Raw genomic sequence first — 72,089 nt, forward strand, 5'->3', positions numbered from 1 at the left:
AATTCAGTTAACAGAGATAAAACATATTTTTGATTGAGCAGTTATGAAACGCTCTTTTTGTAGAAAATGCAAGTGGAGATTCGGAGCGCTAAGAGGGTAATAGTGGAAAAAGGAATGTCTTCAAATATAAACTACACAGAATCATTCGGTGAAACTTCTTTCTGATCTGTGCATTCTGCTAACAGAGTTAAACCATACTTTTGATTGAGCAGATCTGAACACTCTTTCTGTAGAAAATGCAACTGGACATTTGGAGCGCTAAGAGCGTAGTAGTGGAAAAAGGAATATATTCAAATATAAACTACACAGAAGCATTCTGTGAAACTTCTTTCTGATCTGAGCATTCAGCTAACAGAGTTAAACCATACTTTTGATTGAGCAGTTTTGAAACACTCTGTCTGTAGAAAATGCAACTGGACATTCATAGCGCTAAGTGGGTAATAGTGGAAAAAAGAATATGTTCAAATATAAACTACACTGAAGCATTGTATGAAACTTCTTTCTGTTCTGTGCTTTCAACTAACAGAGTTGAACCTTACTTTTGATTGAGCCGTTCTGAAACACTCTTTCTGTAGAAACTGCAATTGGACATTCTGAGCGCTAAGAGGCCTATTTTGGGGAAAAGATGTCTACAAATAAAAACTACACAGAAGAATTGTGTGAAACTACTTTCTGTTCTGTTTCTTCAACTAAAAGAGTTGAACCTTAGTTTTGATTGAGCCGTTCTGAAACACTCTTTCGGTAGAAAATGCAAGTGGAGATTCGGAGCGCTAAGAGGGTAATAGTGGAAAAAGGAATGTCTCCAAATATAAACTACACAGAATCATTCTGTGAAACTTCTTTCTGATCTGTGCATTCAGCTAACAGAGTTAAACCATACTTTTGATTGAGCAGATCTGAACACTCTTTCTGTAGAAAATGCAACTGGACATTTGGAGCGCTAAGAGAGTTGTAGTGGAAAAAGGAATATATTCAAATATAAACTACACAGAAGCATTCTGTGAAACTTCTTTCTGATCTGAGCATTCAGCTAACAGAATTAAACCATACATTTGATTGAGCAGTTTTGAAACACTCTGTCTGTAGAAAATGCAACTGGACATTCGTAGCGCTAAGTGGGTAATAGTGGAAAAAACAATATGTTCAAATATAAACTACACAGAAGCATTGTATGAAACTTCTTTCTGTTCTGTGCATTCAACTAACAGAGTTGAACCTTACTTTTGATTGAGCCTTTCTGAAACACTCTTTCTGTAGAAACTGCAATTGGACATTCTGAGCGCTAAGAGGCCTGTATTGGGAAAAATAATATCTTCAAATAAAAACTACACAGAAGCATTGTGTGAAACTTATTTCTGATGTATTCATTAAGCTAACAGAGTTAAACCATACTTTTGATTGCGCAGTTCTGAACACTCTTTCTGTAGAAAATGCAAGTGGACATTCGGAGCGCTAAGAAGGTAATAGTGGAAAAAGGAATATATTCAAATATAAACTACACAGTAGCATTCTGTGAAAATTCTTTCTGTTCTGTGCATTCAACTAACAGAGTTGAACCTTACTTTTGATTGAGCCGTTCTGAAACACTATTTCTGTAGAAACTGCAATTGGACATGCTAAGCGCTAAGAGGCCTACATTGGGAAAAATAATATCTTCAAATAAAAACTACACAGATGCATTCTGTGAAACTTATTTCTGATCTGTAAATTCAGTTAACAGAGATAAAACATATTTTTGATTGAGCAGTTATGAAACACTCTTTTTGTAGAAAATGCAAGTGGAGATTCGGAGCGCTAAGTGGGTAATAGTGGAAAAAGGAATGTCTTCAAATATAAACTACACAGAATCATTCGGTGAAACTTCTTTCTGATCTGTGCATTCTGCTAACAGAGTTAAACCATACTTTTGATTGAGCAGATCTGAACACTCTTTCTGTAGAAAATGCAACTGGACATTTGGAGCGCTAAGAGCGTAGTAGTGGAAAAAGGAATATATTCAAATATAAACCACACAGAAGCATTCTGTGAAACTTATTTCTGATCTGAGCATTCAGCTAACAGAGTTAAACCATACTTTTGATTGAGCAGTTTTGAAACACTCTGTCTGTAGAAAATGCAACTGGACATTCGTAGCGCTAAGTGGGTAATAGTGGAAAAAAGAATATGTTCAAATATAAACTACACAGAAGCATTGTATGAAACTTCTTTCTGTTCTGTGCATTCAACTAACAGAGTTGAACCTTACTTTGGATTGAGCCGTTCTGAAACACTCTTTCTGTAGAAACTGCAATTGGACATTCTGAGCGCTAGGAGGCCTATATTGGGAAAAAGAATGTCTACAAATAAAAACTACACAGAAGAATTGTGTGAAACTTCTTTCTGTTCTGTTTGTTCAACTAAAAGAGTTGAACCTTAGTTTTGATTGAGCCGTTCTGAAACACTCTTTCTGTAGAAAATGCAAGTGGAGATTCGGAGCGCTAAGAGGGTAATAGTGGAAAAAGGAATGTCTCCAAATATAAACTACACAGAATCATTCTTTGAAACTTCTTTCTGATCTGTGCATTCAGCTAACAGAGTTAAACCATAATTTTGATTGAGCAGATCTGAACACTCTTTCTGTAGAAAATGCAACTGGACATTTGGAGCGCTAAGAGAGTAGTAGTGGAAAAAGGAATATATTCAAATATAAACTACACAGAAGCATTCTGTGAAACTTCTTTCTGATCTGAGCATTCAGCTAACAGAGTTAAACCATACTTTTGATTGAGCAGTTTTGAAACACTCTGTCTGTAGAAAATGCAACTGGACATTCGTAGCGCTAAGTGGGTAAAAGTGGAAAAAAGAATATGTTCAAATATAAACTACAGAGAAGCATTGTATGAAACTTCTTTCTGTTCTGTGCATTCAACTAACAGAGTTGAACCTTACTTTTGATTGAGCCTTTCTGAAACACTCTTTCTGTAGAAACTGCAATTGGACATTCTGAGCGCTAAGAGGCCTGTATTGGGAAAAATAATATCTTCAAATAAAAACTACACAGAAGCATTGTGTGAAACTTATTTCTGATATGTTCATTAAGCTAACAGAGTTAAACCATACTTTTTATTGCGCAGTTCTGAACACTCTTTCTGTAGAAAATGCAAGTGGACATTCGGAGCGCTAAGAGGGTAATAGTGGAAAAAGGAATATATTCAAATATAAACTACACAGTAGCATTCTGTGAAAATTCTTTCTGTTCTGTGCATTCAACTAACAGAGTTGAACCTTACTTTTGATTGAGCCGTTCTGAAACACTCTTTCTGTAGAAACTGCAATTGGACATGCTAAGCGCTAAGAGGCCTACATTGGGAAAAAGAATATCTTCAAATAAAAACTACACAGATGCATTCTGTGAAACTTATTTCTGATCTGTAAATTCAGTTAACAGAGATAAAACATATTTTTGATTGAGCAGTTATGAAACGCTCTTTTTGTAGAAAATGCAAGTGGAGATTCGGAGCGCTAAGAGGGTAATAGTGGAAAAAGGAATGTCTTCAAATATAAACTACACAGAATCATTCGGTGAAACTTCTTTCTGATCTGTGCATTCTGCTAACAGAGTTAAACCATACTTTTGATTGAGCAGATCTGAACACTCTTTCTGTAGAAAATGCAACTGGACATTTGGAGCGCTAAGAGCGTAGTAGTGGAAAAAGGAATATATTCAAATATAAACTACACAGAAGCATTCTGTGAAACTTCTTTCTGATCTGAGCATTCAGCTAACAGAGTTAAACCATACTTTTGATTGAGCAGTTTTGAAACACTCTGTCTGTAGAAAATGCAACTGGACATTCATAGCGCTAAGTGGGTAATAGTGGAAAAAAGAATATGTTCAAATATAAACTACACTGAAGCATTGTATGAAACTTCTTTCTGTTCTGTGCTTTCAACTAACAGAGTTGAACCTTACTTTTGATTGAGCCGTTCTGAAACACTCTTTCTGTAGAAACTGCAATTGGACATTCTGAGCGCTAAGAGGCCTATTTTGGGGAAAAGATGTCTACAAATAAAAACTACACAGAAGAATTGTGTGAAACTACTTTCTGTTCTGTTTCTTCAACTAAAAGAGTTGAACCTTAGTTTTGATTGAGCCGTTCTGAAACACTCTTTCGGTAGAAAATGCAAGTGGAGATTCGGAGCGCTAAGAGGGTAATAGTGGAAAAAGGAATGTCTCCAAATATAAACTACACAGAATCATTCTGTGAAACTTCTTTCTGATCTGTGCATTCAGCTAACAGAGTTAAACCATACTTTTGATTGAGCAGATCTGAACACTCTTTCTGTAGAAAATGCAACTGGACATTTGGAGCGCTAAGAGAGTTGTAGTGGAAAAAGGAATATATTCAAATATAAACTACACAGAAGCATTCTGTGAAACTTCTTTCTGATCTGAGCATTCAGCTAACAGAATTAAACCATACATTTGATTGAGCAGTTTTGAAACACTCTGTCTGTAGAAAATGCAACTGGACATTCGTAGCGCTAAGTGGGTAATAGTGGAAAAAACAATATGTTCAAATATAAACTACACAGAAGCATTGTATGAAACTTCTTTCTGTTCTGTGCATTCAACTAACAGAGTTGAACCTTACTTTTGATTGAGCCTTTCTGAAACACTCTTTCTGTAGAAACTGCAATTGGACATTCTGAGCGCTAGGAGGCCTATATTGGGAAAAAGAATGTCTACAAATAAAAACTACACAGAAGAATTGTGTGAAACTTCTTTCTGTTCTGTTTGTTCAACTAAAAGAGTTGAACCTTAGTTTTGATTGAGCCGTTCTGAAACACTCTTTCTGTAGAAAATGCAAGTGGAGATTCGGAGCGCTAAGAGGGTAATAGTGGAAAAAGGAATGTCTCCAAATATAAACTACACAGAATCATTCTGTGAAACTTCTTTCTGATCTGTGCATTCAGCTAACAGAGTTAAACCATAATTTTGATTGAGCAGATCTGAACACTCTTTCTGTAGAAAATGCAACTGGACATTTGGAGCGCTAAGAGAGTAGTAGTGGAAAAAGGAATATATTCAAATATAAACTACACAGAAGCATTCTGTGAAACTTCTTTCTGATCTGAGCATTCAGCTAACAGAGTTAAACCATACTTTTGATTGAGCAGTTTTGAAACACTCTGTCTGTAGAAAATGCAACTGGACATTCGTAGCGCTAAGTGGGTAAAAGTGGAAAAAAGAATATGTTCAAATATAAACTACAGAGAAGCATTGTATGAAACTTCTTTCTGTTCTGTGCATTCAACTAACAGAGTTGAACCTTACTTTTGATTGAGCCTTTCTGAAACACTCTTTCTGTAGAAACTGCAATTGGACATTCTGAGCGCTAAGAGGCCTCTATTGGGAAAAATAATATCTTCAAATAAAAACTACACAGAAGCATTGTGTGAAACTTATTTCTGATATGTTCATTAAGCTAACAGAGTTAAACCATACTTTTGATTGCGCAGTTCTGAACACTCTTTCTGTAGAAAATGCAAGTGGACATTCGGAGCGCTAAGAGGGTAATAGTGGAAAAAGGAATATATTCAAATATAAACTACACAGTAGCATTCTGTGAAAATTCTTTCTGTTCTGTGCATTCAACTAACAGAGTTGAACCTTACTTTTGATTGAGCCGTTCTGAAACACTCTTTCTGTAGAAACTGCAATTGGACATGCTAAGCGCTAAGAGGCCTACATTGGGAAAAAGAATATCTTCAAATAAAAACTACACAGATGCATTCTGTGAAACTTATTTCTGATCTGTAAATTCAGTTAACAGAGATAAAACATATTTTTGATTGAGCAGTTATGAAACGCTCTTTTTGTAGAAAATGCAAGTGGAGATTCGGAGCGCTAAGAGGGTAATAGTGGAAAAAGGAATGTCTTCAAATATAAACTACACAGAATCATTCGGTGAAACTTCTTTCTGATCTGTGCATTCTGCTAACAGAGTTAAATCATACTTTTGATTGAGCAGATCTGAACACTCTTTCTGTAGAAAATGCAACTGGACATTTGGAGCGCTAAGAGCGTAGTAGTGGAAAAAGGAATATATTCAAATATAAACTACACAGAAGCATTCTGTGAAACTTCTTTCTGATCTGAGCATTCAGCTAACAGAGTTATACCATACATTTGATTGAGCAGTTTTGAAACACTCTGTCTGTAGAAAATGCAACTGGACATTCATAGCGCTAAGTGGGTAATAGTGGAAAAAAGAATATGTTCAAATATAAACTACACTGAAGCATTGTATGAAACTTCTTTCTGTTCTGTGCTTTCAACTAACAGAGTTGAACCTTACTTTTGATTGAGCCGTTCTGAAACACTCTTTCTGTAGAAACTGCAATTGGACATTCTGAGCGCTAAGAGGCCTATTTTGGGGAAAAGATGTCTACAAATAAAAACTACACAGAAGAATTGTGTGAAACTACTTTCTGTTCTGTTTCTTCAACTAAAAGAGTTGAACCTTAGTTTTGATTGAGCCGTTCTGAAACACTCTTTCTGTAGAAAATGCAAGTGGAGATTCGGAGCGCTAAGAGGGTAATAGTGGAAAAAGGAATGTCTTCAAATATAAACTACACAGAATCATTCGGTGAAACTTCTTTCTGATCTGTGCATTCTGCTAACAGAGTTAAACCATACTTTTGATTGAGCAGATCTGAACACTCTTTCTGTAGAAAATGCAACTGGACATTTGGAGCGCTAAGAGCGTAGTAGTGGAAAAAGGAATATATTCAAATATAAACTACACAGAAGCATTCTGTGAAACTTCTTTCTGATCTGAGCATTCAGCTAAGAGAGTTAAACCATACTTTTGATTGAGTCTTTCTGAAACACTCTTTCTGTAGAAACTGCAATTGGACATTCTGAGCGCTAAGAGGACTATATTGGGGAAAATAATATCTTCAAATAAAAACTACACAGAAGCATTGTGTGAAACTTATTTCTGATATGTTCATTAAGCTAACAGAGTTAAACCATACTTTTGATTGCGCAGTTCTGAACACTCTTTCTGTAGAAAATGCAAGTGGACATTCGGAGCGCTAAGAGGGTAATAGTGGAAAAAGGAATATATTCAAATATATACTACACAGTAGCATTCTGTGAAAATTCTGTTCTGTGCATTCAACTAACAGAGTTGAACCTTACTTTTGATTGAGCCGTTCTGAAACACTCTTTCTGTAGAAACTGCAATTGGACATGCTAAGCGCTAAGAGGCCTACATTGGGAAAAAGAATATCTTCAAATAAAAACTACACAGATGCATTCTGTGAAACTTATTTCTGATATGTAAATTCAGTTAACAGAGATAAAACATATTTTTGATTGAGCAGTTATGAAACACTCTTTTTGTAGAAAATGCAAGTGGAGATTCGGAGCGCTAAGAGGGTAATAGTGGAAAAAGGAATGTCTTCAAATATAAACTACACAGAATCATTCGGTGAAACTTCTTTCTGATCTGTGCATTCAGCTAACAGAGTTAAACCATACATTTGATTGAGCAGATCTGAACACTCTTTCTGTAGAAAATGCAACTGGACATTTGGAGCGCTAACAGAGTAGTAGTGGAAAAAGGAATATATTCAAATATAAACTACACGGAAGCATTCTGTGAAACTTCTTTCTGATCTGAGCATTCAGCTAACAGAGTTAAACCATACTTTTGATTGAGCAGTTTTGAAACACTCTGTCTGTAGAAAATGCAACTGGTCATTCGTAGCGCTAAGTGGGTAATAGTGGAAAAAAGAATATGTTCAAATATAAACTACACAGAAGCATTGTATGAAACTTCTTTCTGTTCTGTGCATTCAACTAACAGAGTTGAACCTTACTTTTGATTGAGCCTTTCTGAAACACTCTTTCTGTAGAAACTGCAATTGGACATTCTGAGCGCTAAGAGGCCTCTATTGGGAAAAATAATATCTTCAAATAAAAACTACACAGAAGCATTGTGTGAAACTTATTTCTGATATGTTCATTAAGCTAACAGAGTTAAACCATACTTTTGATTGCGCAGTTCTGAACACTCTTTCTGTAGAAAATGCAAGTGGACATTCGGAGCGCTAAGAGGGTAATAGTGGAAAAAGGAATATATTCAAATATAAACTACACAGTAGCATTCTGTGAAAATTCTTTCTGTTCTGTGCATTCAACAAACAGAGTTGAACCTTACTTTTGATTGAGCCGTTCTGAAACACTCTTTCTGTAGAAACTGCAATTGGACATGCTAAGCGCTAAGAGGCCTACATTGGGAAAAAGAATATCTTCAAATAAAAACTACACAGATGCATTCTGTGAAACTTATTTCTGATCTGTAAATTCAGTTAACAGAGATAAAACATATTTTTGACTGAGCAGTTATGAAACACTCTTTTTGTAGAAAATGCAAGTGGAGATTCGGAGCGCTAAGAGGGTAATAGTGGAAAAAGGAATGTCTTCAAATATAAACTACACAGAACCATTCGGTGAAAATTTTTCTGATCTGTGCATTCTGCTAACAGAGTTAAACCATACTTTTGATTGAGCAGATCTGAACACTCTTTCTGTAGAAAATGCAACTGGACATTTGGAGCGCTAAGAGCGTAGTAGTGGAAAAAGGAATATATTCAAATATAAACTACACAGAAGCATTCTGTGAAACTACTTTCTGATCTGAGCATTCAGCTAACAGAGTTAAACCATACTTTTGATTGAGCCTTTCTGAAACACTCTTTCTGTAGAAACTGCAATTGGACATTCTGAGCACTAAGAGGACTATATTGGGAAAAATAATATCTTCAAATAAAAACTACACAGAAGCATTGTGTGAAACTTATTTCTGATATGTTCATTAAGCTAACAGAGTTAAACCATACTTTTGATTGCGCAGTTCTGAACACTCTTTCTGTAGAAAATGCAAGTGGACATTCGGAGCGCTAAGAGGGTAATAGTGGAAAAAGGAATATATTCAAATATATACTACACAGTAGCATTATGTGAAAATTCTGTTCTGTGCATTCAACTAACAGAGTTGAACCTTACTTTTGATTGAGCCGTTCTGAAACACTCTTTCTGTAGAAACTGCAATTGGACCTGCTAAGCGCTAAGAGGCCTACATTGGGAAAAAGAATATCTTCAAATAAAAACTACACAGATGCACTCTGTGAAACTTATTTCTGATCTGTAAATTCAGTTAACAGAGATAAAACATATTTTTGATTGAGCAGTTATGAAACACTCTTTTTGTAGAAAATGCAAGTGGAGATTCGGAGCGCTAAGAGGGTAATAGTGGAAAAAGGAATGTCTTCAAATATAAACTACACAGAATCATTCGGTGAAACTTCTTTCTGATCTGTGCATTCAGCTAACAGAGTTAAACCATACTTTTGATTGAGCAGATCTGAACACTCTTTCTGTAGAAAATGCAACTGGACATTTGGAGCGCTAAGAGAGTAGTAGTGGAAAAAGGAATATATTCAAATATAAACTACACGGAAGCATTCTGTGAAACTTCTTTCTGATCTGAGCATTCAGCTAACAGAGTTAAACCATACTTTTGATTGAGCAGTTTTGAAACACTCTGTCTGTAGAAAATGCAACTGGTCATTCGTAGCGCTAAGTGGGTAATAGTGGAAAAAAGAATATGTTCAAATATAAACTACACAGAAGAATTGTATGAAACTTCTATCTGTTCTGTGCATTCAACTAACTAACAGAGTTGAACCTTACTTTTGATTGAGCCTTTCTGAAACACTCTTTCTGTAGAAACTGCAATTGGACATTCTGAGCGCTAAGAGGCCTCTATTGGGAAAAATAATATCTTCAAATATAAACTATACAGAAGCATTGTGTGAAACTTATTTCTGATATGTTCATTAAGCTAACAGAGTTAAACCATACTTTTGATTGCGCAGTTCTGAACACTCTTTCTGTAGAAAATGCAAGTGGACATTCGGAGCGCTAAGAGGGTAATAGTGGAAAAAGGAATATATTCAAATATAAACTACACAGTAGCATTCTGTGAAAATTCTTTCTGTTCTGTGCATTCAACTAACAGAGTTGAACCTTACTTTTGATTGAGTCGTTCTGAAACACTCTTTCTGTAGAAACTGCAATTGGACATGCTAAGCACTAATAGGCCTACATTGGGAAAAAGAATATCTTCAAATAAAAACTACACAGATGCATTCTGTGAAACTTATTTCTGATCTGTAAATTCAGTTAACAGAGATAAAACATATTTTTGACTGAGCAGTTATGAAACACTCTTTTTGTAGAAAATGCAAGTGGAGATTCGGAGCGCTAAGAGGGCAATAGTGGAAAAAGGAATGTCTTCAAATATAAACTACACAGAATCATTCGGTGAAACTTCTTTCTGATCTGTGCATTCTGCTAACAGAGTTAAACCATACTTTTGATTGAGCAGATCTGAACACTCTTTCTGTAGAAAATGCAACTGGACATTTGGAGCGCTAAGAGCGTAGTAGTGGAAAAAGGAATATATTCAAATATAAACTACACAGAATCATTCTGTGAAACTTCTTTCTGATCTGAGCATTCAGCTAACAGAGTTAAACCATACTTTTGATTGAGCACTTTTGAAACACTCTGTCTGTAGAAAATGCAACTCTACCTTCGTAGCGCTAAGTGGGTAAGAGTGGAAAAAAGAATATGTTCAAATATAAACTATACAGAAGCATTGTATGAAACTTCTTTCTGTTCTGTGCATTCAACTAACAGAGTTGAACCTTACTTTTGATTGAGCCATTCTGAAACACTCTTTCTGTAGAAACTGCAATTGGACATTCTGAGCGCTAAGAGGCCTATATTGGGAAAAAGAATGTCTACAAATAAAAACTACACAGAAGAATTGTGTGAAACTTCTTTCTGTTCTGTTTGTTCAACTAAAAGAGTTGAACCTTGGTTTTGATTGAGCCGTTCTGAAACACGCTTTCTGTAGAAAATGCAAGTGGAGATTTGGAGCGCTAAGAGGGTAATAGTGGAAAAAGGAATGTCTCCAAATATAAACTACACAGAATCATTCGGTGAAACTTCTTTCTGATCTGTGCATTCAGCTAACAGAGTTAAACCATACTTTTGATTGAGCAGATCTGAACACTCTTTCTGTAGAAAATGCAACTGGACATTTGGAGCGCTAAGAGAGTAGTAGTGGAAAAAGGAATATATTCAAATATAAACTACACGGAAGCATTCTGTGAAACTTCTTTCTGATCTGAGCATTCAGCTAACAGAGTTAAACCATACTTTTGATTGAGCAGTTTTGAAACACTCTGTCTGTAGAAAATGCAACTGGTCATTCGTAGCGCTAAGTGGGTAATAGTGGAAAAAAGAATATGTTCAAATATAAACTACACAGAAGAATTGTATGAAACTTCTTTCTGTTCTGTGCATTCAACTAACTAACAGAGTTGAACCTTACTTTTGATTGAGCCTTTCTGAAACACTCTTTCTGTAGAAACTGCAATTGGACATTCTGAGCGCTAAGAGGCCTCTATTGGGAAAAATAATATCTTCAAATATAAACTATACAGAAGCATTGTGTGAAATTATTTCTGATATGTTCATTAAGCTAACAGAGTTAAACCATACTTTTGATTGCGCAGTTCTGAACACTCTTTCTGTAGAAAATGCAAGTGGACATTCGGAGCGCTAAGAGGGTAATAGTGGAAAAAGGAATATATTCAAATATAAACTACACAGTAGCATTCTGTGAAAATTCTTTCTGTTCTGTGCATTCAACTAACAGAGTTGAACCTTACTTTTGATTGAGTCGTTCTGAAACACTCTTTCTGTAGAAACTGCAATTGGACATGCTAAGCACTAATAGGCCTACATTGGGAAAAAGAATATCTTCAAATAAAAACTACACAGATGCATTCTGTGAAACTTATTTCTGATCTGTAAATTCAGTTAACAGAGATAAAACATATTTTTGACTGAGCAGTTATGAAACACTCTTTTTGTAGAAAATGCAAGTGGAGATTCGGAGCGCTAAGAGGGCAATAGTGGAAAAAGGAATGTCTTCAAATATAAACTACACAGAATCATTCGGTGAAACTTCTTTCTGATCTGTGCATTCTGCTAACAGAGTTAAACCATACTTTTGATTGAGCAGATCTGAACACTCTTTCTGTAGAAAATGCAACTGGACATTTGGAGCGCTAAGAGCGTAGTAGTGGAAAAAGGAATATATTCAAATATAAACTACACAGAATCATTCTGTGAAACTTCTTTCTGATCTGAGCATTCAGCTAACAGAGTTAAACCATACTTTTGATTGAGCACTTTTGAAACACTCTGTCTGTAGAAAATGCAACTCTACATTCGTAGCGCTAAGTGGGTAAGAGTGGAAAAAAGAATATGTTCAAATATAAACTATACAGAAGCATTGTATGAAACTTCTTTCTGTTCTGTGCTTTCAACTAACAGAGTTGAACCTTACTTTTGATTGAGCCGTTCTGAAACACTCTTTCTGTAGAAACTGCAATTGGACATTCTGAGCGCTAAGAGGCCTATTTTGGGGAAAAGATGTCTACAAATAAAAACTACACAGAAGAATTGTGTGAAACTACTTTCTGTTCTGTTTCTTCAACTAAAAGAGTTGAACCTTAGTTTTGATTGAGCCGTTCTGAAACACTCTTTCGGTAGAAAATGCAAGTGGAGATTCGGAGCGCTAAGAGGGTAATAGTGGAAAAAGGAATGTCTCCAAATATAAACTACACAGAATCATTCTGTGAAACTTCTTTCTGATCTGTGCATTCAGCTAACAGAGTTAAACCATACTTTTGATTGAGCAGATCTGAACACTCTTTCTGTAGAAAATGCAACTGGACATTTGGAGCGCTAAGAGAGTTGTAGTGGAAAAAGGAATATATTCAAATATAAACTACACAGAAGCATTCTGTGAAACTTCTTTCTGATCTGAGCATTCAGCTAACAGAATTAAACCATACATTTGATTGAGCAGTTTTGAAACACTCTGTCTGTAGAAAATGCAACTGGACATTCGTAGCGCTAAGTGGGTAATAGTGGAAAAAAGAATATGTTCAAATATAAACTACACAGAAGCATTGTATGAAACTTCTTTCTGTTCTGTGCATTCAACTAACAGAGTTGAACCTTACTTTTGATTGAGCCTTTCTGAAACACTCTTTCTGTAGAAACTGCAATTGGACATTCTGAGCGCTAAGAGGCCTGTATTGGGAAAAATAATATCTTCAAATAAAAACTACACAGAAGCATTGTGTGAAACTTATTTCTGATATGTTCATTAAGCTAACAGAGTTAAACCATACTTTTGATTGCGCAGTTCTGAACACTCTTTCTGTAGAAAATGCAAGTGGACATTCGGAGCGCTAAGAGTGTAATAGTGGAAAAAGGAATATATTCAAATATAAACTACACAGTAGCATTCTGTGAAAATTCTGTTCTGTGCATTCAATTAACAGAGTTGAACCTTACTTTTGATTGAGCCTTTCTGAAACACTCTTTCTGTAGAAACTGCAATTGGACATTCTGAGCGCTAAGAGGCCTGTATTGGGAAAAATAATATCTTCAAATAAAAACTACACAGAAGCATTGTGTGAAACTTATTTCTGATATGTTCATTAAGCTAACAGAGTTAAACCATACTTTTGATTGCGCAGTTCTGAACACTCTTTCTGTAGAAAATGCAAGTGGACATTCGGAGCGCTAAGAGGGTAATAGTGGAAAAAGGAATATATTCAAATATAAACTACACAGTAGCATTCTGTGAAAATTCTGTTCTGTGCATTCAATTAACAGAGTTGAACCTTACTTTTGATTGAGCCGTTCTGAAACACTCTTTCTGTAGAAACTGCAATTGGACATGCTAAGCGCTAAGAGGCCTACATTGGGAAAAAGAATAGCTTCAAATAAAAACTACACAGATGCATTCTCTGAAACTTATTTCTGATCTGTAAATTCAGTTAACAGAGATAAAACATATTTTTGATTGACCAGTTATGAAACACTCTTTTTGTAGAAAATGCAAGTGGAGATTCGGAGCGCTAAGAGGGTAATAGTGGAAAAAGGAATGTCTTCAAATATAAACTACACAGAATCATTCGGTGAAACTTCTTTCTGATCTGTGCATTCTGCTAACAGAGTTAAACCATACTTTTGATTGAGCAGATCTGAACACTCTTTCTGTAGAAAATGCAACTGGACATTTGGAGCGCTAAGAGCGTAGTAGTGGAAAAAGGAATATATTCAAATATAAACTACACGGAAGCATTCTGTGAAACTTCTTTCTGATCTGAGCATTCAGCTAACAGAGTTAAACCATACTTTTGATTGAGCACTTTTGAAACACTCTGTCTGTAGAAAATGCAACTGGACATTCGTAGCGCTAAGTGGGTAATAGTGGAAAAAAGAATATGTTCAAATATAAACTACACAGAAGCATTGTATGAAACTTCTTTCTGTTCTGTGCATTCAACTAACAGAGTTGAACCTTACTTTTGATTGAGCCGTTCTGAAACACTCTTTCTGATGAAACTGCAATTGGACATTCTGAGCGCTAAGAGGCCTATATTGGGAAAAAGAATGTCTACACATAAAAACTACACAGAAGAATTGTGTGAAACTACTTTCTGTTCTGTTTGTTCAACTAAAAGAGTTGAACCTTAGTTTTGATTGAGCCGTTCTGAAACACTCTTTCTGTAGAAAATGCAAGTGGAGATTCGGAGCGCTAAGAGGGTAATAGTGGAAAAAGGAATGTCTCCAAATATAAACTACACAGAATCATTCGGTGAAACTTCTTTCTGATCTGTGCATTCAGCTAACAGAGTTAAACCATACTTTTGATTGAGCAGATCTGAACACTCTTTCTGTAGAAAATGAAACTGGACATTTGGAGCGCTAAGAGCGTAGTCGTGGAAAAAGGAATATATTCAAATATAAACTACACAGAAGCATTCTGTGAAACTTCTTTCTGATCTGAGCATTCAGCTAACAGAGTTAAACCATACTATTGATTGAGCAGTTTTGAAACACTCTGTCTGTAGAAAATGCAACAGGACATTCGTAGCGCTAAGTGGGTAATAGTGGAAAAAAGAATATGTTCAAATATAAACTACACAGAAGCATTGTATGAAACTACTTTCTGTTCTGTGCATTCAACTAACAGAGTTGAACCTTACTTTTGATTGAGCCGTTCTGAAACACTCTTTCTGTAGAAACTGCAATTGGACATTCTGAGCGCTAAGAGGCCTATATTGGGAAAAATAATATCTTCAAATAAAAAGTACACAGAAGCATTGTGTGAAACTTATTTCTGATATGTTCATTAAGCTAACAGAGTTAAACCATACTTTTGATTGCGCAGTTCTGAACACTCTTTCTGTAGAAAATGCAAGTGGACATTCGGAGCGCTAAGAGGGTAATAGTGGAAAAAGGAATATAATCAATTATAAACTACACAGTAGCATTCTGTGAAAATTCTTTCTGTTCTGTGCATTCAACTAACAGAGTTGAACCTTACTTTTGATTGAGCCGTTCTGAAACACTCTTTCTGTAGAAACTGCAATTGGACATGCTAAGCGCTAAGAGGCCTACATTGGGAAAAAGAATATCTTCAAATAAAAACTACACAGATGCATTCTGTGAAACTTATTTCTGATCTGTAAATTCAGTTAAAAGAGATAAAACATATTTTTGATTGAGCAGTTATGAAACACGCTTTTTGTAGGAAATGCAAGTGGAGATTCGGAGCGCTAAGCGGGTAATAGTGGAAAAAGGAATGTCTTCAAATATAAACTACAAAGAATCATTCGGTGAAACTTCTTTCTGATCTGTGCTTTCAGCTAACAGAGTTAAACCATACTTTTGATTGAGCACATCTGAACACTCTTTCTGTAGAAAATGCAACTGGACATTTGGAGCGCTAAGAGCGTAGTAGTGGAAAAAGGAATATATTCAAATATAAACTACACAGTAGCATTCTGTGAAAATTCTTTCTGTTCTGTGCATTCAACTAACAGAGTTGAACCTTACTTTTGATTGAGCCGTTCTGAAACACTCTTTCTGTAGAAACTGCAATTGGACATTCTGAGCGCTAAGAGGCCTCTATTGGGAAAAAGAATGTCTACAAATAAAAACTACACAGAAGAATTGTGTGAAACTTCTTTCTGTTCTGTTTGTTCAACTAAAAGATTTGAACCTTAGTTTAGATTGAGCCGTTCTGAAACACGCTTTCTGTAGAAAATGCAAGTGGAGATTCGGAGCGCTAAGAGGGTAATAGTGGAAAAAGGAATATCTCCAAATATAAACTACACAGAATCATTCTGTGAAACTTCTTTCTGATCTGTGCATTCAGCTAACAGAGTTAAACCATACTTTTGATTGAGCAGATCTGAACACTCTTTCTGTAGAAAATCCAACTGGACATTTGGAGCGCTAAGAGCGTAGTAGTGGAAAAAGTAATATATTCAAATATAAACTACACAGAAGCATTCTGTGAAACTTCTTTCTGATCTGAGCATTCAGCTAACAGAGTTAAACCATACTTTTGATTGAGCAGTTTTGAAACACTCTGTCTGTAGAAAATGCAACTGGACATTCGTAGCGCTAAGTGGGTAATAGTGGAAAAGAGAATATGTTCAAATATAAACTACACAGAATCATTGTATGAAACTTCTTTCTGTTCTGTGCATTCAACTAACAGAGTTGAACCTTACTTTTGATTGAGCCGTTCTGAAACACTCTTTCTGTAGAAACTGCAATTGGACATTCTGAGCGCTAAGAGGCCTATATTGGGAAAATGAATGTCTACAAATAAAAACTACACGGAAGAATTGTGTGAAACTTCTTTCTGTTCTGTTTGTTCAACTAAAAGAGTTGAACCTTAGTTTTGATTGAGCCGTTCTGAAACACTCTTTCTGTAGAAAATGCAAGTGGAGATTCGGAGCGCTAAGAGGGTAATAGTGGAAAAAGGAATGTCTCCAAATATAAACTACACAGAATCATTCTGTGAAACTTCTTTCTGATCTGTGCATTCAGCTAACAGAGTTAAACCATACTTTTGATTGAGCAGATCTGAACACTCTTTCTGTAGAAAATGCAACTGGACATTTGGAGCGCTAAGAGAGTAGTAGTGGAAAAAGGAATATATTCAAATATAAACTACACAGAAGCATTCTGTGAAACTTCTTTCTGATCTGAGCATTCAGCTAACAGAGTTAAACCATACACTTGATTGAGCAGTTTTGAAACACTCTGTCTGTAGAAAATGCAACTGGACATTCGTAGCGCTAAGTGGGTAATAGTGGAAAAAGGAATATGTTCAAATATAAACTACACAGAAGCATTGTATGAAACTTCTTTCTCTTCTGTTCATTCAACTAACAGAGTTGAACCTTACTTTTGATTGAGCCTTTCTGAAACACTCTTTCTATAGAAACTGCAATTGGACATTCTGAGCGCTAAGAGGCCTATATTGGGAAAAATAATATCTTCAAATAAAAACTACACAGAAGCATTGTGTGAAACTTATTTCTGATATGTTCATTAAGCTAACAGAGTTAAACCATACTTTTGATTGCGCAGTTCTGAACACTCTTTCTGTAGAAAATGCAAGTGGACATTCGGAGCGCTAAGAGGGTAATAGTGGAAAAAGGAATATATTCAAATATAAACTACACAGTAGCATTCTGTGAAAATACTTTCTGTTCTGTGCATTCAACTAACAGAGTTGAACCTTAATTTTGATTGAGCCGTTCTGAAACACTCTTTCTGTAGAAACTGCAATTGGACATGCTAAGCGCTAAGAGGCCTACATTGGGAAAAAAATATCTTCAAATAAAAACTACACAGATGCATTCTGTGAAACTTATTTCTGATCTGTAAATTCAGTTAACAGAGATAAAACATATTTTTGATTGAGCAGTTATGAAACACTCTTTTTGTAGAAAATGCAAGTGGAGATTCGGAGCGCTAAGAGGGTAATAGTGGAAAAAGGATTGTCTTCAAATATGAACTACACAGAATCATTCGGTGAAACTTCTTTCTGATCTGTGCATTCAGCTAACAGAGTTAAACCATACTTTTGATTGAGCAGATCTGAACACTCTTTCTGTAGAAAATGCAACTGGACATTTGGAGCGCTAAGAGCGTAGTAGTGGAAAAAGGAATATATTCAAATATAAACTACACAGAAGCATTCTGTGAAACTTCTTTCTTATCTGAGCATTCAGCTAACAGAGTTAAACCATACTTTTGATAGAGCAGTTTTGACACACTCTGTCTGTAGAAAATGCAACTGGACATTCGTAGCGCTAAGTGGGTAATAGTGGAAAAAAGAATATGTTCAAATATAAACTACACAGAAACATTGTATGAAACTTCTTTCTGTTCTGTGCATTCAAGTAACAGAGTTGAACCTTACTTTTGATTGAGCCGTTCTGAAACACTCTTTCTGTAGAAACTGCAATTGGACATTCTGAGCGCTAAGAGGCCTATATTGGGAAAAAGAATGTCTACAAATAAAAACTACACAGAAGAATTGTGTGAAACTTCTTCCTGTTCTGTTTGTTCAACTAAAAGAGTTGAACCTTAGTTTTGATTGAGCCGTTCTGAAACACTCTTTCTGTAGAAAATGCAAGTGGAGATTCGGAGCGCTAAGAGGGTAATAGTGGAAAAAGGAATGTCTCCAAATATAAAATACACAGAATCATTCTGTGAAACTTCTTTCTGATCTGTGCATTCAGCTAACAGAGTTAAACCATACTTTTGATTGAGCAGATCTGAACACTCTTTCTGTAGAAAATGCAACTGGACATTTCGAGCGCTAAGAGAGTAGTAGTGGAAAAAGGAATATATTCAAATATAAACTACACAGAAGCATTCTGTGAAACTTCTTTCTGATCTGAGCATTCAGCTAACAGAGTTAAACCATACTTTTGATTGAGCAGTTTTGAAACATTCTGTCTGTAGAAAATGAAACTGGATATTCGTAGCGCTAATTGGGTAATAGTGGAAAAAAGAATATGTTCAAATATAAACTACACAGAAGCATTGTATGAAACTTCTTTCTGTTCTGTGCATTCAACTAACAGAGTTGAACCTTACTTTTGATTGAGCCTTTCTGAAACACTCTTTCTGTAGAAACTGCAATTGGACATTCTGAGCGCTAACAGGCCTCTATTGGGAAAAATAATATCTTCAAATAAAAACTACACAAAAGCATTGTGTGAAACTTATTTCTGATATATTCATTAAGCTAACAGAGTTAAACCATACTTTTGATTGCGCAGTTCTGAACACTCTTTCTGTAGAAAATGCAAGTGGACATTCGGAGCGCTAAGAGGGTAATAGTGGAAAAAGGAATATATTCAAATATAAACTACACAGTAGCATTCTGTGAAAATTCTTTCTGTTCTGTGCATTCAACTAACAGAGTTGAACCTTACTTTTGATTGAGCCGTTCTGAAACACTCTTTCTGTAGAAACTGCAATTGGACATGCTAAGCGCTAAGAGGCCTACATTGGGAAAAAGAATATCTTCAAATAAAAACTACACAGATGCATTCTGTGAAACTTATTTCTGATCTGTAAATTCAGTTAACAGAGATAAAACATATTTTTGATTGAGCAGTTATGAAACACTCTTTTTGTAGGAAATGCAAGTGGAGATTCGGAGCGCTAAGCGGGTAATAGTGGAAAAAGGAATGTCTTCAAATATAAACTACACAGAATCATTCGGTGAAACTTCTTTCTGATCTGTGCATTCAGCTAACAGAGTTAAACCATACTTTTGATTGAGCAGATCTGAACACTCTTTCTGTAGAAAATCCAACTGGACATTTGGAGCGCTAAGAGCGTAGTAGTGGAAAAAGTAATATATTCAAATATAAACTACAGAGAAGCATTCTGTGAAACTTCTTTCTGATCTGAGCATTCAGCTAACAGAGTTAAACCATGCTTTTGATTGAGCAGTTTTGAAACACTCTGTCTGTAGAAAATGCAAATGGACATTCGTAGTGCTAAGTGGGTAATAGTGGAAAAAAGAATATGTTCAAATATAAACTACACAGAAGCATTGTATGAAACTTCTTTCTGTTCTGTGCATTCAACTAACAGAGTTGAACCTTACTTTTGATTGAGCCGTTCTGAAACACTCTTTCTGTAGAAACTGCAATTGGACATTCTGAGCGCTAAGAGGCCTATATTGGGAAAAAGAATGTCTACAAATAAAAACTACACAGAAGAATTGTGTGAAACTTCTTCCTGTTCTGTTTGTTCAACTAAAAGAGTTGAACCTTAGTTTTGATTGAGCCGTTCTGAAACACTCTTTCTGTAGAAAATGCAAGTGGAGATTCGGAGCGCTAAGAGGGTAATAGTGGAAAAAGGAATGTCTCCAAATATAAACTACACAGAATCATTCTGTGAAACTTCTTTCTGATCTGTGCATTCAGCTAACAGAGTTAAACCATAATTTTTATTGAGCAGATCTGAACACTCTTTCTGTAGAAAATGCAACTGGACATTTGGAGCGCTAAGAGAGTAGTAGTGGAAAAAGGAATATATTCAAATATAAACTACACAGAAGCATTCTGTGAAACTTCTTTCTGATCTGAGCATTCAGCTAACAGAGTTAAACCATACTTTTTATTGAGCAGTTTTGAAACACTCTGTCTGTAGAAAATGCAACTGGACATTCATAGCGCTAAGTGGGTAATAGTGGAAAAAAGAATATGTTCAAATATAAACTACACAGAAGCATTGTATGAAACTTCTTTCTGTTCTGTGCATTCAACTAACAGAGTTGAACCTTACTTTTGATTGAGCCTTTCTGAAACACTCTTTCTGTAGAAACTGCAATTGGACATTCTGAGCGCTAAGAGGCCTATATTGGGAAAAATAATATCTTCAAATGAAAACTACACAGAAGCATTGTGTGAAACTTATTTCTGATATGTTCATTAAGCTAACAGAGTTAAACCATACTTTTGATTGCGCAGTTCTGAACACTCTTTCTGTAGAAAATGCAAGTGGACATTCGGAGCGCTAAGAGGGTAATAGTGGAAAAAGGAATATATTCAAATATAAACTACACAGTAGCATTCTGTGAAAATTCTTTCTGTTCTGTGCATTCAACTAACAGAGTTGAACCTTACTTTTGATTGAGCCGTTCTGAAACACTCTTTCTGTAGAAACTGCAATTGGACATGCTAAGCGCTAAGAGGCCTACATTGGGAAAAAGAATATCTTCAAATAAAAACTACACAGATGCATTCTGTGAAACTTATTTCTGATCTGTAAATTCAGTTAACAGAGATAAAACATATTTTTGATTGAGCAGTTATGAAACACTCTTTTTGTAGAAAATGCAAGTGGAGATTCGGAGCGCTAAGAGGGTAATAGTGGAAAAAGGAATGTCTTCAAATATAAACTACACAGAATCATTCGGTGAAACTTCTTTCTGATCTGTGCATTCAGCTAACAGAGTAAAACCATACTTTTGATTGAGCAGATCTGAACACTCTTTCTGTAGAAAATGCAACTGGACATTTGGAGCGCTAAGAGCGTAGTAGTGGAAAAAGTAATATATTCAAATATAAACTACACAGAAGCATTCTGTGAAACTTCTTTCTGATCTGAGCATTCAGCTAACAGAGTTAAACCATACTTTTGATTGAGCAGTTTTGAAACACTCTGTCTGTAGAAAATGCAACTGGACATTCGTAGCGCTAAGTGGGTAATAGTGGAAAAAAGAATATGTTCAAATATAAACTACACAGAAGCATTGTATGAAACTTCTTTCTGTTCTGTGCATTCAACTAACAGAGTTGAACCTTACTTTTGATTGAGCCGTTCTGAAACACTCTTTCTGTAGAAACTGCAATTGGACATTCTGAGCGCTAAGAGGCCTATATTGGGAAAAAGAATGTCTACAAATAAAAACTACACGGAAGAATTGTGTGAAACTTCTTTCTGTTCTGTTTGTTCAACTAAAAGAGTTGAACCTTAGTTTTGATTGAGCCGTTCTGAAACACTCTTTCTGTAGAAAATGCAAGTGGAGATTCGGAGCGCTAAGAGGGTAATAGTGGAAAAAGGAATGTCTCCAAATATAAACTACACAGAATCATTCTGTGAAACTTCTTTCTGATCTGTGCATTCAGCTAACAGAGTTAAACCATACTTTTGATTGAGCAGATCTGAACACTATTTCTGTAGAAAATGCAACTCGACATTTGGAGCGCTAAGAGAGTAGTAGTGGATAAAGGAATATATTCAAATATAAACTACACAGAAGCATTCTGTGAAACTTCTTTCTGATCTGAGCATTCAGCTAACAGAGTTAAACCATACTTTTGATTGAGCAGTTTTGAAACACTCTGTCTGTAGAAAATGCAACTGGACATTCGTAGCGCTAAGTGGGTAATAGTGGAAAAAAAAATATGTTCTAATATAAACTACACAGAAGCATTGTATGAAACTTCTTTCTGTTCTGTGCATTCAACTAACAGAGTTGAACCTTACTTTTGATTGAGCCTTTCTGAAACTCTCTTTCTGTAGAAACAGCAATTGGACATTCTGAGCGCTAAGAGGCCTATATTGGGAAAAATAATATCTTCAAATAAAAACTACACAGAAGCATTGTGTGAAACTTATTTCTGATATGTTCATTAAGCTAACAGAGTTAAACCATACTTTTGATTGCGCAGTTCTGAACACTCTTTCTGTAGAAAATGCAAGTGGACATTCGGAGCGCTAAGAGGGTAATAGTGGAAAAAGGAATATATTCAAATATAAACTACACAGTAGCATTCTGTGAAAATTCTTTCTGTTCTGTGCATTCAACTAACAGAGTTGAACCTTACTTTTGATTGAGCCGTTCTGAAACACTCTTTCTGTAGAAACTGCAATTGGACATGCTAAGCGCTAAGAGGCCTACATTGTGAAAAAAATATCTTCAAATAAAAGCTACACAGATGCATTCTGTGAAACTTATTTCTGATCTGTAAATTCAGTTAACAGAGATAAAACATATTTTTGATTGAGCAGTTATGAAACACACTTTTTGTAGAAAATGCAAGTGGAGACTCGGAGCGCTAAGAGGGTAATAGTGGAAAAAGGAATGTCTTCAAATATAAACTACACAGAATCATTCGGTGAAACTTCTTTCTGATCTGTGCATTCAGCTAACAGAGTTAAACCATACTTTTGATTGAGCAGATCTGAACACTCTTTCTGTAGAAAATGCAACTGGACATTTGGAGCGCTAAGAGCGTAGTAGTGGAAAAAGGAATATATTCAAATATAAACTACACAGAAGCATTCTGTGAAACTTCTTTCTGATCTGAGAATTCAGCTAACAGAGTTAAACCATACTTTGGATTGAGCAGTTTTGAAACACTCTGTCTGTAGAAAATGAAACTGGACATTCGTAGCGCTAAGTGGGTAATAGTGGAAAAAAGAATATGTTCAAATATAAACTACACAGAAGCATTGTATGAAACTTCTTTCTGTTCTGTGCATTCAACTAACAGAGTTGAACCTTACTTTTGATTGAGCCGTTCTGAAACACTCTTTCTGTTGAAACTGCAATTGGACATTCTGAGCGCTAAGAGGCCTATATTGGGAAAAAGAATGTCTACAAATAAAAACTACACAGAAGAATTGTGTGAAACTTCTTCCTGTTCTGTTTGTTCAACTAAAAGAGTTGAACCTTAGTTTTGATTGAGCCGTTCTGAAACACTCTTTCTGTAGAAAATGCAAGTGGAGATTCGGAGCGCTAAGAGGGTAATAGTGGAAAAAGGAATGTCTCCAAATATAAACTACACAGAATCATTCTGTGAAACTTCTTTCTGATCTGTGCATTCAGCTAACAGAGTTAATCCATACTTTTGATTGAGCAGATCTGAACACTCTTTCTGTAGAAAATGCAACTGGACATTTGGAGCGCTAAGAGAGTAGTAGTGGAAAAAGGAATATATTCAAATATAAACTACACAGAAGCATTCTGTGAAACTTCTTTCTGATCTGAGCATTCAGCTAACAGAGTTAAACCATACATTTGATTGAGCAGTTTTGAAACACTCTGTCTGTAGAAAATGCAACTGGACATTCGTAGCGCTAATTGGGTAATAGTGGAAAAAAGAATATGTTCAAATATAAACTACACAGAAGCATTGTATGAAACTTCTTTCTGTTCTGTGCATTCAACTAACAGAGTTGAACCTTACTTTTGATTGAGCCTTTCTGAAACACTCTTTCTGTAGAAACTGCAATTGGACATTCTGAGCGCTAAGAGGCCTCTATTGGGAAAAATAATATCTTCAAATAAAAACTAAACAGAAGCATTGTGTGAAACTTATTTCTGATATATTCATTAAGCTAACAGAGTTAAACCACACTTTTGATTGCGCAGTTCTGAACACTCTTTCTGTAGAAAATGCAAGTGGACATTCGGAGCGCTAAGAGGGTAATAGTGGAAAAAGGAATATATTCAAATATAAACTACACAGTAGCATTCTGTGAAAATTCTTTCTGTTCTGTGCATTCAACTAACAGTGTTGAACCTTACTTTTGATTGAGCCGTTCTGAAACACTCTTTCTGTAGAAACTGCAATTGGACATGCTAAGCGCTAAGAGGCCTACATTGGGAAAAAAAATATCTTCAAATAAAAACTACACAGATGCATTCTGTGAAACTTATTTCTGATCTGTAAATTCAGTTAACAGAGATAAAACATATTTTTGATTGAGCAGTTATGAAACACTCTTTTTGTAGAAAATGCAAGTGGAGATTCGGAGCGCTAAGAGGGTAATAGTGGAAAAATTAATGTCTTCAAATATAAACTACACAGAATCATTCGGTGAAACTTCTTTCTGATCTGTGCATTCAGCTAACAGAGTTAAACCATACTTTTGATTGAGCAGATCTGAACACTCTTTCTGTAGAAAATGCAACTGGACATTTGGAGCGCTAAGAGCGTAGTAGTGGAAAAAGGAATATATTCAAATATAAACTACACAGAAGCATTCTGTGAAACTTCTTTCTGATCTGAGCATTCAGCTAACAGAGTTAAACCATACTTTTGATTGAGCAGTTTTGAAACACTCTGTCTGTAGAAAATGCAACTGGACATTCGTAGCGCTAAGTGGGTAATAGTGGAAAAAAGAATATGTTCAAATATAAACTACACAGAAGCATTGTATGAAACTTCTTTCTGTTCTGTGCATTCAACTAACAGAGTTGAACCTTACTTTTGATTGAGCCGTTCTGAAACACTCTTTCTGTAGAAACTGCAATTGGACATTCTGAGCGCTAAGAGGCCTATATTGGGAAAAAGAATGTCTACAAATAAAAACTACACAGAAGAATTGTGTGAAACTTCTTTCTGTTCTGTTTGTTCAACTAAAAGAGTTGAACCTTAGTTTTGATTGAGCCGTTCTGAAACACTCTTTCTGTAGAAAATGCAAGTGGAGATTCGGAGCACTAAGAGGGTAATAGTGGAAAAAGGAATGTCTCCAAATATAAACTACACAGAATCATTCTGTGAAACTACTTTCTGATCTGTGCATTCAGCTAACAGAGTTAAACCATACTTTTGATTGAGCAGATCTGAACACTCTTTCTGTAGAAAATGCAACTGGACATTTGGAGCGCTAAGAGAGTAGTAGTGGAAAAAGGAATATATTCAAATATAAACTACACAGAAGCATTCTGTGAAACTTCTTTCTGATCTGAGCATTCAGCTAACAGAGTTAAACCATACTTTTGATTGAGCAGTTTTGAAACACTCTGTCTGTAGAAAATGCAACTGGACATTCGTAGCGCTAAGTGGGTAATAGTGGAAAAAAGAATATGTTCTAATATAAACTACACAGAAGCATTGTATGAAACTTCTTTCTGTTCTGTGCATTCAACTAACAGAGTTGAACCTTACTTTTGATTGAGCCTTTCTGAAACTCTCTTTCTGTAGAAACAGCAATTGGACATTCTGAGCGCTAAGAGGCCTATATTGGGAAAAATAATATCTTCAAATAAAAACTACACAGAAGCATTGTGTGAAACTTATTTCTGATATGTTCATTAAGCTAACAGAGTTAAACCATACTTTTGATTGCGCAGTTCTGAACACTCTTTCTGTAGAAAATGCAAGTGGACATTCTTAGCGCTAAGAGGGTAATAGTGGAAAAAGGAATATATTCAAATATAAACTACACAGTAGCATTCTGTGAAAATTCTTTCTGTTCTGTGCATTCAACTAACAGAGTTGAACCTTACTTTTGATTGAGCCGTTCTGAAACACTCTTTCTGTAGAAACTGCAATTGGACATGCTAAGCGCTAAGAGGCCTACATTGGGAAAAAGAATATCTTCAAATAAAAACTACACAGATGCATTCTGTGAAACTTATTTCTGATCTGTAAATTCAGTTAACAGAGATAAAACATATTTTTGATTGAGCAGTTATGAAACACTCTTTTTGTAGAAAATGCAAGTGGAGATTCAGAGCGCTAAGTGGGTTATAGTGGAAAAAGGAATGTCTTCAAATATAAACTACACAGAATCATTCGGTGAAACTTCTTTCTGATCTGTGCATTCAGCTAACACAGTTAAACCATACTTTTGATTGAGCAGATCTGAACACTCTTTCTGTAGAAAATGCAAATGGACATTTGGAGCGCTAAGAGCGTAGTAGTGGAAAAAGGAATATATTCAAATATAAACTACACAGAAGCATTCTGTGAAACTTCTTTCTGATCTGAGCATTCAGCTAACAGAGTTAAACCATACTTTTGATTGAGCAGTTTTGAAACACTCTGTCTGTAGAAAATGCAACTGGACATTCGTAGCGCTAAGTGGGTAATAGTGGAAAAAAGAATATGTTCAAATATAAACTACACAGAAGCATTGTATGAAACTTCTTTCTGTTCTGTGCATTCAACTAACAGAGTTGAACCTTACTTTTGATTGAGCCGTTCTGAAACACTCTTTCTGTAGAAACTGCAATTGGACATTCTGAGCGCTAAGAGGCCTATATTGGGAAAAAGAATGTCTACAAATAAAAACTACACAGAAGAATTGTGTGAAACTTCTTTCTGTTCTGTTTGTTCAACTAAAAGAGTTGAACCTTAGTTTTGATTGAGCCGTTCTGAAACACTCTTTCTGTAGAAAATGCAAGTGGAGATTCGGAGCACTAAGAGGGTAATAGTGGAAAAAGGAATGTCTCCAAATATAAACTACACAGAATCATTCTGTGAAACTACTTTCTGATCTGTGCATTCAGCTAACAGAGTTAAACCATACTTTTGATTGAGCAGATCTGAACACTCTTTCTGTAGAAAATGCAACTGGACATTTGGAGCGCTAAGAGAGTAGTAGTGGAAAAAGGAATATATTCAAATATAAACTACACAGAAGCATTCTGTGAAACTTCTTTCTGATCTGAGCATTCAGCTAACAGAGTTAAACCATACTTTTGATTGAGCAGTTTTGAAACACTCTGTCTGTAGAAAATGCAACTGGACATTCGTAGCGCTAAGTGGGTAATAGTGGAAAAAAGAATATGTTCTAATATAAACTACACAGAAGCATTGTATGAAACTTCTTTCTGTTCTGTGCATTCAACTAACAGAGTTGAACCTTACTTTTGATTGAGCCTTTCTGAAACTCTCTTTCTGTAGAAACAGCAATTGGACATTCTGAGCGCTAAGAGGCCTATATTGGGAAAAATAATATCTTCAAATAAAAACTACACAGAAGCATTGTGTGAAACTTATTTCTGATATGTTCATTAAGCTAACAGAGTTAAACCATACTTTTGATTGCGCAGTTCTGAACACTCTTTCTGTAGAAAATGCAAGTGGACATTCTTAGCGCTAAGAGGGTAATAGTGGAAAAAGGAATATATTCAAATATAAACTACACAGTAGCATTCTGTGAAAATTCTTTCTGTTCTGTGCATTCAACTAACAGAGTTGAACCTTACTTTTGATTGAGCCGTTCTGAAACACTCTTTCTGTAGAAACTGCAATTGGACATGCTAAGCGCTAAGAGGCCTACATTGGGAAAAAGAATATCTTCAAATAAAAACTACACAGATGCATTCTGTGAAACTTATTTCTGATCTGTAAATTCAGTTAACAGAGATAAAACATATTTTTGATTGAGCAGTTATGAAACACTCTTTTTGTAGAAAATGCAAGTGGAGATTCAGAGCGCTAAGTGGGTTATAGTGGAAAAAGGAATGTCTTCAAATATAAACTACACAGAATCATTCGGTGAAACTTCTTTCTGATCTGTGCATTCAGCTAACACAGTTAAACCATACTTTTGATTGAGCAGATCTGAACACTCTTTCTGTAGAAAATGCAAATGGACATTTGGAGCGCTAAGAGCGTAGTAGTGGAAAAAGGAATATATTCAAATATAAACTACACAGAAGCATTCTGTGAAACTTCTTTCTGATCTGAGCATTCAGCTAACAGAGTTAAACCATACTTTTGATTGAGCAGTTTTGAAACACTCTGTCTGTAGAAAATGCAACTGGACATTCGTAGCGCTAAGTGGGTAATAGTGGAAAAAAGAATATGTTCAAATATAAACTACACAGAAGCATTGTATGAAACTTCTTTCTGTTCTGTGCATTCAACTAACAGAGTTGAACCTTACTTTTGATTGAGCCGTTCTGAAACACTCTTTCTGTAGAAACTGCAATTGGACATTCTGAGTGCTAAGAGGCCTATATTGGGAAAAAGAATGTCTACAAATAAAAACTACACAGAAGAATTGTGTGAAACTTCTTTCTGTTCTGTTTGTTCAACTAAAAGAGTTGAACCTTAGTTTTGATTGAGCCGTTCTGAGACACTCTTTCTGTAGAAAATGCAAGTGGAGATTCGGAGCGCTAAGAGGGTAATAGTGGAAAAAGGAATGTCTTCAAATATAAACTACACAGAATCATTCTGTGAAACTTCTTTCTGATCTGTGCATTCAGCTAACAGAGTTAAACCATACTTTTGATTGAGCAGATCTGAACACTCTTTCTGTAGAAAATGCAACTGGACATTTGGAGCGCTAAGAGAGTAGTAGTGGAAAAAGGAATATATTCAAATATAAACTACACAGAAGCATTCTGTGAAACATCTTTCTGATCTGAGCATTCAGCTAACAGAGTTAAACCATACTTTTGATTGAGCAGTTTTGAAACACTCTGTCTGTAGAAAATGCAACTGGACATTCGTAGCGCTAAGTGGGTAATAGTGGAAAAAAGAATATGTTCAAATATAAACTACACAGAAGCATTGTATGAAACTTCTTTCTGTTCTGTGCATTCAACTAACAGAGTTGAACCTTACTTTTGATTGAGCCTTTCTGAAACACTCTTTCTGTAGAAATTGCAATTGGACATTCTGAGCGCTAAGAGGCCTATATTGGGAAAAATAATATCTTCAAATAAAAACTACACAGAAGCATTGTGTGAAACTTATTTCTGATATGTTCCTTAAGCTAACAGAGTTAAACCATACTTTTGATTGCGCAGTTCTGAACACTCTTTCTGTAGAAAATGCAAGTGGACATTCGGAGCGCTAAGAGGGTAATAGTGGAAAAAGGAATATATTCAAATATAAACTACACAGTAGCATTCTGTGAAAATTCTTTCTGTTCTGTGCATTCAACTAACAGAGTTGAACCTTACTTTTGATTGAGCCGTTCTGAAACACTCTTTCTGTAGAAACTGCAATTGGACATGCTAAGCGCTAAGAGGCCTACATTGGGAAAAAGAATATCTTCAAATAAAAACTACACAGATGCATTCTGTGAAACTTATTTCTGATCTGTGAATTCAGTTAACAGAGATAAAACATATTTTTGATTGAGCAGTTATGAAACACTCTTTTTGTAGAAAATGCAAGTGGAGATTCGGAGCGCTAAGAGGGTAATAGTGGAAAAAGGAATGTCTTCAAATATAAACTACACAGAATCATTCGGTGAAACTTCTTTCTGATCTGTGCATTCAGCTAACACAGTTAAACCATACTTTTGATTGAGCAGATCTGAACACTCTTTCTGTAGAAAATGCAAATGGACATTTGGAGCGCTAAGAGCGTAGTAGTGGAAAAAGGAATATATTCAAATATAAACTACACAGTAGCATTCTGTGAAACTTCTTTCTGATCTGAGCATTCAGCTAACAGAGTTAAACCATACTTTTGATTGAGCAGTTTTGAAACACTCTGTCTGTAGAAAATGCAACTGGACATTCGTAGCGCTAAGTGGGTAATAGTGGAAAAAAGAATATGTTCAAATATAAACTACACAGAAGCATTGTATGAAACTTCTTTCTGTTCTGTGCATTCAACTAACAGAGTTGAACCTTACTTTTGATTGAGCCGTTCTGAAACACTCTTTCTGTAGAAACTGCAATTGGACATTCTGAGCGCTTAGAGGCCTATATTGGGAAAAAGAATGTCTACAAATAAAAACTACACAGAAGAATTGTGTGAAACTTCTTTCTGTTCTGTTTGTTCAACTTAAAGAGTTGAACCTTAGTTTTGATTGAGCCGTTCTGAAACACTCTTTCTGTAGAAAATGCAAGTGGAGATTCGGAGCGCTAAGAGGGTAATAGTGGAAAAAGGATTGTCTCCAAATATAAACTACACGAATCATTCTGTGAAACTTCTTTCTGATCTGTGCATTCAGCTAACAGAGTTAAACCATACTTTTGATTGAGCAGATCTGAACACTCTTTCTGTAGAAAATGCAACTGGACATTTGGAGCGCTAAGAGAGTAGTAGTGGAAAAAGGAATATATTCAAATATAAACTACACAGAAGCATTCTGTGAAACTGCTTTCTGATCTGAGCATTCAGCTAACAGAGTTAAACCATTCTTTTGATTGAGCAGTTTTGAAACACTCTGTCTGTAGAAAATGCAACTGGACATTCGTAGCGCTAAGTGGGAAATAGTGGAAAAAAGAATATGTTCAAATATAAACTACACAGAAGCATTGTATGAAACTACTTTCTGTTCTGTGAATTCAACTAACAGAGTTGAACCTTACTTTTGATTGAGCCGTTCTGAAACACTCTTTCTGTAGAAACTGCAATTGGACATTCTGAGCGCTAGAGGCCTATATTGGGAAAAATAATATCTTCAAACAAAAACTACACAGAAGCATTGTGTGAAACTTATTTCTGATATGTTCATTAAGCTAACAGAGTTAAACCATACTTTTGATTGCGCAGTTCTGAACACTCTTTCTGTAGAAAATGCAAGTGGACATTCGGAGCGCTAAGAGGGTAATAGTGGAAAAAGGAATATATTCAAATATAAACTACACAGTAGCATTCTGTGAAAATTATTTCTGTTCTGTGCATTCAACTAACAGAGTTGAACCTTACTTTTGATTGAGCCGTTGTGAAACACTCTTTCTGTAGAAACTGCAATTGGACATGCTAAGCGCTAAGAGGCCTACATTGGGGAAAAGAATATCTTCAAATAAAAACTACACAGATGCATTCTGTGAAACTTATTTCTGATCTGTAAATTCAGTTAACAGAGATAAAACATATTTTTGATTGAGCAGTTATGAAACACTCTTTTTGTGGAAAATGCAAGTGGAGATGCGGAGCGCTAAGAGGATAATAGTGGAAAAAGGAATGTCTTCAAATATAAACTACACAGAATCATTCGGTGAAACTTCTTTCTGATCTGTGCATTCAGCTAACAGAGTTAAACCATACTTTTGATTGAGCAGATCTGAACACTGTTTCTGTAGAAAATGCAACTGGACATTTGGAGCGCTAAGAGAGTAGTAGTGGAAAAAGGAATATATTCAAATATAAACTACACAGAAGCATTCTGTGAAACTTCTTTCTGATCTGAGCATTCAGCTAACAGAGTTAAACCATACTTTTGATTGAGCAGTTTTGAAACACTCTGTCTGTAGAAAATGCAACTGGACATTCGTAGCGCTAAGTGGGTAATAGTGGAAAAAAGAATATGTTCTAATATAAACTACACAGAAGCATTGTATGAAACTTCTTTCTGTTCTGTGCATTCAACTAACAGAGTTGAACCTTACTTTTGATTGAGCCTTTCTGAAACTCTCTTTCTGTAGAAACAGCAATTGGACATTCTGAGCGCTAGGAGGCCTATATTGGGAAAAAGAATGTCTACAAATAAAAACTACACAGAAGAATTGTGTGAAACTTCTTTCTGTTCTGTTTGTTCAACTAAAAGAGTTGAACCTTAGTTTTGATTGAGCCGTTCTGAAACACTCTTTCTGTAGAAAATGCAAGTGGAGATTCGGAGCGCTAAGAGGGTAATAGTGGAAAAAGGAATGTATTCAAATATAAACTACACAGAAGCATTGTGTGAAACTTCTTTCTGATCTGAGCATTCAGCTAACAGGGTTAAACCATACTTTTGATTGAGCAGTTTTGAAACACTCTGTCTGTAGAAAATGCAAATGGACATTCGTAGCGCTAAGTGGGTAATAGTGGAAAAAAGAATATGTTCAAATATAAACTACACAGAAGCATTGTATGAAACTTCTTTCTGTTCTGTGCATTCAACTAACAGAGTTGAACCTTACTTTTGATTGAGCCTTTCTGAAACACTCTTTCTGTAGAAACTGCAATTGGACATTCTGAGCGCTAAGAGGCCTCTATTGGGAAAGATAATATCTTCAAATAAAAACTACACAGAAGCATTGTGTGAAACTTTTTTCTGATATGTTCATTAAGCTAACAGAGGTAAACCATACTTTTGACTGCGCAGTTCTGAACACTCTTTCTGTAGAAAATGCAACTGGACATTCGGAGCGCTAAGTGGGTAATAGTGAAAATAGGAATATATTCAAATATAAACTACACAGTAGCATTCTGTGAAAATTCTTTCTGTTCTGTGCATTCAACTAACAGAGTTGAACCTTACTTTTGATTGAGCCGTTCTGAAACACTATTTCTGTAGAAACTGCAATTGGACATGCTAAGCGCTAAGAGGCCTACATTGGGAAAAAGAATATCTTCAAATAAAAACTACACAGATGCATTCTGTGAAACTTATTTCTGATCTGTAAATTCAGTTAACAGAGATAAAACATATTTTTGATTGAGCAGTTATGAAACACACTTTTTGAAGAAAATGCAAGTGGAGATTCGGAGCGCTAAGAGGGTAATAGTGGAAAAAGGAATGTCTTCAAATATAAACTACACAGAATCATTCGGTGAAACTTCTTTCTGATGAGTGCATTCAGCTAACAGAGTTAAACCATACTTTTGATTGAGCAGATCTGAACACTCTTTCTGTAGAAAATGCAACTTGACATTTGGAGCGCTAAGAGCGTAGTAGTGGAAAAAGGAATATATTCAAATATAAACTACACAGAAGCATTCTGTGAAACTTCTTTCTGATCTGAGCATTCAGCTAACAGAGTTAAACCATACTTTTGATTGAGCAGTTTTGAAACACTCTGTCTGTAGAAAATGCAACTGGACATTCGTAGCGCTAAGTTGGTAATAGTGGACAAAAGAATATGTTCAAATATAAACTACACAGAAGCATTGTATGAAACTTCTTTCTGTTCTGTGCATTCAACTAACAGAGTTGAACCTTACTTTTGATTGAGCCGTTCTGAAACACTCTTTCTGTAGAAACTGCAATTGGACATTCTGAGCGCTAAGAGGCCTATATTGGGAAAAAGAATGTCTACAAATAAAAACTACACAGAAGAATTGTGTGAAACTTCTTTCTGTTCTGTTTGTTCAACTAAAAGAGTTGAACCTTAGTTTTGATTGAGCCGTTCTGAAACACTCTTTCTGTAGAAAATGCAAGTGGTGATTCGGAGTGCTAAGAGGGTAATAGTGGAAAAAGGAATGTCTCCAAATATAAACTACACAGAATCATTCTGTGAAACTTCTTTCTGATCTGTGCATTCAGCTAACAGAGTTAAACCATACTTTTGACTGAGCAGATCTGAACACTCTTTCTGTAGAAAATGCAACTGGACATTTGGAGCGCTAAGAGAGTAGTAGTGGAAAAAGGAATATATTCAAATATAAACTACACAGAAGCATTCAGTGAAACTTCTTTCTGATCTGAGCATTCAGCTAACAGAGTTAAACCATACTTTTGATTGAGCAGTTTTGAAACACTCTGTCTGTAGAAAATGCAACTGGACATTCGTAGCGCTAAGTGGGTAATAGTGGAAAAAAGAATATGTTCAAATATAAACTACACAGAAGCATTGTATGAAACTTCTTTCTGTTCTGTGCATTCAACTAACAGAGTTGAACCTTACTTTTGATTGAGCCTTTCTGAAACACTCTTTCTGTAGAAACTGCAATTGGACATTCCGAGCGCTAAGAGGACTCTATTGGGAAAAATAATATCTTCAAATAAAAACTACACAGAAGCATTGTGTGAAACTTATTTCTGATATGTTCATTAAGCTAACAGAGTTAAACCATACTTTTGATTGCGCAGTTCTGAACACTCTTTCTGTAGAAAATGCAAGTGGACATTCGGAGCGCTAAGAGGGTAATAGTGGAAAAAGGAATATATTCAAATATAAACTACACAGTAGCATTCTGTGAAAATTCTTTCTGTTCTGTGCATTCAACTAACAGAGTTGAACCTTACTTTTGATTGAGCCGTTCTGAAACACTCTTTCTGTAGAAACTGCAATTGGACATGCTAAGCGCTAAGAGGCCTACATTGGGGAAAAGAATATCTTCAAATAAAAACTACAAAGATGCATTCTGTGAAACTTATTTCTGATCTGTAAATTCAGTTAACAGAGATAAAACATATTTTTGATTGAGCAGTTATGAAACACTCTTTTTGTGGAAAATGCAAGTGGAGATGCGGAGCGCTAAGAGGATAATAGTGGAAAAAGGAATGTCTTCAAATATAAACTACACAGAATCATTCGGTGAAACTTCTTTCTGACCTGTGCATTCAGCTAACAGAGTTAAACCATACTTTTGATTGAGCAGATCTGAACACTCTTTCTGTAGAAAATGCAACTGGACATTTGGAGCGCTAAGAGCGTAGTAGTGGAAAAAGGAATATATTCAAATATAAACTACACCGAAGCATTCTGTGAAACTTCTTTCTGATCTGAGCATTCAGCTAACAGAGTTAAACCATACTTTTGATTGAGCAGTTTTGAAACACTCTGTGGAAAATGCAACTGGACATTCGTAGCGCTAAGTGGGTAATAGTGGAAAAAAGAATATGTTCAAATATAAACTACACAGAAGCATTGTATGAAACTTCTTTCTGTTCTGTGCATTCAACTAACAGAGTTGAACCTTACTTTTGATTGAGCCGTTCTGAAACACTCTTTCTGTAGAAACTGCAATTGGACATTCTGAGCGCTAGGAGGCCTATATAGGGAAAAAGAATGTCTACAAATAAAAACTACACAGAAGAATTGTGTGAAACTTCTTTCTGTTCTGTTTGTTCAACTAAAAGAGTTGAACCTTAGTTTTGATTGAGCCGTTCTGAAACACTCTTTCTGTAGAAAATGCAAGTGGAGATTCGGAGCGCTAAGAGGGTAATAGTGGAAAAAGGAATGTATTCAAATATAAACTACACAGAAGCATTGTGTGAAACTTCTTTCTGATCTGAGCATTCAGCTAACAGAGTTAAACCATACTTTTGATTGAGCAGTTTTGAAACACTCTGTCTGTAGAAAATGCAAATGGACATTCGTAGCGCTAAGTGGGTAATAGTGGAAAAAAGAATATGTTCAAATATAAAATACACAGAAGCATTGTATGAAACTTCTTTCTGTTCTGTGCATTCAACTAACAGAGTTGAACCTTACTTTTGATTGAGCCTTTCTGAAACACTCTTTCTGTAGAAACTGCAATTGGACATTCTGAGCGCTAAGAGGCCTCTATTGGGAAAGATAATATCTTCAAATAAAAACTACACAGAAGCATTGTGTGAAACTTATTTCTGATATGTTCATTAAGCTAACAGAGTTAAACCATACTTTTGATTGCGCAGTTCTCAACACTCTTTCTGTAGAAAATGCAAGTGGACATTCGGAGCGCTAAGTGGGTAATAGTGGAAATAGGAATATATTCAAATATAAACTACACAGTAGCATTCTGTGAAAATTCTTTCTGTTCTGTGCATTCAACTAACAGAGTTGAACCTTACTTTTGATTGAGCCGTTCTGAAACACTATTTCTGTAGAAACTGCAATTGGACATGCTAAGCGCTAAGAGGCCTACATTGGGAAAAAGAATATCTTCAAATAAAAACTACACAGATGCATTCTGTGAAACTTATTTCTGATCTGTAAATTCAGTTAACAGAGATAAAACATATTTTTGATTGAGCAGTTATGAAACACACTTTTTGAAGAAAATGCAAGTGGAGATTCGGAGCGCTAAGAGGGTAATAGTGGAAAAAGGAATGTCTTCAAATATAAACTACACAGAATCATTCGGTGAAATTTCTTTCTGATCTGTGCATTCAGCTAACAGAGTTAAACCATACTTTTGATTGAGCAGATCTGAACACTCTTTCTGTAGAAAATGCAACTTGACATTTGGAGCGCTAAGAGCGTAGTAGTGGAAAAAGGAATATATTCAAATATAAACTACACAGAAGCATTCTGTGAAACTTCTTTCTGATCTGAGCATTCAGCTAACAGAGTTAAACCATACTTTTGATTGAGCAGTTTTGAAACACTCTGTCTGTAGAAAATGCAACTGGACATTCGTAGCGCTAAGTTGGTAATAGTGGACAAAAGAATATGTTCAAATATAAACTACACAGAAGCATTGTATGAAACATCTTTCTGTTCTGTGCATTCAACTAACACAGTTGAACCTTACTTTTGATTGAGCCGTTCTGAAACACTCTTTCTGTAGAAACTGCAATTGGACATTCTGAGCGCTAAGAGGCCTATATTGGGAAAAAGAATGTCTACAAATAAAAACTACACAGAAGAATTGTGTGAAACTTCTTTCTGTTCTGTTTGTTCAACTAAAAGAGTTGAACCTTAGTTTTGATTGAGCCGTTCTGAAACACTCTTTCTGTAGAAAATGCAAGTGGAGATTCGGAGCACTAAGAGGGTAATAGTGGAAAAAGGAATGTCTCCAAATATAAACTACACAGAATCATTCTGTGAAACTACTTTCTGATCTGTGCATTCAGCTAACAGAGTTAAACCATACTTTTGATTGAGCAGATCTGAACACTCTTTCTGTAGAAAATGCAACTGGACATTTGGAGCGCTAAGAGAGTAGTAGTGGAAAAAGGAATATATTCAAATATAAACTACACAGAAGCATTCTGTGAAACTTCTTTCTGATCTGAGCATTCAGCTAACAGAGTTAAACCATACTTTTGATTGAGCAGTTTTGAAACACTCTGTCTGTAGAAAATGCAACTGGACATTCGTAGCGCTAAGTGGGTAATAGTGGAAAAAAGAATATGTTCTAATATAAACTACACAGAAGCATTGTATGAAACTTCTTTCTGTTCTGTGCATTCAACTAACACAGTTGAACCTTACTTTTGATTGAGCCTTTCTGAAACTCTCTTTCTGTAGAAACAGCAATTGGACATTCTGAGCGCTAAGAGGCCTATATTGGGAAAAATAATATCTTCAAATAAAAACTACACAGAAGCATTGTGTGAAACTTATTTCTGATATGTTCATTAAGCTAACAGAGTTAAACCATACTTTTGATTGCGCAGTTCTGAACACTCTTTCTGTAGAAAATGCAAGTGGACATTCTTAGCGCTAAGAGGGTAATAGTGGAAAAAGGAATATATTCAAATATAAACTACACAGTAGCATTCTGTGAAAATTCTTTCTGTTCTGTGCATTCAACTAACAGAGTTGAACCTTACTTTTGATTGAGCCGTTCTGAAACACTCTTTCTGTAGAAACTGCAATTGGACATGCTAAGCGCTAAGAGGCCTACATTGGGAAAAAGAATATCTTCAAATAAAAACTACACAGATGCATTCTGTGAAACTTATTTCTGATCTGTAAATTCAGTTAACAGAGATAAAACATATTTTTGATTGAGCAGTTATGAAACACTCTTTTTGTAGAAAATGCAAGTGGAGATTCAGAGCGCTAAGTGGGTTATAGTGGAAAAAGGAATGTCTTCAAATATAAACTACACAGAATCATTCGGTGAAACTTCTTTCTGATCTGTGCATTCAGCTAACACAGTTAAACCATACTTTTGATTGAGCAGATCTGAACACTCTTTCTGTAGAAAATGCAAATGGACATTTGGAGCGCTAAGAGCGTAGTAGTGGAAAAAGGAATATATTCAAATATAAACTACACAGAAGCATTCTGTGAAACTTCTTTCTGATCTGAGCATTCAGCTAACAGAGTTAAACCATACTTTTGATTGAGCAGTTTTGAAACACTCTGTCTGTAGAAAATGCAACTGGACATTCGTAGCGCTAAGTGGGTAATAGTGGAAAAAAGAATATGTTCAAATATAAACTACACAGAAGCATTGTATGAAACTTCTTTCTGTTCTGTGCATTCAACTAACAGAGTTGAACCTTACTTTTGATTGAGCCGTTCTGAAACACTCTTTCTGTAGAAACTGCAATTGGACATTCTGAGTGCTAAGAGGCCTATATTGGGAAAAAGAATGTCTACAAATAAAAACTACACAGAAGAATTGTGTGAAACTTCTTTCTGTTCTGTTTGTTCAACTAAAAGAGTTGAACCTTAGTTTTGATTGAGCCGTTCTGAGACACTCTTTCTGTAGAAAATGCAAGTGGAGATTCGGAGCGCTAAGAGGGTAATAGTGGAAAAAGGAATGTCTTCAAATATAAACTACACAGAATCATTCTGTGAAACTTCTTTCTGATCTGTGCATTCAGCTAACAGAGTTAAACCATACTTTTGATTGAGCAGATCTGAACACTCTTTCTGTAGAAAATGCAACTGGACATTTGGAGCGCTAAGAGAGTAGTAGTGGAAAAAGGAATATATTCAAATATAAACTACACAGAAGCATTCTGTGAAACTTCTTTCTGATCTGAGCATTCAGCTAACAGAGTTAAACCATACTTTTGATTGAGCAGTTTTGAAACACTCTGTCTGTAGAAAATGCAACTGGACATTCGTAGCGCTAAGTGGGTAATAGTGGAAAAAAGAATATGTTCAAATATAAACTACACAGAAGCATTGTATGAAACTTCTTTCTGTTCTGTGCATTCAACTAACATAGTTGAACCTTACTTTTGATTGAGCCTTTCTGAAACACTCTTTCTGTAGAAATTGCAATTGGACATTCTGAGCGCTAAGAGGCCTATATTGGGAAAAATAATATCTTCAAATAAAAACTACACAGAAGCATTGTGTGAAACTTATTTCTGATATGTTCCTTAAGCTAACAGAGTTAAACCATACTTTTGATTGCGCAGTTCTGAACACTCTTTCTGTAGAAAATGCAAGTGGACATTCGGAGCGCTAAGAGGGTAATAGTGGAAAAAGGAATATATTCAAATATAAACTGCACAGTAGCATTCTGTGAAAATTCTTTCTGTTCTGTGCATTCAACTAACAGAGTTGAACCTTACTTTTGATTGAGCCGTTCTGAAACACTCTTTCTGTAGAAACTGCAATAGGACATGCTAAGCGCTAAGAGGCCTACATTGGGAAAAAGAATATCTTCAAATAAAAACTACACAGATGCATTCTGTGAAACTTATTTCTGATCTGTGAATTCAGTTAACAGAGATAAAACATATTTTTGATTGAGCAGTTATGAAACACTCTTTTTGTAGAAAATGCAAGTGGAGATTCGGAGCGCTAAGAGGGTAATAGTGGAAAAAGGAATGTCTTCAAATATAAACTACACAGAATCATTCGGTGAAACTTCTTTCTGATCTGTGCATTCAGCTAACACAGTTAAACCATACTTTTGATTGAGCAGATCTGAACACTCTTTCTGTAGAAAATGCAAATGGACATTTGGAGCGCTAAGAGCGTAGTAGTGGAAAAAGGAATATATTCAAATATAAACTACACAGTAGCATTCTGTGAAACTTCTTTCTGATCTGAGCATTCAGCTAACAGAGTTAAACCATACTTTTGATTGAGCAGTTTTGAAACACTCTGTCTGTAGAAAATGCAACTGGACATTCGTAGCGCTAAGTGGGTAATAGTGGAAAAAAGAATATGTTCAAATATAAACTACACAGAAGCATTGTATGAAACTTCTTTCTGTTCTGTGCATTCAACTAACAGAGTTGAACCTTACTTTTGATTGAGCCGTTCTGAAACACTCTTTCTGTAGAAACTGCAATTGGACATTCTGAGTGCTAAGAGGCCTATATTGGGAAAAAGAATGTCTACAAATAAAAACTACACAGAAGAATTGTGTGAAACTTCTTTCTGTTCTGTTTGTTCAACTAAAAGAGTTGAACCTTAGTTTTGATTGAGCCGTTCTGAGACACTCTTTCTGTAGAAAATGCAAGTGGAGATTCGGAGCGCTAAGAGGGTAATAGTGGAAAAAGGAATGTCTTCAAATATAAACTACACAGAATCATTCTGTGAAACTTCTTTCTGATCTGTGCATTCAGCTAACAGAGTTAAACCATACTTTTGATTGAGCAGATCTGAACACTCTTTCTGTAGAAAATGCAACTGGACATTTGGAGCGCTAAGAGAGTAGTAGTGGAAAAAGGAATATATTCAAATATAAACTACACAGAAGCATTCTGTGAAACTTATTTCTGATCTGAGCATTCAGCTAACAGAGTTAAACCATACTTTTGATTGAGCAGTTTTGAAACACTCTGTCTGTAGAAAATGCAACTGGACATTCGTAGCGCTAAGTGGGTAATAGTGGAAAAAAGAATATGTTCAAATATAAACTACACAGAAGCATTGTATGAAACTTCTTTCTGTTCTGTGCATTCAACTAACAGAGTTGAACCTGACTTTTGATTGAGCCTTTCTGAAACACTCTTTCTGTAGAAACTGCAATTGGACATTCTGAGCGCTAAGAGGCCTATATTGGGAAAAATAATATCTTCAAATAAAAACTACACAGAAGCATTGTGTGAAACTTATTTCTGATATGTTCCTTAAGCTAACAGAGTTAAACCATACTTTTGATTGCGCAGTTCTGAACACTCTTTCTGTAGAAAATGCAAGTGGACATTCGGAGCGCTAAGAGGGTAATAGTGGAAAAAGGAATATATTCAAATATAAACTACACAGTAGCATTCTGTGAAAATTCTTTCTGTTCTGTGCATTCAACTAACAGAGTTGAACCTTACTTTTGATTGAGCCGTTCTGAAACACTCTTTCTGTAGAAACTGCAATTGGACATGCTAAGCGCTAAGAGGCCTACATTGGGAAAAAGAATATCTTCAAATAAAAACTACACAGATGCATTCTGTGAAACTTATTTCTGATCTGTGAATTCAGTTAACAGAGATAAAACATATTTTTGATTGAGCAGTTATGAAACACTCTTTTTGTAGAAAATGCAAGTGGAGATTCGGAGCGCTAAGAGGGTAATAGTGGAAAAAGGAATGTCTTCAAATATAAACTACACAGAATCATTCGGTGAAACTTCTTTCTGATCTGTGCATTCAGCTAACAGAGTTAAACCATACTTTTGATTGAGCAGATATGAACACTCTTTCTGTAGAAAATGCAACTGGACATTTGGAGCGCTAAGAGCGTAGTAGTGGAAAAAGGAATATATTCAAATATAAACTACACAGAAGCATTCTGTGAAACTTCTTTCTGATCTGAGCATTCAGCTAACAGAGTTAAACCATACTTTTGATTGAGCAGTTTTGAAACACTCTGTCTGTAGAAAATGCAACTGGACATTCGTAGCGCTAATTGGGTAATAGTGGAAAAAAGAATATGTTCGAATATAAACTACACAGAAGCATTGTATGAAACTTCTTTCTGTTCTGTGCATTCAACTAACAGAGTTGAACCTTACTTTTGATTGAGCCGTTCTGAAACACTCTTTCTGTAGAAACTGCAATTGGACATTCTGAGCGCTTAGAGGCCTATATTGGGAAAAAGAATGTCTACAAATAAAAACTACACAGAAGAATTGTGTGAAACTTCTTTCTGTTCTGTTTGTTCAACTAAAAGAGTTGAACCTTAGTTTTGATTGAGCCGTTCTGAAACACTCTTTCTGTAGAAAATGCAAGTGGAGATTCGGAGCGCTAAGAGGGTAATAGTGGAAAAAGGATTGTCTCCAAATATAAACTACACGAATCATTCTGTGAAACTTCTTTCTGATCTGTGCATTCAGCTAACAGAGTTAAACCATACTTTTGATTGAGCAGATCTGAACACTCTTTCTGTAGAAAATGCAACTGGACATTTGGAGCGCTAAGAGAGTAGTAGTGGAAAAAGGAATATATTCAAATATAAACTACACAGAAGCATTCTGTGAAACTTCTTTCTGATCTGAGCATTCAGCTAACAGAGTTAAACCATTCTTTTGATTGAGCAGTTTTGAAACACTCTGTCTGTAGAAAATGCAACTGGACATTCGTAGCGCTAAGTGGGAAATAGTGGAAAAAAGAATATGTTCAAATATAAACTACACAGAAGCATTGTATGAAACTTCTTTCTGTTCTGTGAATTCAACTAACAGAGTTGAACCTTACTTTTGATTGAGCCGTTCTGAAACACTCTTTCTGTAGAAACTGCAATTGGACATTCTGAGCGCTAGAGGCCTATATTGGGAAAAATAATATCTTCAAACAAAAACTACACAGAAGCATTGTGTGAAACTTATTTCTGATATGTTCATTAAGCTAACAGAGTTAAACCATACTTTTGATTGCGCAGTTCTGAACACTCTTTCTGTAGAAAATGCAAGTGGACATTCGGAGCGCTAAGAGGGTAATAGTGGAAAAAGGAATATATTCAAATATAAACTACACAGTAGCATTCTGTGAAAATTATTTCTGTTCTGTGCATTCAACTAACAGAGTTGAACCTTACTTTTGATTGAGCCGTTGTGAAACACTCTTTCTGTAGAAACTGCAATTGGACATGCTAAGCGCTAAGAGGCATACATTGGGGAAAAGAATATCTTCAAATAAAAACTACACAGATGCATTCTGTGAAACTTATTTCTGATCTGTAAATTCAGTTAACAGAGATAAAACATATTTTTGATTGAGCAGTTATGAAACACTCTTTTTGTAGAAAATGCAAGTGGAGATTCGGAGCGCTAAGAGGGTAATAGTGGAAAAAGGAATGTCTTCAAATATAAACTGCACAGAATCATTCGGTGAAACTTCTTTCTGATCTGTGCATTCAGCTAACAGAGTTAAACCATACTTTTGATTGAGCAGATCTGAACACTCTTTCTGTAGAAAATGCAACTTGACATTTGGAGCGCTAAGAGCGTAGTAGTGGAAAAAGGAATATATTCAAATATAAACTACACAGAAGCATTCTGTGAAACTTCTTTCTGATCTGAGCATTCAGCTAACGGAGTTAAACCATACTTTTGATTGAGCAGTTTTGAAACACTCTGTCTGTAGAAAATGCAACTGGACATTCGTAGCGCTAAGTGGGTAATAGTGGATAAAAGAATATGTTCAAATATAAACTACACAGAAGCATTGTATGAAACTTCTTTCTGTTCCGTGCATTCAACTAACAGAGTTGAACCTTACTTTTGATTGAGCCGTTCTGAAACACTCTTTCTGTAGAAACTGCAATTGGACATTCTGAGCGCTAAGAGGCCTATATTGGGAAAAAGAATGTCTACAAATAAAAACTACACAGAAGAATTGTGTGAAACTTCTTTCTCTTCTGTTTGTTCAACTAAAAGAGTTGAACCTTAGTTTTGATTGAGCCGTTCTGAAACACTCTTTCTGTAGAAAATGCAAGTGGTAATTCGGAGCGCTAAGAGGGTAATAGTGGAAAAAGGAATGTCTCCAAATATAAACTACACAGAATCATTCTGTGAAACTTCTTTCTGATCTGTGCATTCAGCTAACAGAGTTAAACCATACTTTTGATTGAGCAGATCTGAACACTCTTTCTGTAGAAAATGCAACTGGACATTTGGAGCGCTAAGAGAGTAGTAGTGGAAAAAGGAATATATTCAAATATAAACTACACAGAAGCATTCTGTGAAACTTCTTTCTGATCTGAGCATTCAGCTAACAGAGTTAAACCATACTTTTGATTGAGCAGTTTTGAAACACTCTGTCTGTAGAAAATGCAACTGGACATTCGTAGCGCTAAGTGGGTAATAGTGGAAAAAAGAATATGTTCAAATATAAACTACACAGAAGCATTGTATGAAACTTCTTTCTGTTCTGTGCATTCAACTAACAGAGTTGAACCTTACTTTTGATTGAGCCTTTCTGAAACACTCTTTCTGTAGAAACTGCAATTGGACATTCTGAGCGCTAAGAGGCCTCTATTGGGAAAAATAATATCTTCAAATAAAAACTACACAGAAGCATTGTGTGAAACTTATTTCTGATATGTTCATTAAGCTAACAGAGTTAAATCATACTTTTGATTGCGCAGTTCTGAACACTCTTTCTGTAGAAAATGCAAGTGGAGATTCGGAGCGCTAAGAGGGTAATAGTGGAAAAAGGAATATATTCAAATATAAACTACACAGTAGCATTCTGTGAAAATTCTTTCTGTTCTGTGCATTCAACTAACAGAGTTGAACCTTACTTTTGATTGAGCCGTTCTGAAACACTCTTTCTGTAGAAACTGCAATTGGACATGCTAAGCGCTAAGAGGCCTACATTGGGGAAAAGAATATCTTCAAATAAAAACTACAAAGATGCATTCTGTGAAACTTATTTCTGATCTGTAAATTCAGTTAACAGAGATAAAACATATTTTTGATTGAGCAGTTATGAAACACTCTTTTTGTGGAAAATGCAAGTGGAGATGCGGAGCGCTAAGAGGATAATAGTGGAAAAAGGAATGTCTTCAAATATAAACTACACAGAATCATTCGGTGAAACTTCTTTCTGATCTGTGCATTCAGCTAACAGAGTTAAACCATACTTTTGATTGAGCAGATCTGAACACTCTTTCTGTAGAAAATGCAACTGGACATTTGGAGCGCTAAGAGCGTAGTAGTGGAAAAAGGAATATATTCAAATATAAACTACACAGAAGCATTCTGTGAAACTTCTTTCTGATCTGAGCATTCAGCTAACAGAGTTAAACCATACTTTTGATTGAGCAGTTTTGAAACACTCTGTCTGTGGAAAATGCACCTGGACATTCGTAGCGCTAAGTGGGTAATAGTGGAAAAAAGAATATGTTCAAATATAAACTACACAGAAGCATTGTATGAAACTTCTTTCTGTTCTGTGCATTCAACTAACAGAGTTGAACCTTACTTTTGATTGAGCCGTTCTGAAACACTCTTTCTGTAGAAACTGCAATTGGACATTCTGAGCGCTAGGAGGCCTATATTGGGAAAAAGAATGTCTACAAATAAAAACTACACAGAAGAATTGTGTGAAACTTCTTTCTGTTCTGTTTGTTCAACTAAAAGAGTTGAACCTTAGTTTTGATTGAGCCGTTCTGAAACACTCTTTCTGTAGAAAATGCAAGTGGAGATTCGGAGCGCTAAGAGGGTAATAGTGGAAAAAGGAATGTATTCAAATATAAACTACACAGAAGCATTGTGTGAAACTTCTTTCTGATCTGAGCATTCAGCTAACAGAGTTAAACCATACTTTTGATTGAGCAGTTTTGAAACACTCTGTCTGTAGAAAATGCAAATGGACATTCGTAGCGCTAAGTGGGTAATAGTGGAAAAAAGAATATGTTCAAATATAAACTACACAGAAGCATTGTATCAAACTTCTTTCTGTTCTGTGCATTCAACTAACAGAGTTGAACCTTACTTTTGATTGAGCCTTTCTGAAACACTCTTTCTGTAGAAACTGCAATTGGACATTCTGAGCGCTAAGAGGCCTCTATTGGGAAAGATAATATCTTCAAATAAAAACTACACAGAAGAATTGTGTGAAACTTTTTTCTGATATGTTCATTAAGCTAACAGAGGTAAACCATACTTTTGACTGCGCAGTTCTGAACACTATTTCTGTAGAAAATGCAACTGGACATTCGGAGCGCTAAGTGGGTAATAGTGAAAATAGGAATATATTCAAATATAAACTACACAGTAGCATTCTGTGAAAATTCTTTCTGTTCTGTGCATTCAACTAACAGAGTTGAACCTTACTTTTGATTGAGCCGTTCTGAAACACTATTTCTGTAGAAACTGCAATTGGACATGCTAAGCGCTAAGAGGCCTACATTGGGAAAAAGAATATCTTCAAATAAAAACTACACAGATGCATTCTGTGAAACTTATTTCTGATCTGTAAATTCAGTTAACAGAGATAAAACATATTTTTGATTGAGCAGTTAAGAAACACACTTTTTGAAGAAAATGCAAGTGGAGATTCGGAGCGCTAAGAGGGTAATAGTGGAAAAAGGAATGTCTTCAAATATAAACTACACAGAATCATTCGGTGAAACTTCTTTCTGATCTGTGCATTCAGCTAACAGAGTTAAACCATACTTTTGATTGAGCAGATCTGAACACTCTTTCTGTAGAAAATGCAACTTGACATTTGGAGCGCTAAGAGCGTAGTAGTGGAAAAAGGAATATATTCAAATATAAACTACACAGAAGCATTCTGTGAAACTTCTTTCTGATCTGAGCATTCAGCTAACAGAGTTAAACCATACTTTTGATTGAGCAGTTTTGAAACACTCTGTCTGTAGAAAATGCAACTGGACATTCGTAGCGCTAAGTTGGTAATAGTGGACAAAAGAATATGTTCAAATATAAACTACACAGAAGCATTGTATGAAACTTCTTTCTGTTCTGTGCATTCAACTAACACAGTTGAACCTTACTTTTGATTGAGCCGTTCTGAAACACTCTTTCTGTAGAAACTGCAATTGGACATTCTGAGCGCTAAGAGGCCTATATTGGGAAAAAGAATGTCTACAAATAAAAACTACACAGAAGAATTGTGTGAAACTTCTTTCTGTTCTGTTTGTTCAACTAAAAGAGTTGAACCTTAGTTTTGATTGAGCCGTTCTGAAACACTCTTTCTGTAGAAAATGCAAGTGGTGATTCGGAGCGCTAAGAGGGTAATAGTGGAAAAAGGAATGTCTCCAAATATAAACTACACAGAATCATTCTGTGAAAGTTCTTTCTGATCTGTGCATTCAGCTAACAGAGTTAAACCATACTTTTGATTGAGCAGATCTGAACACTCTTTCTGTAGAAAATGCAACTGGACATTTGGAGCGCTAAGAGAGTAGTAGTGGAAAAAGGAATATATTCAAATATAAACTACACAGAAGCATTCTGTGAAACTTCTTTCTGATCTGAGCATTCAGCTAACAGAGTTAAACCATACTTTTGATTGAGCAGTTTTGAAACACTCTGTCTGTAGAAAATGCAACTGGACATTCGTAGCGCTAAGTGGGTAATAGTGGAAAAAAGAATATGTTCAAATATAAACTACACAGAAGCATTGTATGAAACTTCTTTCTGTTCTGTGCATTCAACTAACAGAGTTGAACCTTACTTTTGATTGAGCCTTTCTGAAACACTCTTTCTGTAGAAACTGCAATTGGACATTCCGAGCGCTAAGAGGCCTCTATTGGGAAAAATAATATCTTCAAATAAAAACTACACAGAAGCATTGTGTGAAACTTATTTCTGATATGTTCATTAAGCTAACAGAGTTAAACCATACTTTTGATTGCGAAGTTCTGAAAACTCTTTCTGTAGAAAATGCAAGTGGACATTCGGAGCGCTAAGAGGGTAATAGTGGAAAAAGGAATATATTCAAATATAAACTACACAGTAGCATTCTGTGAAAATTCTTTCTGTTCTGTGCATTCAACTAACAGAGTTGAACCTTACTTTTGATTGAGCCGTTCTGAAACACTCTTTCTGTAGAAACTGCAATTGGACATGCTAAGCGCTAAGAGGCCTACATTGGGGAAAAGAATATCTTCAAATAAAAACTACAAAGATGCATTCTGTGAAACTTATTTCTGATCTGTAAATTCAGTTAACAGAGATAAAACATATTTTTGATTGAGCAGTGATGAAACACTCTTTTTGTGGAAAATGCAAGTGGAGATGCGGAGCGCTAAGAGGATAATAGTGGAAAAAGGAATGTCTTCAAATATAAACTACACAGAATCATTCGGTGAAACTTCTTTCTGATCTGTGCATTCAGCTAACAGAGTTAAACCATACATTTGATTGAGCAGATCTGAACACTCTTTCTGTAGAAAATGCAACTGGACATTTGGAGCGCTAAGAGCGTAGTAGTGGAAAAAGGAATATATTCAAATATAAACTACACAGAAGCATTCTGTGAAACTTCTTTCTGATCTGAGCATTCAGCTAACAGAGTTAAACCATACTTTTGATTGAGCAGTTTTGAAACACTCTGTGGAAAATGCAACTGGACATTCGTAGCGCTAAGTGGGTAATAGTGGAAAAAAGAATATGTTCAAATATAAACTACACAGAAGCATTGTATGAAACTTCTTTCTGTTCTGTGCATTCAACTAACAGAGTTGAACCTTACTTTTGATTGAGCCGTTCTGAAACACTCTTTCTGTAGAAACTGCAATTGGACATTCTGAGCGCTAGGAGGCCTATATAGGGAAAAAGAATGTCTACAAATAAAAACTACACAGAAGAATTGTGTGAAACTTCTTTCTGTTCTGTTTGTTCAACTAAAAGAGTTGAACCTTAGTTTTGATTGAGCCGTTCTGAAACACTCTTTCTGTAGAAAATGCAAGTGGAGATTCGGAGCGCTAAGAGGGTAATAGTGGAAAAAGGAATGTATTCAAATATAAACTACACAGAAGCATTGTGTGAAACTTCTTTCTGATCTGAGCATTCAGCTAACAGAGTTAAACCATACTTTTGATTGAGCAGTTTTGAAACACTCTGTCTGTAGAAAATGCAAATGGACATTCGTAGCGCTAAGTGGGTAATAGTGGAAAAAAGAATATGTTCAAATATAAACTACACAGAAGCATTGTATGAAACTTCTTTCTGTTCTGTGCATTCAACTAACAGAGTTGAACCTTACTTTTGATTGAGCCTTTCTGAAACACTCTTTCTGTAGAAACTGCAATTGGACATTCTGAGCGCTAAGAGGCCTCTATTGGGAAAGATAATATCTTCAAATAAAAACTACACAGAAGCATTGTGTGAAACTTATTTCTGATATGTTCATTAAGCTAACAGAGTTAAACCATACTTTTGATTGCGCAGTTCTGAACACTCTTTCTGTAGAAAATGCAAGTGGACATTCGGAGCGCTAAGTGGGTAATAGTGGAAATAGGAATATATTCAAATATAAACTACACAGTAGCATTCTGTGAAAATTCTTTCTGTTCTGTGCATTCAACTAACAGAGTTGAACCTTACTTTTGATTGAGCCGTTCTGAAACACTATTTCTGTAGAAACTGCAATTGGACATGCTAAGCGCTAAGAGGCCTACATTGGGAAAAAGAATATCTTCAAATAAAAACTACACAGATGCATTCTGTGAAACTTATTTCTGATCTGTAAATTCAGTTAACAGAGATAAAACATATTTTTGATTGAGCAGTTATGAAACACACTTTTTGAAGAAAATGCAAGTGGAGATTCGGAGCGCTAAGAGGGTAATAGTGGAAAAAGGAATGTCTTCAAATATAAACTACACAGAATCATTCGGTGAAATTTCTTTCTGATCTGTGCATTCAGCTAACAGAGTTAAACCATACTTTTGATTGAGCAGATCTGAACACTCTTTCTGTAGAAAATGCAACTTGACATTTGGAGAGCTAAGAGCGTAGTAGTGGAAAAAGGAATATATTCAAATATAAACTACACAGAAGCATTCTGTGAAACTTCTTTCTGATCTGAGCATTCAGCTAACAGAGTTAAACCATACTTTTGATTGAGCAGTTTTGAAACACTCTGTCTGTAGAAAATGCAACTGGACATTCGTAGTGCTAAGTTGGTAATAGTGGACAAAAGAATATGTTCAAATATAAACTACACAGAAGCATTGTATGAAACTTCTTTCTGTTCTGTGCATTCAACTAACACAGTTGAACCTTACTTTTGATTGAGCCGTTCTGAAACACTCTTTCTGTAGAAACTGCAATTGGACATTCTGAGCGCTAAGAGGCCTATATTGGGAAAAAGAATGTCTACAAATAAAAACTACACAGAAGAATTGTGTGAAACTTCTTTCTGTTCTGTTTGTTCAACTAAAAGAGTTGAACCTTAGTTTTGATTGAGCCGTTCTGAAACACTCTTTCTGTAGAAAATGCAAGTGGTGATTCGGAGCGCTATGAGGGTAATAGTGGAAAAAGGAATGTCTTCAAATATAAACTACACAGAATCATTCGGTGAAACTTCTTTCTGATCTGTGCATTCAGCTAACAGAGTTAAACCATACTTTTGATTGAGCAGATCTGAACACTCTTTCTGTAGAAAATGCAACTGGACATTTGGAGCGCTAAGAGAGTAGTAGTGGAAAAAGGAATATATTCAAATATAAACTACACAGAAGCATTCTGTGAAACTTCTTTCTGATCTGAGCATTCAGCTAACAGAGTTAAACCATACTTTTGATTGAGCAGTTTTGAAACACTCTGTCTGTAGAAAATGCAACTGGACATTCGTAGCGCTAAGTGGGTAATAGTGGAAAAAAGAATATGTTCAAATATAAACTACACAGAAGCATTGTATGAAACTTCTTTCTGTTCTGTGCATTCAACTAACAGAGTTGAACCTTACTTTTGATTGAGCCTTTCTGAAACACTCTTTCTGTAGAAACTGCAATTGGACATTCCGAGCGCTAAGAGGCCTCTATTGGGAAAAATAATATCTTCAAATAAAAACTACACAGAAGCATTGTGTGAAACTTATTTCTGATATGTTCATTAAGCTAACAGAGTTAAACCATACTTTTGATTGCGAAGTTCTGAAAACTCTTTCTGTAGAAAATGCAAGTGGACATTCGGAGCGCTAAGAGGGTAATAGTGGAAAAAGGAATATATTCAAATATAAACTACACAGTAGCATTCTGTGAAAATTCTTTCTGTTCTGTGCATTCAACTAACAGAGTTGAACCTTACTTTTGATTGAGCCGTTCTGAAACACTCTTTCTGTAGAAACTGCAATTGGACATGCTAAGCGCTAAGAGGCCTACATTGGGGAAAAGAATATCTTCAAATAAAAACTACAAAGATGCATTCTGTGAAACTTATTTCTGATCTGTAAATTCAGTTAACAGAGATAAAACATATTTTTGATTGAGCAGTTATGAAACACTCTTTTTGTGGAAAATGCAAGTGGAGATGCGGAGCGCTAAGAGGATAATAGTGGAAAAAGGAATGTCTTCAAATATAAACTACACAGAATCATTCGGTGAAACTTCTTTCTGATCTGTGCATTCAGCTAACAGAGTTAAACCATACATTTGATTGAGCAGATCTGAACACTCTTTCTGTAGAAAATGCAACTGGACATTTGGAGCGCTAAGAGCGTAGTAGTGGAAAAAGGAATATATTCAAATATAAACTACACAGAAGCATTCTGTGAAACTTCTTTCTGATCTGAGCATTCAGCTAACAGAGTTAAACCATACTTTTGATTGAGCAGTTTTGAAACACTCTGTCTGTGGAAAATGCAACTGGACATTCGTAGCGCTAAGTGGGTAATAGTGGAAAAAAGAATATGTTCAAATATAAACTACACAGAAGCATTGTATGAAACTTCTTTCTGTTCTGTGCATTCAACTAACAGAGTTGAACCTTACTTTTGATTGAGCCGTTCTGAAACACTCTTTCTGTAGAAACTGCAATTGGACATTCTGAGCGCTAGGAGGCCTATATTGGGAAAAAGAATGTCTACAAATAAAAACTACACAGAAGAATTGTGTGAAACTTCTTTCTGTTGTGTTTGTTCAACTAAAAGAGTTGAACCTTAGTTTTGATTGAGCCGTTCTGAAACACTCTTTCTGTAGAAAATGCAAGTGGAGATTCGGAGCGCTAAGAGGGTAATAGTGGAAAAAGGAATGTATTCAAATATAAACTACACAGAAGCCTTCTGTGAAACTTCTTTCTGATCTGAGCATTCAGCTAACAGAGTTAAACCATACTTTTGATTGAGCAGTTTTGAAACACTCTGTCTGTAGAAAATGCAAATGGACATTCGTAGCGCTAAGTGGGTAATAGTGGAAAAAAGAATATGTTCAAATATAAACTACACAGAAGCATTGTATGAAACTTCTTTCTGTTCTGTGCATTCAACTAACAGAGTTGAACCTTACTTTTGATTGAGCCTTTCTGAAACACTCTTTCTGTAGAAACTGCAATTGGACATTCTGAGCGCTAAGAGGCCTCTATTGGGAAAGATAATATCTTCAAATAAAAACTACACAGAAGCATTGTGTGAAACTTATTTCTGATATGTTCATTAAGCTAACAGAGGTAAACCATACTTTTGATTGCGCAGTTCTGAACACTCTTTCTGTAGAAAATGCAAGTGGACATTCGGAGCGCTAAGTGGGTAATAGTGGAAATAGGAATATATTCAAATATAAACTACACAGTAGCATTCTGTGAAAATTCTTTCTGTTCTGTGCATTCAACTAACAGTGTTGAACCTTACTTTTGATTGAGCCGTTCTGAAACACTATTTCTGTAGAAACTGCAATTGGACATGCTAAGCGCTAAGAGGCCTACATTGGGAAAAAGAATATCTTCAAATAAAAACTACACAGATGCATTCTGTGAAACTTATTTCTGATCTGTAAATTCAGTTAACAGAGATAAAACATATTTTTGATTGAGCAGTTATGAAACACACTTTTTGAAGAAAATGCAAGTGGAGATTCGGAGCGCTAAGAGGGTAATAGTGGAAAAAGGAATGTCTTCAAATGTAAACTACACAGAATCATTCGGTGAAACTTCTTTCTGATCTGTGCATTCAGCTAACAGAGTTAAACCATACTTTTGATTGAGCAGATCTGAACACTCTTTCTGTAGAAAATGCAACTTGACATTTGGAGCGCTAAGAGCGTAGTAGTGGAAAAAGGAATATATTCAAATATAAACTACACAGAAGCATTCGGTGAAACTTCTTTCTGATCTGAGCATTCAGCTAACAGAGTTAAACCATCCTTTTGATTGAGCAGTTTTGAAACACTCTGTCTGTAGAAAATGCAACTGGACATTCGTAGCGCTAAGTTGGTAATAGTGGACAAAAGAATATGTTCAAATATAAACTACACAGAAGCATTGTATGAAACTTCTTTCTGTTCTGTGCATTCAACTAACAGAGTTGAACCTTACTTTTGATTGAGCCGTTCTGAAACACTCTTTCTGTAGAAACTGCAATAGGACATTCTGAGCGCTAAGAGGCCTATATTGGGAAAAAGAATGTCTACAAATAAAAACTACACCGAAGAATTGTGTGAAACTTCTTTCTGTTCTGTTTGTTCAACTAAAAGAGTTGAACCTTAGTTTTGATTGAGCCGTTCTGAAACACTCTTTCTGTAGAAAATGCAAGTGGAGATTCGGAGCGCTAAGAGGGTAATAGTGGAAAAAGGAATGTCTCCAAATATAAACTACACAGAATCATTCTGTGAAACTTCTTTCTGATCTGTGCATTCAGCTAACAGAGTTAAACCATACTTTTGATTGAGCAGATCTGAACACTCTTTCTGTAGAAAATGCAACTGGACATTTGGAGCGCTAAGAGCGTAGTAGTGGAAAAAGGAATATATTCAAATATAAACTACACAGAAGCATTCTGTGAAACTTCTTTCTGATCTGAGCATTCAGCTAACAGAGTTAAACCATACTTTTGATTAAGCAGTTTTGAAACACTCTGTCTGTAGAAAATGCAACTGGACATTAGTAGCGCTAAGTGGGTAATAGTGGAAAAAAGAATATGTTCAAATAGAAACTACACAGAAGCATTGTATGAAACTTCTTTCTGTTCTGTGCATTCAACTAACAGAGTTGAACCTTACTTTTGATTGAGCCGTTCTGAAACACTCTTTCTGTAGAAACTGCAATTGGACATTCTGAGCGCTAAGAGGCCTATATTGGGAAAAAGAATGTCTACAAATAAAAACTACACAGAAGAATTGTGTGAAACATCTTTCTGTTCTGTTTGTTCAACTAAAAGATTTGAACCTTAGTTTTGATTGAGCCGTTCTGAAACACTCTTTCTGTAGAAAATGCAAGTGGAGATTCGGAGCGCTAAGAGGGTAATAGTGGAAAATGGAATGTCTCCTAATATAAACTACACAGAATCATTCTGTGAAACTTCTTTCTGATCTGTGCATTCAGCTAACAGAGTTAAACCATACTTTTGATAGAGCAGATCTGAACACTCTTTCTGTAGAAAATGCAACTGGACATTTGGAGCGCTAAGAGAGTAGTAGTGGAAAAAGGAATATATTCAAATATAAACTACACAGAAGCATTCTGTGAAACTTCTTTCTGATCTGAGCATTCAGCTAACAGAGTTAAACCATACTTTTGATTGAGCAGTTTTGAAACACTCTGTCTGTAGAAAATGCAACTGGACATTCGTAGCGCTAAGTGGGTAATAGTGGAAAAAAGAATATGTTCAAATATAAACTACACAGAAGCATTGTATGAAACTTCTTTCTGTTCTGTACATTCAACTAACAGAGTTGAACCTTACTTTTGATTGAGCCTTTCTGAAACATTCTTTCTGTAGAAACTGCAATTGGACATTCTGAGGGCTAAGAGGCCTCTATTGGGAAAAATAATATCTTCAAATAAAAACTACACAGAAGCATTGTGTGAAACTTATTTCTGATATGTTCATTAAGCTAACAGAGTTAAACCATACTTTTGATTGCGCAGTTCTGAACACTCTTTCTGTAGAAAATGCAAGTGGACATTCGGAGCGCTAAGAGGGTAATAGTGGAAAAAGGAATATATTCATATATAAACTACACAGTAGCACTCTGTGAAAATTCTTTCTGTTCTGTGCATTCAACTAACAGAGTTGAACCTTACTTTTGATTGAGCCGTTCTGAAACACTCTTTCTGTAGAAACTGCAATTGGACATGCTAATCGCTAAGAGGCCTACATTGGGAAAAAGAATATCTTCAAATAAAAACTACACAGATGCATTCTGTGAAACTTATTTCTGATCTGTAAATTCAGTTAACAGAGATAAAACATATTTTTGATTGAGCAGTTATGAAAAACTCTTTTTGTAGAAAATGCAAGTGGAGATTCGGAGCGCTAAGAGGGTAATAGTGGAAAAAGGAATGTCTTCAAATATAAACTACACAGAATCATTCGGTGAAACTTCTTTCTGATCTGTGCATTCAGCTAACAGAGTTAAACCATACTTTTGATTGAGAAGATCTGAACACTCTTTCTGTAGAAAATACAACTGGACATTTGGAGCGCTAAGAGCGTAGTAGTGGAAAAAGGAATATATTCAAATATAAACTACACAGAAGCATTCTGTGAAACTTCTTTCTGATCTGAGCATTCAGCTAACAGAGTTAAACCATACTTTTGATTGAGCAGTTTTGAAACACTCTGTCTGTAGAAAATGCAACTGGACATTCGTAGCGCTAAGTGGGTAATAGTGGAAAAAAAATATGTTCAAATATAAACTACACAGAAGCATTGTATGAAACTTCTTTCTGTTCTGTGCATTCAACGAACAGAGTTGAACCTTACTTTTGATTGAGCCGTTCTGAAACACTCTTTCTGTAGAAACGGCAATTGGACATTCTGAGCGCTAAGAGGCCTATATTGGGAAAAAGAATGTCTACAAATAAAAACTACACAGAAGAATTGTGTGAAACATCTTTCTGTTCTGTTTGTTCAACTAAAAGAGTTGAACCTTAGTTTTGATTGAGCCGTTCTGAAACACACTTTCTGTAGAAAATGCAAGTGGAGATTCGGAGCGCTAAGAGGGTAATAGTGGAAAAAGGAATGTCTCCAAATATAAACTACACAGAATCATTCTGTGAAACTTCTTTCTGATCTGTGCATTCCGCTAACAGAGTTAAACCATACTTTTGATTGAGCAGATCTGAACACTCTTTCTCTAGAAAATGCAACTGGACATTTAGAGCGCTAAGAGAGTAGTAGTGGAAAAAGGAATATATTCAAATATAAACTACACAGAAGCATTCTGTGAAACTTCTTTCTGATCTGAGCATTCAGCTAACAGAGTTAAACCATACTTTTGATTGAGCAGTTTTGAAACACTCTGTCTGTAGAAAATGCAACTGGACATTCGTAGCGCTAAGTGGGTAATAGTGGAAAAAAGAATATGTTCAAATATAAACTACACAGAAGCATTGTATGAAACTTCTTTCTGTTCTGTGCATTCAACTAACAGAGTTGAACCTGACTTTTGATTGAGCCTTTCTGAAACACTCTTTCTGTAGAAACTGCAATTGGACATTCTGAGTGCTAAGAGACCTCTATTGGGAAAAATAATATCTTCAAATAAAAACTACACAGAAGCATTGTGTGAAACTTATTTCTGATATGTTCATTAAGCTAACAGAGTTAAACCATACTTTTGATTGCGCAGTTCTGAACACTCTTTCTGTAGAAAATGCAAGTGGACATTCGGAGCGCTAAGAGGGTAATAGTGGAAAAAGTAATATATTCAAATATAAACTACACAGTAGCATTCTGTGAAAATTCTTTCTGTTCTGTGCATTCAACTAACAGAGTTGAACCTTACTTTTGATTGAGCCGTTCTGAAACACTCTTTCTGTAGAAACTGCAATTGGACATGCTAAGCGCTAAGAGGCCTACATTGGGATAAAGAATATCTTCAAATAAAAACTACACAGATGCATTCTGTGAAACTTATTTCTGATCTGTAAATTCAGATAACAGAGATAAAACATATTTTTGATTGAGCAGTTATGAAACACTCTTTTTGTAGAAAATGCAAGTGGGGATTCGGAGCGCTAAGAGGGTAATAGTGGAAAAAGGAATGTCTTCAAATATAAACTACACAGAATCATTCGGTGAAACATCTTTCTGATCTGTGCATTCAGCTAACAGAGTTAAACCATACTTTTGATTGAGCAGATCTGAACACTCTTTCTGTAGAAAATGCAACTGGACATTTGGAGCGCTAAGAGAGTAGTAGTGGAAAAAGGAATATATTCAAATATAAACTACACAGAAGCATTCTGTGAAACTTCTTTCTGATCTGAGCATTCAGCTAACAGAGTTAAACCATACTTTTGATTGAGCAGTTTTGAAACACTCTGTCTGTAGAAAATGCAACTGGACATTCGTAGCGCTAAGTGGGTAATAGTGGAAAAAAGAATATGTTCAAATATAAACTACACAGAAGCATTGTATGAAACTTCTTTCTGTTCTGTGCATTCAACTAACAGAGTTGAACCTTACTTTTGATTGAGCATTTCTGAAACACTCTTTCTGTAGAAACTGCAATTGGACATTCTGAGCGCTAAGAGGCCTCTATTGGGAAAAATAATATCTTCAAATAAAAACTACACAGATGCATTCTGTGAAACTTATTTCTGATCTGTAAATTCAGTTAACAGAGATAAAACATATTTTTGATTGAGCAGTTATGAAACACTCTTTTTGTAGAAAATGCAAGTGGAGATTCGGAGCGCTAAGAGGGCAATAGTGGAAAAAGGAATGTCTTCAAATATAAACTACACAGAATCATTCGGTGAAACTTCTTTCTGATCTGTGCATTCAGCTAACAGAGTTAAACCATACTTTTGATTGAGCAGATCTGAACACTCTTTCTGTAGAAAATGCAACTGGACATTTGGAGCGCTAAGAGCGTAGTAGTGGAAAAAGTAATATATTCAAATATAAACTACACAGAAGCATTCTGTGAAACTTCTTTCTGATCTGAGCATTCAGCTAACAGAGTTAAACCATACTTTTGATTGAGCAGTTTTGAAACACTCTGTCTGTAGAAAATGCAACTGGACATTCGTAGGGCTAAGTGGGTAATAGTGGAAAAAAGAATATGTTCAAATATAAACTACACAGAAGCATTGTATGAAACTTCTTTCTGTTCTGTGCATTCAACTAACAGAGTTGAACCTTACTTTTGATTGAGCCGTTCTGAAACACTCTTTCTGTAGAAACTGCAATTGGACATTCTGAGCGCTTAGAGGCCTATATTGGGAAAAAGAATGTCTACAAATAAAAACTACACAGAAGAATTCTTTGAAAAATATTTCTGTTCTGTTTGTTCAACTAAAAGAGTTGAACCTTAGTTTTGATTGAGCCGTTCTGAAACACTCTTTCTGTAGAAAATGCAAGTGGAGATTCGGAGCGCTAAGAGGGTAATAGTGGAAAAAGGAATGTCTCCAAATATAAACAACACAGAATCATTCTGTGAAACTTCTTTCTGATCTGTGCATTCAGCTAACAGAGTTAAACCATACTTTTGATTGAGCAGATCTGAACACTCTTTCTGTAGAAAATGCAACTGGACAAGTAGTAGTGGAAAAAGGAATATATTCAAATATAAACTACACAGAAGCATTCTGTGAAACTTCTTTCTGATCTGAGCATTCAGCTAACAGAGTTAAACCATACTTTTGAATGAGCAGTTTTGAAACACTCTGTCTGTAGAAAATGCAACTGGACATTCGTAGCGCTAAGTGGGTAATAGTGGAAAAAAGAATATGTTCAAATATAAACTACACAGAAGCATTGTATGAAACTTCTTTCTGTTCTGTGCATTCAACTAACAGAGTTGAACCTTACTTTTGATTGAGCCTTTCTGAAACACTCTTTCTGTAGAAACTGCAATTGGACATTCTGAGCGCTAAGAGGCCTCTATTGGGAAAAATAATATCTTCAAATAAAAACTACACAGAAGCATTGTGTGAAACTTATTTCTGATATGTTCATTAAGCTAACAGAGTTAAACCATACTTTTGATTGCGCAGTTCTGAACACTCTTTCTGTAGAAAATGCAAGTGGACATTCGGAGCGCTAAGAGGGTAATAGTGGAAAAAGGAATATATTCAAATATAAACTACACAGTAGCATTCTGTGAAAATTCTTTCTGTTCTGTGCATTCAACTAACAGAGTTGAACCTTACTTTTGATTGCGCCGTTCTGAAACACTCTTTCTGTAGAAACTGCAATTGGACATGCTAAGCGCTAAGAGGCCTACATTGGGAATAAGAATATCTTCAAATAAAAACTACACAGATGCATTCTGTGAAACTTATTTCTGATCTGTAAATTCAGTTAACAGAGATAAAACATATTTTTGATTGAGCAGTTATGAAACACTCTTTTTGTAGAAAATGCAAGTGGAGATTCAGAGCGCTAAGAGGGTAATAGTGGATAAAGGAATGTCTTCAAATATAAACTACACAGAATCATTCGGTGAAACTTCTTTCTGATCTGTGCATTCAGCTAACACAGTTAAACCATACTTTTGATTGAGCAGATCTGAACACTCTTTCTGTAGAAAATGCAACTGGACATTTAGAGCGCTAAGAGCGTAGTAGTGGAAAAAGGAATATATTCAAATATAAACTACACAGAAGCATTCAGTGAAACTTCTTTCTGATCTGAGCATTCAGCTAACAGAGTTAAACCATAATTTTGATTGAGCAGTTTTGAAACACTCTGTCTGTAGAAAATGCAACTGGACATTCGTAGCGCTAAGTGGGTAATAGTGGAAAAAAGAATATGTTCAAATATAAACTACACAGAAGCATTGTATGAAACTTCTTTCTGTTCTGTGCATTCAACTAACAGAGTTGAACCTTACTTTTGATTGAGCCGTTCTGAAACACTCTTTCTGTAGAAACTGCAATTGGACATTCTGAGCGCTAAGAGGCCTATATTGGGAAAAAGAATGTCAACAAATAAAAACTACACAGAAGAATTGTGTGAAACATCTTTCTGTTCTGTTTGTTCAACTAAAAGAGTTGAACCTTAGTTTTGATTGAGCCGTTTTGAAACACACTTTCTGTAGAAAATGCAAGTGGAGATTCGGAGCGCTAAGAGGGTAATAGTGGAAAAAGGAATGTCTCCAAATATAAACTACACAGAATCATTCTGTGAAACTTCTTTCTGATCTGTGAATTCCGTTAACAGAGTTAAACCATACTTTTGTTTGAGCAGATCTGAACTCTCTTTCTGTAGAAAATGCAACTGGACATTTAGAGCGCTAAGAGAGTATTAGTGGAAAAAGGAATATATTCAAATATAAACTACACAGAAGCATTCTGTGAAACTTCTTTCTGATCTGAGCATTCAGCTAACAGAGTTAAACCATACTTTTGATTGAGCAGTTTTGAAACACTCTGTCTGTAGAAAATGCAACTGGACATTCGTAGCGCTAAGTGGGTAATAGTGGAAAAAAGAATATGTTCAAATATAAACTACACAGAAGCATTGTATGAAACTTCTTTCTGTTCTGTGCATTCAACTAACAGAGTTGAACCTTACTTTTGATTGAGCCTTTCTGAAACACTCTTTCTGTAGAAACTGCAATTGGACATTTTGAGCGCTAAGAGGCCTCTATTGGGAAAAATTATATCTTCAAATAAAAACTACACAGAAGCAATGTGTGAAACTTATTTCTGATATGTTCATTAAGCTAACAGAGTTAAGCCATACTTTTGATTGTGCAGTTCTGAACACTCTTTCTGTAGAAAATGCAAGTGGACATTCGGAGCGCTAAGAGGGTAATAGTGGAAAAAGGAATATATTCAAATATCAACTACACAGTAGCATTCTGTGAAAATTCTTTCTGTTCTGTGCATTCAACTAACAGAGTTGAACCTTACTTTTTATTGAGCCGTTCTGAAATACTCTTTCTGTAGAAAATGCAATTGGACATGCTAAGCGCTAAGAGGCCTACATTGGGAAAAAGAATATCTTCAAATAAAAACTACACAGATGCATTCTGTGAAACTTATTTCTGATCTGTAAATTCAGTTAACAGAGATAAAACATATTTTTGATTGAGCAGTTATGAAACACTCTTTTTGTAGAAAATGCAAGTGGAGATTCGGAGCGCTAAGAGGGTAATAGTGGAAAAAGGAATATCTTCAAATATAAACTACACAGAATCATTCGGTGAAACTTCTTTCTGATCTGTGCATTCAGCTAACAGAGTTAAACCATACTTTTGATTGAGCAGATCTGAACACTCTTTCTGTAGAAAATGCAACTGGACATTTGGAGCGCTAAGAGCGTAGTAGTGGAAAAAGGAATATATTCAAATATAAACTACACAGAAGCATTCTGTGAAACTTCTATCTTATCTGAGCATTCAGCTAACAGAGTTAAACCATACTTTGTATTGAGCAGTTTTGAAACACTCTGTCTGTAGAAAATGCAACTGGACATTCGTAGCGCTAAGTGGGTAAGAGTGGAAAAAAGAATATGTTCAAATATAAACTACACAGAAGCATTGTATGAAACTTCTTTCTGTTCTGTGCATTCAACTAACAGAGTTGAACCTTACTTTTGATTGAGCCTTTCTGAAACACTCTTTCTGTAGAAACTGCAATTGGACATTCTGAGCGCTAAGAGGCCTCTATTGGGGAAAATAATATCTTCAAACAAAAACTACACAGAAGCATTGTGTGAAACTTATTCCTGATATGTTCATTAAGCTAACAGAGTTAATACATACTTTTGATTGCGCAGTTCTGAACACTCTTTCTGTAGAAAATGCAAGTGGACATTCGGAGCGCTAAGAGGGTAATAGTGGAAAAAGGAATATATTCAAATATAAACTACACAGTAGCATTCTGTGAAATTTCTTTCTGTTCTGTGCATTCAACTAACAGAGTTGAACCTTACTTTTGATTGAGCCGTTCTGAAACACTCTTTCTGTAGAAACTGCAATTGGACATTCAGAGCGCTAAGAGGCCTCTATGGGGAAAAATAATATCTTCAAATAAAAACTACACAGAAGCATTGTGTGAAACTTATTCCTGATATGTTCATTAAGCTAACAGAGTTAAACCATACTTTTGATTGAGACGTTCTGAAACACACTTTCTGTAGAAAATGCAAGTGGAGATTCGGAGCGCTAAGAGGGTAATAGTGGAAAAAGGAATGTCTCCAAATATAAACTACACAGAATTATTCTGTGAAACTTCTTTCTGATCTGTGCATTCCGCTAACAGAGTTAAACCATACTTTTGATTGAGCAGATCTGAACACTCTTTCTGTATAAAAGGCAACTGGACATTTGGAGCGCTAAGAGAGTAGTAGTGGAAAAAGGAATATATTCAAATATAAACTACACAGAAGCATTCTGTGAAACTTCTTTCTGATCTGAGCATTCAGCTAACAGAGTTAAACCATACTTTTGATTGAGCAGTTTTGAAACACTCTGTCTGTAGAAAATGCAACTGGACATTCGTAGCGCTAAGTGGGTAATAGTGGAAAAAAGAATATGTTCAAATATAAACTACACAGAAGCATTGTATGAAACTTCTTTCTGTTCTGTGCATTCAACTAACAGAGTTGAACCTTACTTTTGATTGAGAATTTCTGAAACACTCTTTCTGTAGAAACTGCAATTGGACATTCTGAGCGCTAAGAGGCCTCTATTGGGAAAAATAATATCTTCAAATAAAAACTACACAGAAGCATTGTGTGAAAATTATTTCTGATATGTTCATTAAGCTAACAGAGTTAAACCATACTTTTGATTGCGCAGTTCTGAACACTCTTTCTGTAGAAAATGCAAGTGGACATTCGGAGCGCTAAGAGGGTAATAGTGGAAAAAGGAATATATTCAAATATAAACTACACAGTAGCATTCTGTGAAAATTCTTTCTGTTCTGTGCATTCAACTAACAGAGTTGAACCTTATTTTTGATTGAGCCGTTCTGAAACACTCTTTCTGTAGAAACTGCAATTGGACATGCTAAGCGCTAAGAGGCCTACATTGGGAAAAAGAATATCTTCAAATAAAAACTACACAGATGCATTCTGTGAAACATCTTTCTGTTCTGTTTGTTCAACTAAAAGAGTTGAACCTTAGTTTTGATTGAGCCGTTCTGAAACACTCTTTCTGTAGAAAATGCAAGTGGAGATTCGGACCGCTAAGAGGGTAATATTGGAAAAAGGAATGTCTTCAAATATAAACTACACAGAATCATTCGGTGAAACTTCTTTCTGATCTGTGCATTCAGCTAACAGGGATAACCATACTTTTGATTGAGCAGATCTGAACACTCTTTCTGTAGAAAATGCTACTGGACATTTGGAGCGCTAAGAGTGTAGTAGTGGAAAAAGGAATATATTCAAATATAAACTACACAGAAGCATTCTGTGAAACTTCTTTCTGATCTGAGCATTCAGCTAACAGAGTTAAACCATACTTTTGATTGAGCAGTTTTGAAACACTCTGTCTGTAGAAAATGCAACTGGACATTCGTAGCGCTAAGTGGGTAATAGTGGAAAAAAGAATATGTTCAAATATAAACTACACAGAAGCATTGTATGAAACTTCTTTCTGTTCTGTGCATTCAACTAACAGAGTTGAACCTTACTTTTGATTGAGCCGTTCAGACACACTCTTTCTGTAGAAACTGCAATTGGACATTCTCAGCGCTAAGAGGCCTATATTGGGAAAAAGAATGTCTACAAATAAAAACTACACAGAAGAATTGTGTGAAACATCTTTCTGTTCTGTTTGTTCAACTAAAAGAGTTGAACCTTAGTTTTGATTGAGCCGTTCTGAAACACTTTCTGTAGAAAATGCAAGTGGAGATTCGGAGCGCTAAGAGGGTAATAGTGGAAAAAGTAATGTCTCCAAATATAAACTACACAGAAGCATTCTGTGAAACTTCTTTCTGATCTGTGCTTTCAGCTAACAGAGTTAAACCATACTTTTGATTGAGCAGATCTGAACACTCTTTCTGTAGAAAATGCAACTGGACATTTGGAGGGCTAAGAGAGTAGTAGTGGAAAAAGGAATATATTCAAATATAAACTACACAGAAGCATTCTGTGAAACTTTTTTCTGACATGAGCATTCAGCTAACAGAGTTAAACCATACTTTTGATTGAGCAGTTTTGAAACACTCTGTCTGTAGAAAATGCAACTGGACATTCGTAGCGCTAAGTGGGTAATAGTGGAAAAAAGAATATGTTCAAATATAAACTACACAGAAGCATTGTATGAAACTTCTTTCTGTTCTGTGCATTCAACTAACAGAGTTGAACCTTACTTTTGATTGAGCCTTTCTGAAACACTCTTTCTGTAGAAACTGCAATTGGACATTCTGAGCGCTAAGAGGCCTATATTGGGAAAAATAATATCTTCAAATAAAAACTACACAGAAGCATTGTGTGAAACTTATTTCTGATATGTTCATTAAGCTAACAGAGTTAAACCATACTTTTGATTGCGCAGTTCTGAACACTCTTTCTGTAGAAAATGCAAGTGGACATTCGGAGCGCTAAGAGGGTAATAGTGGAAAAAGGAATATATTCAAATATAAACTACGCAGTAGCATTCTGTGAAAATTCTTTCTGTTCTGTGCATTCAACTAACAGAGTTGAACCTTACTTTTGATTGAGCCGTTCTGAAACACTCTTTCTGTAGAAACTGCAATTGGACATGCTAAGCGCTAAGAGGCCTACATTGGGAAAAAGAATATCTTCAAATAAAAACTTCACAGATGCATTCTGTGTAACTTATTTCTGATCTGTAAATTCAGTTAACAGAGATAAAACATATTTCTGATTGAGCAGTTATGAAACACTCTTTTTGTAGAAAAGGCAAGTGGAGATTCGGAGCGCTAAGAGGGTAATAGTGGAAAAAGGAATGTCTTCAAATATAAACTACACAGAATCATTCGGTGAAACTTCTTTCTGATCTGTGCATTCAGCTAACAGAGTTAAACCATACTTTTGATTGAGCAGATCTGAACACTCTTTCTGTAGAAAATGCAACTGGACATTTGGAGCGCTAAGAGCGTAGTAGTGGAAAAAGGAATATATTCAAATATAAACTACACAGAAGCATTCTGTGAAACTTCTTTCTGATCTGAGCATTCAGCTAACAGAGTTAAACCATACTTTTGATTGAGCAGTTTTGAAACACTCTGTCTGTAGAAAATGCAACTGGACATTCGTAGCGCTAAGTGGGTTATAGTGGAAAAAAGAATATGTTCAAATATAAACTACACAGAAGCATTGTATGAAACTTCTTTCTGTTCTGTGCATTCAACTAACAGAGTTGAACCTTACTTTTGATTGAGCCTTTCTGAAACACTCTTTCTGTAGAAACTGCAATTGGACATTCTGAGCGCTAAGAGGCCTATATTGTTAAAAATAATATCTTCATATAAAAACTACACAGAAGCATTGTGTGAAACTTATTTCTGATATGTTCATTAAGCTAACAGAGTTAAACCATACTTTTGATTGCGCAGTTCTGAACACTCTTTCTGTAGAAAATTCAAGTGGCCATTCGGAGCGCCAAGAGGGTAATAGTGGAAAAAGGAATATATTCAAATATAAACTACACAGTAGCATTCTGTGAAAATTCTTTGTGTTCTGTGCATTCAACTAACAGAGTTCAACCTTACTTTTGATTGAGCCGTTCTGAAACACTCTTTCTGAAGAAACTGCAATTGGACATGCTAAGCGCTAAGAGGCCTACATTGGGATAAAGAATATCTTCAAATAAAAACTACACAGATGCATTCTGTGAAACTTATTTCTGATCTGTAAATTCAGTTAACAGAGATAAAACATATTTTTGATTGAGCAGTTATGAAACACTCTTTTTGTAGAAAATGCAAGTGGAGATTTGGAGCGCTAAGAGGGTAATAGTGGAAAAAGGAATGTCTTCAAATATAAACTACACAGAATCATTCTGTGAAACTTCTTTCTGATCTGTGCATTCAACTAACAGAGTTAAACCATACTTTTGATTGAGCAGATCTGAACACTCTTTCTGTAGAAAATGCAACTGGACATTTGGAGCGCTAAGAGCATAGTAGTGGAAAAAGGAATATATTCAAATATAAACTACACAGAAGCATTCTGTGAAACTTCTTTCTGATCTGAGCATTCAGCTAACAGAGTTAAACCATACTTTTGATTTAGCAGTTTTGAAACACTCTGTCTGTAGGAAATGCAACTGGACATTCGTAGCGCTAAGTGGGTAATAGTGGAAAAAAGAATATGTTCAAATATAAACTACACAGAAGCATTGTATGAAACTTCTTTCTGTTCTGTGCATTCAACTAACAGAGTTGAACCTTACTTTTGATTGAGCCGTTCTGAAACACTCTTTCTGTAGAAACTGCAATTGGACATTCTGAGCGCTAGGAGGCCTATATTGGGAAAATGAATGTCTACAAATAAAAACTACACAGAAGAATTGTGTGAAACTTCTTTCTGTTCTGTTTGTTCAACTAAAAGAGTTGAACCTTAGTTTTGATTGAGCCGTTCTGAAACACTCTTTCTGTAGAAAATGCAAGTGGAGATTCGGAGCGCTAAGAAGGTAATAGTCGATAAAGGAATGTCTCCAAATATAAACTACACAGAATCATTCTGTGAAACTTGTTTCTGATCTGTGCATTCAGCTAACAGAGTTAAAACATACTTTTGATTGAGCAGATCTGAACACTCTTTCTGTAGAAAATGCAACTGGACATTTGGAGCGCTAAGAGAATAGTAGTGGAAAAAGGAATATATTCAAATATAAACTACACAGAAGCATTCTGTGAAACTTCTTTCTGATCTGAGCATTCAGCTAACAGAGTTAAACCATACTTTTGATTGAGCAGTTTTGAAACACTCTGTCTGTAGAAAATGCAACTGCACATTCGTAGCGCTAATTGGGTAATAGTGGAAAAAATAATATGTTCAAATATAAACTACACAGAAGCATTGTATGAAACTTCTTTCTGTTCTGTGCATTCAACTAACAGAGTTGAACCTTACTTTTGATTGAGCCTTTCTGAAACACTCTTTCTGTAGAAACTGCAATAGGACATTCTGAGCGCTAAGAGGCCTCTATTGGGAAAAATAATATCTTCAAATAAAAACTACACAGAAGCATTGTGTGAAACTTATTTCTGATATGTTCATTAAGCTAACAGAGTTAAACCATACTTTTGATTGCGCAGTTCTGAACACTCTTTCTGTAGAAAATGCAAGTGGACATTCGGAGCGCTAAGAGGGTAATAGTGGAAAAAGGAATATATACAAATATAAACTACACAGTAGCATTCTGTGAAAATTCTTTCTGTTCTTTGCATTCAACTAACAGAGTTGAAACTTACTATTGATTGAGCCGTTCTGAAACACTCTTTCTGTAGAAACTGCAATTGGACATGCTAAGCGCTAAGAGGCCTACATTGGGAAAAAGAATATCTTCAAATAAAAACTACACAGATGCATTCTGTGAAACTTATTTCTGATCTGTAAATTCAGCTAACAGAGATAAAACATATTTTTGATTGAGCAGTTATGAAACACTCTTTTTGTAGAAAATGCAAGTGGAGATTCGGAGCGCTAAGAGGGTAATAGTGGAAAAGGAATGTCTTCAAATATAAACTACACAGAATCATTCTGTGAAACTTCTTTCTGATCTGTGCATTCAACTAACAGAGTTAAACCATACTTTTGATTGAGCAGATCTGAACACTCTTTCTGAAGAAAATGCAACTGGACATTTGGAGCGCTAAGAGCGTAGTAGTGGAAAAAGGAATATATTCAAATATAAACTACACAGAAGCATTCTGTAAAACTTCTTTCTGATCTGAGCATTCAGCTAACAGAGTTAAACCATACTTTTGATTGAGCAGTTTTGAAACACTCTGTCTGTAGAAAATGCAACTGGACATTCGTAGCGCTAAGTGGGTAATAGTGGAAAAAAGAATATGTTCAAATATAAACTACACAAAGCATTGTATGAAACTTATTTCTGTTCTGTGCATTCAACTAACAGAGTTGAACCTTACTTTTGATTGAGCCGTTCTGAAACACTCTTTCTGTAGAAACTGCAATTGGACATTCTGAGCGTTAAGAGGCCTATATTGGGAAAAAGAATGTCTACAAATAAAAACTACACAGAAGAATTGTGTGAAACATCTTTCTGTTCTGTTTGTTCAACTAAAAGATTTGAAACTTAGTTTTGATTGAGCCGTTCTGAAACACTCTTTCTGTAGAAAATGCAAGTGGAGACTCGGAGCGCTAAGAGGGTAATAGTGGAAAAAGGAATGTCTCCAAATATAAACTACACAGAATCATTCTGTGAAACTTCTTTCTGATCTGTGCATTCAGCTAACAGATTTAAACCATACTTTTGATTGAGCAGATCTGAACACTCTTTCTGTAGAAAATGCAACTGGACATTTGGAGCGCTAAGAGAGTAGTAGTGGAAAAAGGAATATATTCAAATATAAACTACACAGAAGCATTCTGTGAAACTTCTTTCTGATCTGAGCATTCAGCTAACAGAGTTAAACCATACTTTTGATTGAGCAGTTTTGAAACACTCTGTCTGTAGAAAATGCAACTGGACATTCGTAGCGCTAAGTGGGTAATAGTGGAAAAAAGAATATGTTCAAATATAAACTACACAGAAGCATTGTATTAAACTTCTTTCTGTTCTGTGCATTCAACTAACAGAGTTGAACCTTACTTTTGATTGAGCCTTTCTGAAACACTCTTTCTGTAGAAACTGCAATTGGACATTCTCAGCGCTAAGAGGCCTCTATTGGGAAAAATATTATCTTCAAATAAAAACTACACAGAAGCATTGTGTGGAACTTATTTCTGATATGTTCATTAAGCTAACAGAGTTAAACCATACTTTTGATTGCGGAGTTCTGAAAACTCTTTCTGTAGAAAATGCAAGTGGACATTCGGAGCGCTAAGAGGGTAATAGTGGAAAAAGGAATATATTCAAATATAAACTACACAGTAGCATTCTGTGAAAATTCTTTCTGTTCTGGGCATTCAACTAACAGAGTTGATCCTTACTTTTGATTGAGCCGTTCTGAAACACTCTTTCTGTAGAAACTGCAATTGGACCTGCTAAGAGCTAGGAGGAATACATTGGGAAAAAGAATATCTTCAAATAAAAAATACACAGATGCATTCTGTGAAACTTATTTCTGATCTGTAAATTCAGTTAACAGAGATAAAACTTATTTTTGATTGAGCAGTTATGAAACTCTCTTTTTGTAGAAAATGCAAGTGGAGATTCGGAGCGCTAAGAGGGTAATAGTGGAAAATGGAATGTCTTCAAATATAAACTACACGGAATCATTTGGTGAAACTTCTTTCTGATCTGTGCATTCAGCTAACAGAGTTAAACCATACTTTTGATTGAGCAGATCTGAACACTCTTTCTGTAGAAAATGCAACTGGACATTTGGAGCGCTAAGAGCGTAGTAGTGGAAAAAGGAATATATTCAAATATAAACTACACAGAAGCATTCTGTGAAACTTCTTTCTGATCTGAGCATTCAGCTAACAGAGTTAAACCATACTTTTGATTGAGCAGTTTTGAAACACTCTGTCTGTAGAAAATGCAACTGGACATTCGTAGCGCTAAGTGGGTAACAGTGGAAAAAAGAATATGTTCAAATATAAACTACACAGAAGCATTGTATGAAACTTCTTTCTGTTCTGTGCATTCAACTAACAGAGTTGAACCTTACTTTTGATTGAACCGTTCTGAAACACTCTTTCTGTAGAAACTGCAATTGGACATTCTGAGCGCTAAGAGGCCTATATTGGGAAAAAGAATGTCTACAAATAAAAACTACACAGAAGAATTGTGTGAAACTTCTTTCTGTTCTGTTTGTTCAACTAAAAGAGTTGAACCTTAGTTTTGATTGAGCCGTTCTGAAACACTTTCTGTAGAAAATGCAAGTTGAGATTCGGAGCGCTAAGAGGGTAATAGTGGAAAAAGGAATGTCTCCAAATATAAACTACACAGAATCATTCTGTGAAACTTCTTTCTGATCTGTGCATTCAGCTAACAGAGTTAAACCATACTTTTGATTGAGCAGATATGAACACTCTTTCCGTAGAAAATGCAACTGGACATTTGGAGCGCTAAGAGAGTATTAGTGGAAAAAGGAATATATTCATATATAAACTACACAGAAGCATTCTGTGAAACTTCTTTCTGATCTGAGCATTCAGCTAACAGAGTTAAACCATACTTTTGATTGAGCAGTTTTGAAACACTCTGTCTGTAGAAAATGCAACTGGACATTCGTAGCGCTAAGTGGGTAATAGTGGAAAAAAGAATGTGTTCAAATATAAACTACACAGAAGCATTGTATGAAACTTCTTTCTGTTCTGTGCATTCAACTAACAGAGTTGAACCTTACTTTTGATTGAGCCTTTCTGAAACACTCTTTCTGTAGAAACTGCAATAGGACATTCTGAGCGCTAAGAGGCCTCTATTGGGAAAAATAATATCTTCAAATAAAAACTACACAGAAGCATTGTGTGAAACTTATTTCTGATATGTTCATTAAGCTAACAGAGTTAAACCATACTTTTGATTGCGCAGTTCTGAACACTCTTTCTGTAGAAAATGCAAGTGGACATTCGGAGCGCTAAGAGGGTAATAGTGGAAAAAGGAATATATACAAATATAAACTACACAGTAGCATTCTGTGAAAATTCTTTCTGTTCTTTGCATTCAACTAACAGAGTTGAAACTTACTATTGATTGAGCCGTTCTGAAACACTCTTTCTGTAGAAACTGCAATTGGACATGCTAAGCGCTAAGAGGCCTACATTGGGAAAAAGAATATCTTCAAATAAAAACTACACAGATGCATTCCGTGAAACTTATTTCTGATCTGTAAATTCAGTTAACAGAGATAAAACATATTTTTGATTGAGCAGTTATGAAACACTCTTTTTGTAGAAAATGCAAGTGGAGATTCGGAGCGCTAAGAGGGTAATAGTGGAAAAGGAATGTCTTCAAATATAAACTACACAGAATCATTCTGTGAAACTTCTTTCTGATCTGTGCATTCAACTAACAGAGTTAAACCATACTTTTGATTGAGCAGATCTGAACACTCTTTCTGTAGAAAATGCAACTGGACATTTGGAGCGCTAAGAGCGTAGTAGTGGAAAAAGGAATATATTCAAATATAAACTACACAGAAGCATTCTGTGAAACTTCTTTCTGATCTGAGCATTCAGATAACAGAGTTAAACCATACTTTTGATTGAGCAGTTTTGAAACACTCTGTCTGTAGAAAATGCAACTGGACATTCGTAGCGCTAAGTGGGTAATAGTGGAAAAAAGAATATGTTCAAATATAAACTACACAAAGCATTGTATGAAACTTATTTCTGTTCTGTGCATTCAACTAACAGAGTTGAACCTTACTTTTGATTGAGCCGTTCTGAAACACTCTTTCTGTAGAAACTGCAATTGGACATTCTGAGCGCTAAGAGGCCTATATTGGGAAAAAGAATGTCTACAAATAAAAACTACACAGAAGAATTGTGTGAAACTTCTTTCTGTTCTGTTTGTTCAACTAAAAGAGTTGAACCTTAGTTTTGATTGAGCCGTTCTGAAACACTTTCTGTAGAAAATGCAAGTTGAGATTCGGAGCGCTAAGAGGGTAATAGTGGAAAAAGGAATGTCTCCAAATATAAACTACACAGAATCATTCTGTGAAACTTCTTTCTGATCTGTGCATTCAGCTAACAGAGTTAAACCATACTTTTGATTGAGCAGATCTGAACACTCTTTCTGTAGAAAATGCAACTGGACATTTGGAGCGCTAAGAGAGTATTAGTGGAAAAAGGAATATATTCATATATAAACTACACAGAAGCATTCTGTGAAACTTCTTTCTGATCTGAGCATTCAGCTAACAGAGTTAAACCATACTTTTGATTGAGCAGTTTTGAAACACTCTGTCTGTAGAAAATGCAACTGGACATTCGTAGCGCTAAGTGGGTAATAGTGGAA

Source organism: Symphalangus syndactylus, chromosome 8, assembly GCF_028878055.3.
Source record: "Symphalangus syndactylus isolate Jambi chromosome 8, NHGRI_mSymSyn1-v2.1_pri, whole genome shotgun sequence".
Taxonomy (NCBI): domain Eukaryota; kingdom Metazoa; phylum Chordata; class Mammalia; order Primates; family Hylobatidae; genus Symphalangus; species Symphalangus syndactylus.